At 43.9% G+C, this 60,091-nt stretch overlaps 1 protein-coding gene across 6 annotated transcripts; it reads left to right on the forward strand.

The window, feature by feature from the left end:
- Positions 1 to 2,192: 2,192 nt before the first annotated feature.
- On the forward strand, positions 2,193 to 45,260 carry RNF152 (ring finger protein 152). 6 transcript variants are annotated; one of them, XM_050970487.1, is made up of 2 exons: positions 2,193 to 2,256; positions 40,680 to 45,260. In XM_050970487.1, exon 2 carries the CDS (start codon positions 40,868 to 40,870, stop codon positions 41,477 to 41,479), a length of 612 nt encoding a protein of 203 aa, XP_050826444.1. In that variant the 5' UTR covers positions 2,193 to 2,256; positions 40,680 to 40,867; the 3' UTR covers positions 41,480 to 45,260. The 6 variants fall into 6 exon arrangements, with proteins under 6 accessions (XP_050826444.1, XP_018782285.1, XP_050826447.1 ...); XM_018926740.3 differs by lacking the exon at positions 2,193 to 2,256 and adding an exon at positions 2,462 to 2,568; XM_050970490.1 differs by lacking the exon at positions 2,193 to 2,256 and adding an exon at positions 2,633 to 2,721.
- The last annotated feature ends 14,831 nt before the right edge of the window (positions 45,261 to 60,091 follow it).

A 60,091-nucleotide genomic window follows, 5' to 3' on the forward strand; every position in this document is an offset into this window, starting at 1 on the left:
GCTGAGCTGGCTAAACTCAGCGGTACTGATAAAATCACAGCAGCAACAACAGCAATACCATTGAATCATTGTGTAAATGGTCTTCAACACTGCACTTCGAGATCCATCTTGGCAAGCGTGTGATCTTTTTCTACATCTGTGTAGCACCCCTGCCTTACTGGTGGATGTCATTTGCAGAAGGGCAAATGACATCCACCAGCACAGAGTTAGAGGGACATTTGGTTCCATTTTGTAATGCATTTTCCTTCCTTGATCCGTGGAGATCTGGTACCATAGCACTGCCTGCAGGAACCAGATGCCACTTGTTCTTTGAGGAAGAAAGGGGAAAATGACCCCTGGAAGGATAGGGGTTTGGTGCACAGAGGCATGTAAAGAACTGTGCCTTCCAAACCTGATGTGTCTCTTCAAAGACAGGATGTTACACAAATGCCTGATGTGAATTTGGCACAAGCACCTTCTTAAATTATAAAAACAACTGTACAGCTCCCCTGTCCAGCATCTCAAATGCTTTTTCTAAACAAAATCTGTAGAACATTGAGTGGCCATGGTGGGAAGGTGTGGGTCACATCAAGTGCCATGGGCCACGGCCCATCCCCAAGAGCAGAGGGAAGGACGGCAGGAGGCCCCTGTTCCTTTAAGGGACGCCTCAGAAGAAGCAATTTGGATGTTTGCTCTTCAGATTACTCAGCTGGGCAATGGGAGGGGGGAAGGGGAGATAGGCAAAATATTTCACACAGTCCTTCCAGCTGATCAACAGAGAAGCGAAAGTCAGCTGCATGTGCTAAAATGATGCCTGTGGTGTAAAATACATCATGAGAGGTCAGAGATGGTAGTGACTAATACTTCAGAGACAGGCATGAAGGGGGAACCAGACTCAATCTGATGGCTGAAATTTGACCTATTTGACTTCTCCTGTGTTATCTCAATTATTTCATTAGGAAGTTTTGAATCAAGAAGCACTGTGGGATGCAAAAGTCTGCTTCAAACGTTCATTGTGAGAATGGTAATTGAGTTTTAAATATTTATGGCAGAACCTGGAGTTGTACTAGTGAATGCATTATAGACTCTCCCTAGTGGTAAGCCTGGCTTGCCGGAGACCTTGCGCTGCAAACAGCCCAAGTACAGTGAAGAAAGGGGAAAGGAATTTTATTTTCTGAAAATGATTTATTTAGCTGATTCTAGAGGGCTTACTCCTTCCTAGGCAACAGTTTCAGCGTGGAGCTACAGAATATGGGGAGGAGAAGGGTATTCTATACAAACCTGACACCTGGATAACCTACAGGTCTGTGTTCACAGCACTTGCACCTGTTTGCCCCCAAAAAACACCGGATATGCAAAAAGATGAGGCAACGAGGAGTGAAAGACTCCTGCCTACTGTTGCCATTTGTAGCTCTTGCCGCTTGGCATTACTGATCCCATGTGACACGCTAGGAGGTACATATGCATTTTTTCTTTTACTGCTGATGGAAACAGGATTGTTTTCTCTGCAGGGAGAGAATAAACGAGTCTGTGGTCCTGTCCTCTGTCGCCGGCATAGGCCTTGGTGCAGTGGATAAAAACGAGGCCTTATTCCCTCGCCTGGCCCTCGGTCTGCTGTGGTAAGACAACACACCACATGTATATGCCACTTTAATGTGCACTACTAATACAGCTCTAAGCTTCCAGCTGAGATTAATGGCCCTCAAGTCACTTGAGACAGATAACGTGCCTTGCGCGGGGTGTCCGACAGCCCCGTGTTCCCCGCGGGGGCAGCTCCGCACGGTGCGCGGGGCAGGTGCCACTCCGTCCCGCCGGGAATGCGCTCAGGTGCTGCTGTCCCTCACCTTGGGCCAGGTGGCACAACTCGCTGCAGCTGAAAGCCGCAGAGCCCTTCCTCAGCCCTGAGGAGCCCCCCGGCCGCTGCATCGTCCCTCCCCACGCTGGCGGGGCTGGGTGGCACCGTGCAGGGCACGGGCCGTCCGCGGCAGCCGCTGTTGCGAGGCCGCCCCGCTCCGGCCCCCCTGGGCAGCCTGGCCAGCGGCAGCCGCCGGGAGGTAGCGGCCGGCCCCGACCGGGGTGGGGTGGGGCGCACCGGGGTCCGGGGCGGCTACGGCGCTCCCCGGCGCCTCGGCCACGCCTCGCTCGGCCCCGCACCCCGGCTGGGCGGGGGGGACGGGGGGCGGCGCCGGCTGCCGGGACGAAGGCGCCGGCTGCTGCGGCGGGCGCGGGGCTGCCATCCCGCGGGCAGGCACGGCGGCGGCGGCGGATGGCGGCAAGGTCAGTGGGCGCCCGCTGTCCGCCGGCGGTTCTCCCCTCCCGGCCTCTCCCCGGGGCGGCCGGCGATGCTCGCGCGCGGTGGATTCAGCGGCGGGGGCAGTTCTCCCTCCTCCTCTTCCCGGCGGGGAGCGGGGCCGCCGCGGGCGCGGATGCCCCCCGCCACGCCTCCCTCCTTCCCTCCCGCCCGCCCGCCCGGGCGAGGGGCAGACGTGGGTTTCGTAAGTCCCTACCCCGGCCGGCCCCGCCGCACTCGGGTGGCCGCGGCAGAGGGGAGTCACCCCGGGCGGTGCCGCGGCGCGATGCGCGGTGCAGGTGAGCGGCCGAGCAGCGCCCGAGCAGCGCCCGCCGCCGCGTCCCGGGAGGGCGGCGGGCGCCGAGGTTACTTCGAAACCCGGCAGGGTCGCGCCTGCATCGCACCAGCGCTGTTGCGAGCGGAGGAGGGTTATCCGTGTGCTCTGCGAGCAAGTAAATCCAGATAACTTAGAGACGGGGTTTGGTGGGGTCCTTTGTTCCAGCGGGAGGTTCGGTGGTGCTTTTGCGTTGGTTTGGGTTCGTTTTGGGCTTTTTTTTTTTTGGTTTTTTTTTGGGGTTGATTTCCTTTCTTTTTGCCGGCAGTTAGCGGAGAAGATACGCGGTAACTCGGGTACTGTCATTAAGTGCCAGACCTCTCGCCGGGCTTTTAGAAAAAGGCTTTAATTTTTTTTTTAAACCAGCCTGGAGGAGAGGCATGAAGCCCTCTGCCCAGGTAGGGTCCCCGCTGTACGAAGCGGCAGCGCTCCGAGTTCCTTACGGCGTTAGATGCCGACCCAGCTGAGGTCGAGCTGCCAAAAATGTGATTTACGGACCCTACCGACATCCGTCACCCAAGCGCTTTGTTCCGATACGCCGTCCCGTGGAGGGACTTCTCAGAGAGCAGCTCTGCCTCTCCTGAAATGTGGGTACACAGGATACGTGCACCAGGGTGCCAGCCGGCGAGGCATTAAGAGTGTGTGTTTGTGTAATAGGTGTCTCTAAAAAAAAAGAAAAAAAAAGCGCAAACGGGATTTTGATAAGGTTCCATTAATTGACCTGTAAACATAGTAATTCCTCTGCACTTGTTTGCTCCCTGGAACTCTTCCTCCTCCTCATCGATATGGCCCATGGTTTGTTTTTGTTTGCTTTTTATTTTTGTTTTCAACTAGTATATTTTAGAGAGTTTTAGATACAGATTTACTTAGATTTTTTTTGTCTGATTTAGCCTGTTGGCAATTGCTTGTAGCCTTTCAACTTAGGATGAGTATGAAGGTCCTGTTCTCAGCATTTCTGTACCACAGGCCTTTTTGAAATGCCCAGCGAGTCTGCACTAGTATTGAGCCTATGGGATGACAACAGTAGCAATCTGGGAAAAAACCCCTTCTGCTGAAAACTCTGTTCTTGGCTATGTAACAGTGTGCGGCTGGATTTCAGCTTCTTACTAGTTGCATGAAAGGTGGAATGTAAAAGTAGCCCTGGCTGTGGAGTGCAAAGTTGGTGGGTCAGCCTTGTGCTGTTGCTGGCCGTGGCACTGGTGGCACTGGCATGCCCATGGCTGTCGGGACAGGGCTCTGTGGAAAATTCTTGCTATGCACAAGCTGGCAGAACAGTTAGACAACCCAAGCCTCTGGCTCAAAGTGGTGAGGTCTCTCAGAGTGCTTGGACATTTGGCCAGGTATGTGAAGACAAAGTAAAATGATACCCTTTTTTTGCCACTTTTCTGGGGGAAAGGTGGTTGGACCACATGTGATAGAAATATATTGTGAAGTCTTCTTGGAAGTTTTGGATAGTGCTGTGGGATATCCAGATTAGAAATGCCAGGAAGACAATAAATATTTTGGTCTTAATATTGTGTGTTTGTTATACATAGAAATGCAAGAACTCAGATTGAGTCTCTCATCCAGAGACCTGCTGTGGCTTAGCAGAGTGAGTGCTCAGGGAATGGGCAAGTAAATCCTTCCAGGTGCTGGTCACCCTTCTCCAAGGGATTCACTTGGTCCTTCATCTTTGCCAAAATCCGTGGATATGTTTTTGTCATACCTGCTCTCGGCTTCTGTTCAGGGTTCTCACCTTGACCCTTCGATGAACTGGATCAGAAGCTCCATCAGACATAGTCCAGTCCTTCAGAACAGGTCTAATTTCAGTCATGTGAGTTGCCCCAGTGAAATTAGAGGGATACCTGGAAGCAAGCTTACATATGGAGATTTCAGTCACAGGGCTGCCTCTCCTAAGCCTTCCAGGGTGTGAACTGCACATTGTTTTGCCCTGCATGGGGCTGAGAACAAATGCCACATAGTGTTTAGGTTCCATCCAGAACAGCTGATCACACTTGGGACCAGTACTGGCAGAGTAGGAGTGGTGGTGCTTCTCTGCTGGAGTTTTATGGAGCATTAGTTTGTGCTTGGGACTTGAAGTCTTGCTGGAAGCTAATGAAGCTTATACTCCTAAATGTTCAAGCCATCCTTTTGAGCAGAATTTAGTTTTCTAAGTCAGTGAAATATTTTTCAGACTGTGACCCTCAATCAGTTGATGGGGGCCTGGAGGATACAGGTCTTTGTTGTGAATGAATTTAGGTGATTCCCTGATCAGTTGACATGACTCCACTGAAGACCTGGTGATTTGTGGTTCTGACCACATTGCTGTTGACTTTGGGACTTGGCCTAGGGCTCTAGCCTTTCTAAGATCAAGCATTTTTTAAGAAGATCAAGTGTCCTTACACTGCCTTTTGTTTACCTGTGTTTATTTGTCAGCCAGTTCTGCAGCCCCCTTCCATACACTGAGTAGAAGATATTCAGGCAAGTAATGTCTCTGACTTGAGTGTGGTTATTCAGCTGAGTAAATGGTGTGCAATCCAAGTTCAAAGCAGCAGATTTTGGGTGTGAGTGCTCTTTTTGTGGAACATGTGGGAAACTAATTTCCAGAGCCTGGGATCTTGGCATGCCTTAAATTTTCTCCTGTTCTTATGCTTTGCCTCTATCCGGTGGGTGGGTGGGCTGGAAGTCAGATGGAAGGCTCGGCTTTCCTCCCCTTACAGAAAGCAGCTCTTCAGAGAAATTCCACAGCTGTTTCTGAGTCTGTCTGGAGTTGCTTTCTTGCTTTGTCGCTGCTGTTTCCTCCTGCTGTGCTGTGCTCTGTGAAGAGGAGTCCTTGGAACTGATGCAGCTCCTTAGCATGGTCTGTCACACTGAGTGGGTTTAGAGGAAACCCTCCCAGCCCTCATCAGTGCAGCCTCTTCCTGGGTCCTGGACTGGCCAGGGCTCAACATTTGCTGGTCTGACTGCAGCAGAGCTGCCCCCTGCCCTAAAGGCAGCGATGGTGGCCAAGCACCAACAGTATGGGTTAAGGGGATATTGGGGATGGCAAGGAGAAGGATGCTGAGGTTTCTGGGATGAATTAATTTCCAGGGTTGTGAAGGAGAGCTGCTTTCACCCTGAGATCTGAGCGATAGTCCTTCAGCCCTGACAAAGCATTTCATGGCTTTCAGATGCAAATCCCCTTGCCCTATTTTGTCTGCTGCAGAAATTACCCCTTCAGAGCAACCCCCACATGTAAATAAGTTTGAAATTTGCCCTTTCCTGCTCCAGATGTGTAACATCTGGGTAGTTACAGAGCTGAACTGCATTGTGTGCTATGCAGCTCACAGGCTGGATTGAGAAAGGCTTTGTTTTTTGGGATGTAGCAGAACATGGGAACACCACTAATGAAACATCATGATTTTCATCTGGTTTTATTTTATTTTAACTTCGTTTCCCCAGGAAATGAGCACTGTTTGTCTCCTGTTTGGCTAGTTTCAACCAGATTGCACCAATGGTTGGCAGTCTGGAAGATCACTTAATTCCCACTTGTGTTTGTTAAGAGTAGTGGGTGGCTGGGAAATCTTTGAAGCAGTGCTCTCTCTGATGAAAACTAGACTGCTTACAGCTACTCTCTGTTCTGCCTGGTAGTGACTGTCCAGCCAGGCATTGCATGTGTGGTGGTCAAACTTGCAGCAGCTCTGCAGCCCTGGCCAATTTGCAGGGTGTGTGTGGCATCCAGGGCAGGGGCAAGGCAGCAAAGAAGGGAGCTGCAGGGGCAGGAGGGCAGAGGACACAGATGTCCCACAGATGAGTCCTGTTTGTTACTCTTCTTGCAGCATACCCTTTGGTTTGTCAAACCAAAGCTACCCTTTGGTTTGTCAAACTAGAGCCACGTGAGATTTAGGAAGGCTTGTGGGCTGACAGTCACAGCTTGGACCAGCCTGCTTTCTCTGACATCCAGGACACCTTGGGAGGTGAGTGTTGGAGCAGATGGGAATATGCATGCTGGGCAGGACTTAGCAGAGGTGTGTGTGCATGGGCAAACTCTTTGCACGTGTGCAATGGCACTGTGATAGTCTGGGTGTTCACTGATGCCAGCCATGCTGTTGAATTCAGTGATAATTTGACACTGATAACATTCAGTGCTGTATGTTTCCCCCAAAAGCAGCTTCTGTGAGTGAATGCAGTCTCGGATTCCCACACAGCCCTCTCCCTCCCCAGAGTGTCTTTAGGTAGGTGTGCTCTTGGGCTGAGCTGCTGCTGTGAGATGTCAGGGACTTGCTTGTGTGTTGCTGAGCATGCCAGTATAGATGCAGCTGGTTTGGCACATCTGTCTTGAGGGGTCTGCTTCTGAAATCTGGACATCATTGTACTGAGAAAAGCAGACTTAGCCTCACTCAGGCTGTGTCTGTGCTAGACAGTATAGCTGTGCTGGATGTGGTGAGCACATTTCTTCCGGACTTGGACTGAAGGAAAAGACAAACATTGACAGTAGAAATAGGAGTGTCAGAGGTGTTGAGCATTTATGGGATCCACGTGCAATTCCTCACCCACTGTGCATTTTGATACCCTTTTTGTTGCTGCTGATGGTCAGATGATGCATACCTGTTGATGTGGGGCATAGAGCATGGCCCTGCGGACGTCACCAGTGTCAGGCTCTAATGTCAAAATATTATGTGACACCTTAGAGGGCCAAGGTAAATCTTAAACACCCATATAGATCTAGGTAAAGCCAGATGCATCTGTTAAGGTGAGGTGAAGGGAGGAACTGTACAGCTGGCTCCCCATCATGGTTTAAAGAGCATGTGGAGCATCAAGTCATGCTAATGAGGCAAAATGCTATTCCCTTTCCCCACACAAAAACTGCCTGGGCATCTCTGGCATCCAAGTGTAATTCTCTACACTGTTAGGAATATGTCATGTCGTGAAGCAGAACATCTCTTGCTTCACTTCTTTTCCCCTCCATAAACACCATCTCTGAGTACTGGTAGCTTGGTGTGGTAGGTGACTGGTAGAATGGACTCTTGGGCTTGGACAAGATTTTGCAGGGCCCTCCTCTGAAGGTGCCAGCCACCCAAGCTTCAGAAATCCAGAAGCAGGCAGATGTGGGGTAAAACGTGTCTGTGGTGTTATCTTTGCCTATTCTTGTTAGATGTACTGTGCTACCCCTATACCTTTAGGGATGGTGCAGTGCTTTCTCTGTTAGCTTTTAAACTGAACTGTGCAGGAGGGAGGCATGCATGCCAAGAGGGAAGGATTGCAATGCTTCCATTATCAATCACAGTGGACTTTTCCATGGTGGAGCTTTTCCAAAAGATGTGCACTGAGAAGAGCTGGTGTGACCTGAGTACCTGGGACACTGCAGGCTCTGAATGACTTCACCTCAGGGACTTGATAGCTCCAGTTTTTGCAAGCTCTGCTCTCTAAGGATGGGGAAAGATAGAAGTGAAACTTGCTTTGTTAGGTGCACAAGATCATGTAAAGCTTGTGGTAGTAACTGCTAACGTCCCACAGACAAGGTGAAAGTATAACTTAAAAGAAAACATGTGTGTGTGTTTGCAACTGGGGACATACAAAGGCAAATAAGACTTTTTAACAAGCATGAAGCATGCATAGGGAGCGTGGTGTCAGAGGCACTGCCTCTTGCCAGCTAATACAGTCTTGCAAATAAAACAAGTTGGGCTGTTGCTATTGCAGCTGCTTTCCCTCACAAAGCAGGGTGACCCAGATGCTGAGCAACATGTTGGCAATTGGCCTGAAGTTGGATGTATGCAAGGTAATTTACTTAAAAGACCCAGTATAACAATTATCATTCAGCATGAACACATACAGCTGTAATGTTTGTTTGCCAGTTGTATTTTATATGATAATCTCCTTGAAGTTGTTCTTTGGCTGTATCTACCCACAAACACAGGAACACAGCCTGGAGATGATGGGCTTCTTCCCTGACCTGCAGTTAGGAGCAGTGATTACACTTAAACAAGTTTTATTGTGGAGGTAGGAGGGATTCAGTGGCTTGGGCAGAAGGCTGTTAGTGGTGTCATTTGGGATCCAGGCCTTGGGAGCTTTCCTTCTGACCTTCGGCAAAGCATATCAGCTGCTCAGTGCCTCTGTTCATAAAATCTGATTTGTGACAATCAGCTTCAGAGTAGGTGATTGATATTGGTCTTGGTTTTGTCCTCTGAAACAACTCCAAAATCCCCAAATGTTTGTGCATGGAATTGAAGCATAAAAGCTCCCTTTCTTCTCCCTGCTCTTTACCTCAGATAAAGGTGGAAGAAAGGGAGTTGTTCACAGCCATCTGCTGGTGGCATCCATCATGTTGGGAGCAGAGGCTGCTGGTTGTTCCACATGTTATTAATGATGAAAATATATAAACGTATGATCACATAATTGTGTTGCATTTCAATTGCTTACAAAATAATGATATCAGGGGAACAGTGGGGTTACAAAATCAGGCAGACAAAAGCAATGAAGTTCCAGGACTAATGTTGCAGAACTCCCCTTTGCATCTGCATTATGATACAATCTTTAATTCTGTAATTGCATCATTTTTTCCCTTTCACAGAATCCCTTTTTCACTGGATAGGTAATTGCTGCATAATTCATTTTATCTTCCCCACATTTACTTTCTCCATGTGTCTCTACATTTATTTATTTTACACCCTACCCAGACCTTGAACTGAACAGTTGCTAATTCCTTCCTGGAGGGCTTTCTCAGGTGGAGAAGTTATTCTTGCAGCATATCAGGTACAGGTATTGTCTGTGTTTTCATAGTTGAGGAATGAAGTCAAAGAACAAATCAATCTCAGGAGATTGAAACACCTTCAGTTTTGGCTACATGGAAAAGTCACTTGGGTATGGTTTTATTTTTCACTCATCCCAGAATACCAGGCATGATGTAGCAGTTTGTCTGCTGGTAGTGCAAGGACAGCTGACCTCAGCTGCTGGTGTCTGTAGATTAGCTCTAAATGCCTTGACATCAGCGTGGAACCGCCCCATTAGGGGTCACCTGAAGAGAAAACTGGTTTCAGAGACTTGCTGAGCTTCTTAAAAGGTCAGGTGTGAAGCCAAGGAGGAGGTAATTCCTGCCTGAAGGTGGTATGTCCAACTTCCTCATGCAAGGTGGTTGTCTCTTTCTTCCTGCATTGCTTTGTTCACTAATGTTTCTGACATTCATTAAGAGGCAGGGTTTGAGGGATAGCTGTTGCTTTTATCACACAACCTTAACTGCCTTTTTTTGAAAGCAGTTGATTTCTAGAGTTCAAATGGTTTGTGACCATTGAATTGGAAACAGAGTCAGTGCAGATATATACAGAGGTGGGGTGAAGGTTGTATGGGCAGTCTTCATGATGATACCTTCTAATTTTGAAGTGATCAAATTTGCAGTCTTTGTATTAAAAAAATACCATAGCTAGGTTTAATTTTATAACTGTACAAAGGGAAAAGCGGGAGATAAATAAAAATTAGGCCTTGTCATGTGGATCTGCAGTGGCCTGAGTCATCCAGAGAGCACAGACCCTTGGGATGTAACATTAATTTCTAGCCCATGAGATGAGTTTCTGGTGAGGAAGCTCTGTGTGTTATGGATGGTGGTCAGTGGCTGGAGTGGGATGACATGCTCAGCAGGTTGTCTGGTGCTGTACTGGGGGGTTTTGCAGCCCAGAGTCTGGATATCCTCAGATCCCACTTAAGGATGGGGTAGGCAGGGTTTTGGTGCTTTCTGAATCCCTCTCTAACTTGACTGTGTCTGTTCTGCTCTGCACTGAGTGTCAGCCTAGTCGTCCCCTTAAACTTGCCCTCCCCAGTCTCCTTCCTTTCCCCCTCTGTTTCTGTGTTCCCCTAACAAATGCCATCTGCTTCTGTCCATGTTCTCAGGTAACATCACTTTAGCATGTTGTTTCTGGTGCCACTTTTAATTTTCCAGAGGTCCCAGATAGCCTGGTACAGTTATGAACAATCTTGATTCCAGTGTAGAGCTGTAATTTTTGTTTGTTCAAACTGTAGGTGAAAGCCAGCCCGATGCCTTTGAAGCATTTTAGAGGATTCATCTTCCTTACTTTTAGACCAGAGCCATTACTATGGGATACTTTGAGATCAAGCAGTGGGGAAATGGCTGCTTTAGGCCAGCTCTATTTATACCTTATATCTAAAGAATATGTTGTGTTCCACCCTGTTCCTCAGTATTCTGTTGTATGCAGTCTTGCTTGATATTACCTACCTTCTGTGGGGTGCAATATGATACTGAAATTGCAACAATTCATAGTGAGGAACACTACTTGCTCATTCTTTTTATTTTCTGGAAATGAATAGCAGCATGATAGTGCAAGAAAGAGTGTGCAGGTTCTAGAGGCTGAGCTTCCAGCTGAAATGCAAGTTGGGGAATTTGGCCGCTTTTCAGAAAAGTGGTGTCTGTTGTTCCAGCAAGTCATTAGATGTCTGCACTTCTGTCTTTTGACCAATTTACAACAAGTCTCTTCCTACATCTCTATTCAGGGGAGGGGGGTGGTTTAATACCAACCTGACGCAGCAGCAAGAGAGGACGATGTAGACAATTTCTGATTGTGTTCAAATGAGCATAACAATAGGCTTTCTTTATGTACTTTAGGATTTTTTATTTCATTTTACTAGATGAGGAAAAGTGGATGTACCAGCAAAGAAAATATGCTTGCCAACAAATCTGGTCTTGGAACAGACCAGGCTGACCTGCAGTGAAACATTTGGCATGATAATAATTTAAAAGTTAGACTTGTGTTCTTGGGAGTTTGTGGTATAAATCATGGTCATGATCACTACAAACCATGTCAAACTAGATTAATAAAATAATGTCAGAGTGTCTTAAAAAGTTTCAGATGACTCCAAGGATTGTACACCTTTACATAATAATTAATAAGCCTGATGCTAAAAGCTGGCACCAGCTGGTTTTTCTCCTTGCTGCTGTGTGTAAGTCCAAGAGCCAGTATTTGATTACTGAACTTAATGTGTTTGAGGAGAGACAATTAACAGCAACACGGGACTGGTCTTGAGCTCTTACCTGAACGTTCTTGGGGCTCCAGGGACTTTGTCAAGCTTCTGTAAGGTTACTGGGAGAAATGGCTTGTGTAAATGGAGACATCTACACATCTTTAAGAGGTGGGGGACAGGTTTTGTGAGGGGAGAAAGTAAACAGTAAAAAACACTGGCATAGGCCTCTCCAGCCTGGAAGGTGGTGGTGAGCCTATGTGCCTAGGATTTGGTCTGTGCTTGGATGGGCTTCACTTAATCCCTGATAGAACCTTGTCCTCTCTCTCTGTTTTGTGTGTGCGGTTTTCTTTTGAGGTAAGCGGGTTTAGGCAGACCTTCAGGCACTGTAAGTTGAAATAGCTCCCCTGGGAAAAAAACAGCTCCTCTGTGGGGTGGCCCCCATGTTAGGTGTGCCCTGCTGGCCTCTCTCCACCCCTGGTTTGCCTCCCTCCTCTCCTGTTCCTCGCAGCATCTGTGGTCAGATGCTTAGAGGCAGGGACAGGGATTGGAAAAAGCTGGCTCAGCAGAGGAGGTGGAGAGCCAGCTGATGCCACTATTAATGTTCTTTCAAAATTGATGGATGAGACGATTACAAAATTGCAGAGGGAAGTGAAAGTTAACAGAATCCATGTTTTAATTGTATTCTGGATTGTTTTCAGCAGCCAGCTTCTGAGGTGCAGGACAGATCAAGCATTTTTGTGAGGATGTTGATGTGGACTGCACACTGTACTGTTTTTAAAGAAAGAAAAAGATTGGGCCAGTCTGTTTTCCACACTCTGCTGCTCTCAGTCTTCTTCACTTGTCCTGTGTGATAGTATGCTGTGTCTAGACAGTAAATCAGATCTGAAATACTGTCCCAATGCAGCTAGATGAAAAAGAGGCTCTTGCAAACACCTGTAGTGTCAAGATCCTCAAGCCTGTAAGGGGTACACCTATGTTCTAGACTTGTAATTTCCTCTGTGTGCCCTTCATCCTCATGGAAAGGAGTGGGGATGGTGGAGCTGTCTAGCTGGTGGGTGACCGGCAGTGCTGGCCTTTAACCTGAGGGAGATTCTTTTTCAGCTGATGAAGCCCTCCTGCTCAGTCTGCAAGTAGCAGTTGTGTGCAGCATGACATTTTCTTCTGCACAGGTGTTTTACTTGAGTATGCTTCATCCAGGATTGGACCAAAACACTCTCTTCTAAGTTTAATTTTTCTTCAGGTTTTAAATAAACCAATTTTCTTTGTAGTATTTTCCCTAGCTTTTCTTTCCTCTGTTACTGAGACCTTTTCCCCACAGGCTCTTTAATTCAAACATAACATGCTGTAATTCTGCATGTTTTGAAAAAGTACTTGTGTAGATGGTTAAGAAAAGAAAGCATCAGTCCTTTTGCTTGTCTCCTCCTGCTTCTTCCCAAGTCAAAAGCTGAGAATATGACACCTTTCAGGAGCGGGCCCTTTAAATTAAAGTCCTAGTCTCAAAGTCCTGGCATCTGCATCAAACAAGCGTTCTTTTCCATCAGCTGCAGGTGGAGTTGCCTAAGAGAAGGTATCTTTGGGGTCTTGGAGGGCTGCTCTGCTTCTTAAAATGAATAATTCAGGGTGGAGATGGTCTTCTGCCTCAATGCTTTAGCATGTGTGTTTCTTCCATCTCTCTCATACCTTTGTACGTATTTCTGGGATCCAGTTGGGCAGTGAGGAGCCTCCCCCATTTCTCCCTACTTACCTTCATGGGGCAGCAGCTGCCATTCTACTGGTAAGGTTTAGAAATTTGTTCCTCTGGCTTCCTTTCCTGCTCTGGAGCTGGTTTGTATTTTAATGTCTGTAAGCTAACATTAGGCAGGGTAGCACACTAAGGAGCTGGGCTGCTGCAAGAGGAAAAGTTCCTCCCAATGTTGCAGGGAGGAAAACAGGCTTGTGAGATCCAGAGGCACTTTAGCTAAGCAGCCAGTAAGTGGGGAAGATGAGCAGTGAATCACAGCAGCATTCTGACATCCTAAAGGACACAAAATCTTTGCAGTGTTTACTCTGAAAATACTCTCTCTGCCTTTCCAGAAGTGCGCTGTTTACACACAAGCAAACGCTGAGGTTTTGCAGTGTACGTGCTTGTGCTGTTTGTGCTGTGGGCACAGCTGGTAATGCTGATAGGAGGGTTTCTCTTGTTCAGGCGCTTGCTGCTTAGAAAGTAGAAATTTGCTGAGAGTGGCACTGGAAGCCCAGCTCTGTTCCAGTGGCATAGGGAACTGCTGGCGGGGGCTGAGCGGTGCCACAGCAGAAGCAGAGGTGCTGAAGTACTTGCACTGTTATTTGGAATATTTAAATCCTTTAAGCTTTTTTTTTCCCCTTAGCAATACTTTCCAAATTATTTATTTAAAAGAAAACCTGAAATATGCTGTTTTGCAGATGCTTGGGAACCTGTTTTCTTCCCTCTGCCATAGTAGATCTGTTAATGTCAGTGACTACACCTACAAGTTGCTTGTCCAGGTGAAGCTTGTCTTTGCTTTTGTGGTATCAAGCCCTGTTTGGTATGTTTCGATCTGATTCTCACAGAATTCCCTTTTGTTTGCTGCACTGTTGTGTATGCCAGTTTCCCTGTAAATGTTATGAGAACTGGCAGTATGGGCCTGATGCCAAGGGTAAGGGACTAATATAAATACATTTATTTTTATTTTGGAAGCTCTTGCAGTTCACACTTTGCTGGCAGGGTGGTAATGATGTTTCACAGAAGAATGCCTTTCTTTTCATTTTGATTTCAAAGTGCTCTAACAGGGTCCATGCACAGTCTTAGGCATGGCAAATGATGCACCAGGATCAAGGACCATTCAGCAGCAGGAGATGAGGGTGGAAATGGGCCTGGGGGCATAGGGTGAGCCCGAGGTTTGTCCAGGATAACAGCACTGCTGTGGCATTCCCAGAGCAGGGAATGTCCCTGGGGGTCAAAAACAAGGTCATGTTTCCATTTTTTAGTTGCCAGGCCTGTGCTATAGCCATTCTGCTGTATTGCTTATTCAGTGTTTTGTTTTAGGGAGCCTTAAGATGTGTTGCTACAACTGAACAAAGCGTCCTGTGTGAGATCTGAGGTCCCTGCCTGTGCAATACCTGGCTGTTTGGGGTGTGCAAAGCCAGGGACAGAAGTGGCTGAGGGTTTGCTTTGGCTCCTGGTTTGTGGCTGTGCTGAGCAGGCTGTGGGATGTACAGAGCATTGTCATGCCGAGGTTCTTCCAGTGGGACACGGCAGCTTTGGCACCCAGGGCTGTGCAGTCTGAGGGCACAGTGTTTAAGCTGGAGAGGCTTTTGATGGGAGGTCAAGATGGTTATTTGCATTACTGATGAGATGATTAGTAGATGGTGTTCATGGCTCTCATTAGAGACCTGTGGAAGATTGGGTTCAAACAGAAGGATCTCTGTGTGTGTGTAATTTATTTGGGCTGCTGCTCAGACCTTCATTCATACTCTCAATTGTTCCACAGTGGCAGTGGGGAGGAGAAGCTGGAAAAAGCTAATTGTGTCCTGTGCTCTCAAATGGGAGCAAAAGCAGCCATGACATGCAGTCCACAGACGTTCCTCTATGCTGTGGATCAGCAGTGTAGTGCAGGGGGATCTGATTTTCATATTCTGATGATTGGCTTTCTTGGTATAGAAGTACCCATTTTTTAAAAATAGCTGAAATCAAAAGGCCAGGCTCTTTGGTACAAAACTATTTGTTCTTAGTACTTGTCACATGCTTAGTTGACTGAATTAATCAAATGGAAAATGCTTTTTCCCAAACCAGAAAAAAAATCTATGCAAAGAAATGTACTCCACCTATTTTTTTTTTTAATTTAAAAGCAAAATACAAAAAGATCCCACTTCTCTGCTTCCTTCTCTCACCCTCCTTCTTCTATGTTTCTCTTGGTGGCAAAATGAGACAAGTAAAAGGTTGAAGATGTTTTGTATGGGCATTCACACATGTATGTGTGGAGGAAAAAAACCAAAATCTATGGATGTTTTTGAGTTACCAAAAATAGGCTGGTAAAAACCAGTGATTTATGTAAATTTACTTGTATGAAAAAGTTGCATTTACCAACTTGCAGTAACTTTGCAAATTATTCCACTTTGTATTCTGGTGCTATATAAACATAGGCTTACTTTTCAGGAGCCTCTCTTCTCCATTTTCTTTGTGACCTGTGTCTGAGCAAAAGCAGTGACTGCCTTAAGAGGGTCTGAAGTCATGGGTGTGATGTACTGCATACTTCTGAGATGTATCAGCTTCCCCCTTTTGTAAATCGTAAGGTGCAGATCCTTTTATATTTCAGCATGGCTTGCTTGTTCAGTGAAAGGGATGCATGCAGATGAAACTGATTTTGGGTGTTTTAGTGCTGCCAGACATGACAGAAATTCTGAGCTTCTTTGTGTGAAATGTGTCTCTTCCAAGAGAGTAAAGTCCTTGACTGTACTTTAAAAACCTGGGTTAAGTAATTATTCTATGACCACATTAGCATTTTCTTTTCTTGCCACTTTTCCAATTGTGGCAATTGTGGCAAGCTTTGCAAGCAAGAAAAAAGAGAAGTAATATAAGGGAGCAGATAGTTTGGGGGTTTGTTTGTTTCGCTTCTTTAGTGCATCTTATCTGCATCTGATTTCTGGCAGTGTTTTGTGACCTTCAGTGGATCTCATTCAGTATTTTCCATTCAAAGCTCCAAGCAGACAGAAACCAAGCAAGCCAGAGCCCTGAAAGCTCTGAACTGCCCAAAAGGAAAAGCTTCTTGCATCAGCTCTTCCTCTTTTCTACTGTGTTGGTGAGAACATTGAAGGCAATTGTTTCAACCAGCTGAGCTTTACTGCAAAAGAAAAAAAGGACAAAACCCACAAAACTGTCAACATTTGGAGATAAATACAAAGAGGACTGACCACTCCTATTCCTCCTCAAGGCAATCCCAAGTTTATTGCTGGTCTTATTTAAATACATTTTTAAAGCTTTAAAAAATCAACTTCATTTGAAAACAGAGCTGTGGTTTGGTGCACCTAGGAAGTGGGGATTAGTCCTGTGTGTCAGGATACATGTGTTTAGACTATCTGGAGTTTGAATATTCTTGGAATAATCTCAAAGTGAAAACTGGGAGCCATTTAGGCATTAGCTGGAGAAGAAAAGGTTTTAAGTCACAAAAATCATAAGCAGAGGAAAGGCAAGTTGCATTTCTTTAGTGCTGCATAAAAAGAAATTGCTAAACATGTTCATTTGGTAAGCAAATAGGTTCATGAACTATATTGTATTGCCTTTTTTTTGTAAATACCCCCATTTCATTGCTGGCACGTTACCTTCTGTAGCCAAAAATCAAGAAGAAAGAGGTTTGTAAGAGTACCAATTTCAGCAGACTGCCTGGAATCTCAAACTGCTTATTAGGTTTCTTTGAATTATTGGGTGATGTATTTGGTAGCTGGTGCTTTGTATCAGAAGTACATAATGTAAATAAATTTAATAAGAATAGTGCTCATACACTTTCTCTCAGTCTTTTGACTGGATTTTGCTAGCTTTGTAAAGCACAAAAATCCAGATATTGACATAATTTCTTCTTGTGAACTCCTTTTCTATAAAAAGCTGGTGCAAAGTAGTTCTTTTCTATCAAAGGGAAAGACCAGAAGATCTGCTCCTTCTCCCAAAACCACACAGGTCTCTGTGCTACTTTGAGGATGGATGTTGGTGATTTGGCTCTTCCTTCATCACAGATCAAGGGTCCCTCTTTCCTGGTGCCTTGGCTGCCACCACAAAGCCTCCTTACAGATCTTGCACTGGTAGAGGGAGGTGCCCCTGCCCTTACCTGTTGAGAAAGGGTGCTCAGCATCTGGGAGGCATGGACACCATGTTGGAAGCCTTGCACTCCCTGGGAAAGCTGAGGCAAATCGGAAAGAGCTAGAGAAGCAGGGTCCTGTGGTCCACACACTGTCTGCTTCCTAGGTCTTAGTGGCTTTTTGGAAGCAGTGAAATTAGATGGCCATGTGCCCAGCGCAAGAAATTATTCACTCCACTGTATTTATTTTTATAGTGAAATTGCATTTTCATATCTCCGTGAGAGAGACTGTAGCCGGATACAAACCCAGTGAAGCATTTCTTTTTGTGGACATAGCGACTTTGGCACAGCTGTGATGAAGCTCGCTGCTCTCTTCATGAAAACACACTGAGCTGGGAATGCTTCTGGTTTGCATCCTCTCCGAGGAAATTCGGTGATGCAGTTGTGGTGGATGGAGATTGTGTTTTGTCACGCTCCAGACCGACATTACCGTGCAGGAAAAGATGTGCTGGACAGGCATAGCTTTAGTAAAGTTACGTGACTGTGATTTCACGGTCAAACATGGGATAGGAACTACCTGAAAATAATTTAATTTCACTTTTTAGTGACTCAGGAATGTGAATGCTTTAGATTTGAGGCACATTTCTTAAAGAGGTTTTACGTTTCAGTGCATTGAAATGAATATGCATGTGAAAGCTTGAGAGTATGAAGTCTGTGCTTGTGAATTGGGCTGTTAGTGGTTTGGCCCACCTGCATTTTGTGTTTACATGCAAAGTAATTTGCATTAGCAGGAGAGCATTCCATGTGCATACAGCATGTGTTACAACGAATCAGCGCACTAACAAAGGAGTTCTGAGAAATAGAGGAGGCCATGTAGTTAAGACGGGCTACTTTTTGGAGGTCACTAAATTTTGTCTTGTGTTAAAAACAGAAGAGGGGGAAAAAATGGAGGTGAGATGGTGGAGGTTACATTATTGTTTTAGTTAGGATCCAGTCTTCTTTAAGTAATGCAGTCTGCTCTTGATCTTTGAGAATTACTCAGGGCTCTGTTTCAACTGGTCTACAAAGTGACTCAATGTAAGAACCGAGGTCATGTGGATTTTTTTAAAAAGACTTACTGGACTAATTAGGCAGTGCTATGTGGCTTAGTAGTAGTTAAGCATGCCCAGTGTTACTGGTAAGAGTTCAACCTTCAGTTTTCTGCTGGAAGCAACTTCCCTTCAAAATGCAGAGATGAACAGCAAATGTGGTTAGAGATTGTAACCTACAAACCCCAAAGCGTTGTAGAAATTAAGGGAAAAGGAAAGAATCTGTAGAAACTGAAGGGGAGTTAATTATATGACAAGGGATCCACTGAAAAAGCAGATGGCTTAACATTCAGTGTTGCAGGGAGAAGACAGATTGTATGAGTGTTTAGTAACTACTTTGACTGAGTCTGTTCATGTGCATATAATATATATTAAAAAAGTGGCCACTATGATTATGTATAATGGCTTATTATGTAGTTGTTAGAACAAGGCAACAGAGAAATAAGACTTCCAGATGTAGTTCTTATGCTCCTTACAAACATTGATACAAACAAACGTTCTCTCTCTCCACTTCTGGATATGCCAAATGGTGCTTGCCTGTTAATCTGTGTTCCCCCTTGCTTCCTGCTTGTTCTCTGTCTCTACCCACCTCCTGCTTGCCCCTGCCCTGGCCTCCAGCTCCTATAGGGAGTCTGGTGTCTTTTCTCCTGCTGCCGCCTTCATCCTCTTCACATACTTCCTAAACTTCAGTAATACAGATGTAAATTAGGCAGAGTTTTAGTTCCTCCTAATTTCTGTAGCATATATAAATTCAAAAGATTAAAATAGAATGTTTAGTAAAGGTCTTTGTCCAGTGTTTGCTTCCAGATATTGTGAATGATTGGTGAAGACCTTAGATTATTTCTGCAAGGAAACTCTCTTAGTATAAACTTTGCCAAATTCTACATGACTGAAAAAAATTATGAGTTCTCTTGACCCGTAATTCCAGAGGGGTAATTTTATTGAGGTTCAGAGTCAGGTTTTGTATTGTAGGAAGTCTGTGTATACTAAGGAAGAGCCTTCATCTGTCACATACTGTTTACTGTCCAGAGGCAAATTTCAAGTCTGGATGGGTGAGACCATGTGCCATTGGGAGGGTTCTCTCAAAATCGGATTGCCAGACCAGAGGGCAGTATGATCAGATGAGCCAGAACGTGCACTGGGGTGTTTTTAGTGATTCTTATCAATGGCAGGAAGACAGAGGACTGCCTGGCTGTTCATGAGGCCTGCTGGGCAAATTTACTGAACCAGTAAGAACATATTGAAGCAATGCTGTGTTTTGTGCCTGTGATATCCTTAGATGAGTGTTAGGTTGCGTCAAGATCATCTTTGCTTTTGTGTGACACGTTGGCTTTGTGCTGCCAAAGGTTACAGGGTGGCATTGGGAGCCTGTTTGTCCCAGCATAATGTTCAGTGTGGTGTGCTGCCTCCTTGGCCTGGCTTTCTGGTTGGATTTTGATCCAGAAGTAGTAACCCTTGCCACCAGGGGGTGAGTACAGCATAGATTTTATAGACAACATGTATAAAATCTAGGCCTGCCCAGTTTAGTGCTGGCCAGTGCTGAGTCCAGAGGAGTTCTTTCCTTTTCAGCTGTGCTTGGTGTTGGCACTGCGTAAGCTAAACTTAAGCTGCCTGAATACCAGTTTAGCTAACTTATTGTTCTTTGCTACTATTTGGTCTTCCCAGCACAGACAAACATCACTTCATTTCTCCTCTTCAAAGGTTGTTATTACTCACTGCTTTTTTAATTTCTTCCACCCCCCCCCAGTGACACCTCCAGTCATGTTTCATTGCCATGCAAAATGAGGAAAGCGCTTTGTCAGCAGCCTACTTCAGGCAAAGAAATTTATATCTTTGAGAAGCATATCTACAGAACAGCAATTACTCAGATCATCAATATTTATATAGCAGATAATAGACATCATGGACAAGATGAATATTGTCACAAGAGCAATAGCTGTTGGGAAGGGGGGGTAATGCAAAATATAATTGCTATATTTCTTTAAATGGGATAATTATTTAACTTTCAAGTGATTGGTGAAAATAGTTTAGAGTCTGAATTAACTATTGCATGGGAGTTCATCTGCTTCCAGAAAGCAAAGGAAATGCCCCCTCCTGTCTACCCTCAGTTCACACAGCAAAAGCTGTCTGGTGTATTGTCCCTTGCATGTGGCTTTAGCTGAAGGCAGAAATTGTGCCAGTCTCTGCATGAGGACTCATATAAAATAACAGTAAAGTAATCAAGCAGCTTGTTTTGAAAATTAATTTTTATGTCTGCTGTGGATGGACACTTTTGGTAGAGATGGAGACACAGTCACACATGCTTTGACTTTAAAAAGCTGAGCCCCAGTGCTCAGGAAAAGGTGGCCATGCTAGGGCAGTTTTTTAGTCAGAGCTTTACAGCATCCTGCCTGCCAGCTGATGTGCTGCTGGCTGCCTTGGCGCTGCCTGATTGGACAGGCAGCCCAGTGAGTCCCTGTCTGGCCTCCTGGCCGGAGGGACAGCCCAGGTCATGGCTTCCTGTTTGCACAGGAGATGCAGCTCCTGAATTCTTCGAAGAGAATGCCTCCTCCCACCCACCCTTTTTAACCATTTACTGGCAAGAAAATCTGTTACCTTGTCCTGATTTTGAGATGTATTAAGCCAAAAACTGAAGCCCACTGCATGTGGGCTGTTTGCTAAAGATAATTTATTTGCTGACCTGACTTTTTTCTTCTGCTTGTGAAATGCCTCTCAATAGCTCAGTTTTTTCTTTATATTGACTAACTCTTCATGTGTGACTTCAGATGAGTGTCTGAAACCCTGCACCCTCCTGACTTCTTTCAGCTCAGGGGGAGCCATTGGTGGAAGGTACAGTACTTGATGTTCAGTGTTTAGCTCAGTTGGGTTGGCTGTCATTTGTAGCATTAATCACACAATTTTCAAAACATTAAAGCAACTTGGGAACATTTGCAGCAGAGTTGGTCCACCACAAAAGATTTAAAGTACCGAAGTGTCAAGCCTCTGGGCTCTGTGTTCCATGGGATGCATATAGCAAGGCTTCTTGTGCAATGCCCTGAGAAAAGCTGGAACAGCATTTGCAAAAGCTGGCATCCTAAATCAGGAGACACATGAACTGGCTACAAGGAAGGATCAAAATGAGGACTTTTAAGTCGGTATCCCTCTTTCTGTTGCACAAAAATCAGTTGAACTTCTCCTTTGTATTCCTTCCTGGAGTTAAGTACCTTCTGTGGAATTGTAAGCAGTGGAGGAGCTAGGGCTTGCTCTCTCTGAATTAGGTCTGATACTCAGCCCAAAGGAAGTTAGGGCTGAGTTCCCACCTTTATCTAGCAGCTTCTGATCATGGATGTTTTTCTCTTCATCGGTAAATCCATTAGACTGCCTGGATTCTAGCCATTTTTCTAAGTAATTTTTAATACAAAATAATTAAGCATTCATTGGAGCAGGGACAGGAACTTCCTTCCCCTCACACTCACTTTTCCTTTCTGACCTGGATATTGAATTGTGCACTTCGAAGTGGAATAGGGTTAAGGAGGAGGCATTGGTGAAGCTCTCCTGAACTACTGAAATTCCTGGTACTTGAAACTTTAATCTGGGAGAAGGGAAAGGAATATTGTCATTTAGTCAGATTCACCCTTAGTGAAGAAAAGTTTCCTTCTGCTGTGAGCATACCCAGGTTCTTGTGTGGGTTCCCTGAGTCTGCTACTGGCATGTGTGACTTGGGGAAGTCCTGACCCTGTTGCATGCAGCTCAATTTGAACTGAAGGCTTGTTTGAAGCTAAATTTAGGCCAGCTTAGATCTTGCTATTGCAGGTAAAGCTGAGATCTCCAATAATGTCAGTTTTAATAGTTTAGATGTTTGTTCCAGTGCATAACTGTATTAATGGAGGTGGTTTCTAAATTGCAGATCACAGACCCAGTATTGCAACGATGCGTGTTTCAACTTCTTCTAAAATAGTACCCCCTAAGCTTTTAATGATGGTGGTGTAATCTTTGCTGGGAGTTTAAACTTGCAGTCAACAGGCTCACTTTTGTAGTTTGCTTCCCCAGATCCCTTTGAGACAGCCACTCTTGAAAGACTGTCTGCAAAAGGGTTAATTTAAACATTATCATCTGTCTGAGGTTCTGCCTTGAGGAAAGTAAGACTAGATACCCCTCAGAGAGACTACTGCAATTCTCAAGCCAGCCCCTTACATAGGTGAGCCAGCCCTGTGACAGATGGATTCTTTGCTCCTACAGGTGCATTGCAGCTTGGAATAGCTTTCTTTTGAGAGTAAGGAGAAGAACAAGGGGCCATTGAAAAGAGCAGGTTATCAGCACTACTGATATGCTAGATTATTGGATTGTGTTGAAATAATTAGTTTTTTCATCAGGCTAGATTTTTTTGTACCTAATTTTCTGAATAGTTGTTTTTTTTTTTTTTTCATTGTGGTAACTTGCACAGAGATCCTGGAGATGATGAAAAGGATTGCTTTCCCCTCATGTTTAATGAGATAGTTTGCTGTGTTTTGGCTGTCTTATCCCATTGCTAAGCCCTGACATACTTATATTCTAACTTGAGGATGAGGTATTGGTGGCATGAGGAAATAGTGTGTTTGCAGCATCCAGAAGCCATGAGCCTCTCTTAATTCCATTCTACTTCAGTGTCAAGTACTGTGGCACCACCATGAAGACTCTACATCAAGGCCTTTCTGTCAGGACAGGACAAACTGACTAAAGCCTTGAGAGATTTTGGTGAGTTAAGTGTGTAAAGATCCAGTCCTGTGTAGTGATTTTCTTCTAAGGCAGAAATGGTAAGAACTGTGTGGTGAAGAATGGGGTCAGGGATACATTGGTACAAAGCTTCAAGAGTGTTCTTAGAAAAATCACTTCTCCTTAGCTTCTTCAGTTGGTTTTAAGCTGGTTTGAGGATTTGCCCTGCATTGCCCTCTGAAATAGTTTTGCATCCTAATTTTGTCAAGGTTCATTGGTGTATTTTATGGAGGGATACTGCCCCCCCCCAATCTCCTTTCATGGAGAAATAGAACTGAAGGGTTAGATTTAGGAATGCTAGCACCATACCCCATTGGAACTGTAATTAGCATACTTTATTTCCCATTCTTCCCTTGGGGTTTGGCTTTATGGCTGACTTCCATCTCCTCTTTTAAAGTGTAGTTGCCGTTGTGGTTGTGGGAGTTGCAGTGTAGCTGGGAAACCTAGTCCCTGTTGGAGGTTGGGAACGAGGGTTAACCTGTCTGCAAGTACCTTGAGCTGGAGTAAGCAGCATTTCACAGTTCTGAAAATGAACTACCAAATTTCATTTAGTAGAAAGGCACTGCTTCCTTTGATACAAGTGGAATAGCTGTTCATTTCACATAATTCATAAGGTGTTATTTTGAAAATTCTTAAATTTTCATGAAAATTCACTTTTTTTATTAATTATCTTGGCTTAATTTGCAAGCACAAAATACCACTTTTATGGGCTTGTCCCACTCTAAAGAAGTGTGATACTAGGATACTGAAATTAGTTGTGAGTTCAAAGCGTAGCATGTAGGGGATGTGATATGATTTACCTGAGGAGACTTCTTGTTTGGCATAAATATTTCTGGCATGTGGAATGGAGCTGGACTACTCTTCAGACTTCAGATTTTACTTTCTGAAGTAGATAAGATTCTCTTCTTAAAATAGAAATGAGCAGAAATGCTGCAATAGTGCTAATTGAACAGACTGATAGTCTGTGGAGTAGGACGTGTCAGTATGAAGTTTAAGGATGTGTAGAAGAGAGAATCTGGTCAGTAACAGCAAATTAGTTAGAATTCAGTGAAGTTTTATTACTCACAAATTTGCTTTCAATAACCAATGAGCTATTTTTATGAGGACTGCTTACAACTGCTGCTTTTATGATTGGCTAATTAGCAACCCCCTTTGGACAGAAACACGACCCTCCTGAAAGTCTTCAAGCATACAGAAACTTGGATTTTTTAATCCTCTCAATTTCATAGTGTCTTCTGCCTTTCAGCTTACAATCTTTTGCAAGCTGCCACTCTCCCTGTTTGTGTGACTTCTACAGAAAACACAAGTAATAGTAGTTGAAAGGGAATTTTAAAATAGATCATGAAATCTAGGGTATGTCAGGATGATTTTGAGGTGGTCTTAAAAAATCCAGTGGTTGTGTTCTTTGAAAGCTTTTGCTGAATGTTTGAGATTTAGCCTTTCTCCTCTTTATATAAAGGTTGGGAAGGTCTGTTCCTCTCAGACAGCATGTGTCACATGTGTTGGTATTTGGGAATTTGACCAGGATGGTTTCTCCACTGCAGGGATTCCTGGGCAGGTCCAGCTCAAATCTGCTCTTGAGAGCAGTTATTTTGAAAGCTCAGTGGAACTGCTTTGTATGGAGTGGCCAGTGGCAGAAAGAAGTGCTGGCAGAATTGGACCCAGGCTGGTTTTCACAGCTTTAAAGAAATTGTATGCTTACCTACGAAGTGTCTGTGGTACATTTCCTTAGACTCATATATAAATTTATAATTATAGTCATGCATGAAATAAATTCATGCTATCATACTGGTGCTCCTGAACAGCTTTGCAAAAAGGCAAGGTAAACAAGTGAAAAGCATTTTGGTAAGAAAATGTGTATTTTAAGAGTTTATTTTGCCTGTATTCAAAAGCAGTTTAGGGAAGAAACTCCCTCACACTGATTTACCTCTTGGAGTCCTGATGTACTGTGCAGATCTCTTCTGATGCAGCTGCATCCCTGACACAAGAAGGTGTGAGCTGGGCTACTTATGGTAGTGAGGAGTTATTTGAAGAAAAATTAGAATTGTGTGGCATACTGGCTTTCCTTCCTTATGTCCTTAGGTTTGGAGTTAGTGTGAGCCAAAGATAAGTGGCAGTTTTTTGTGAGGGGCAGTGGAAACATATCCCCGCAACTACAGGAACTTCATGGATGTAGCTCTTGGAGGAGCTGCAGCAAAAAGCCCTTCTTCTATGTTAATGGGTGGTTATGAAATGAGAACAAAAAAAATTGAGGATCATGACTGGCAATTTTAAGAAGACAAATCTACAAATTTGTCCTTTAATAAAATTATAATACTGTTGCTTTTTCAAATGAAGAGGGACATAGATGTCCATAACCTGTACTTGTGCATTTTTAAATCAGGATATAATGCTGCATTGGAGTTTTTCAGCTCATTCCTTTAAAGGTCTAATTTTCTAGCATTCATGCTGCTTTCTTTTGTGTCATTTTAACAATATACAATAGCATTTTTCCATCAGCAAAGGCCTGTGCATTTCAGTGACCTTTACTGCTTTCTTTGGAGGGGTCATATGATCAACATACAGGAATGAAATTATTTAATTTTTTTTCCCTTAAAGGAGGTCATATGCCTTTATTCTTATGATTGTAAAACTCACACCTGTGTCTTGCACCTGCATTCTTTATTTTGAGGAGCCTGAAAGTCTGCTTGCAAAATCTGAGCTCATTTGCAAAAATCAAGCTTAAAAAATAATATAGGCGGATAAAACTATTGTCTTTAAAGCAAGAAGCTTTTGTTCTCCTTTGGTCTCTCACCCCCGTTAAATATATGATATTTTCTTCCAAGTTTCACAGAATCAGGTAACTTAGAAAGGAATTGACCCTTTTCATATCTATTGACTAGTGAGTGCCAGAGAATTTTGTGTGCCTTTCTGAACCCACTTACAATGCATTTGCCTGCTTTTTGCTGCCTGGCAACATTAAGGCTCCTAAGAGTACACTAATTGCAGTTTCCTCACTAGAGGTGGAGGTTTATTGTACCTAGTAGCAAGGAGAGTGCTGAAGCCTCATCACCCCGTAGTTCTGCTTCCTGATCAGGTGGGTGGGATATTGAGGAGGGCATCCATGCATCTGTTCAGGGACATCTGTGGAAACAGGAGATTCAGGTAAGTTTTTTGAGCAACAACAGCGTGACTGTGAACTTGGAAATACTTCTGGGATTAACCACTTCATTGCTGCTCTGTGTATGGGTTACAGTTATGCTTCATAATTTGTCTTCCCACAGGTGAATATTTTATGGTCCACATCCCCAGTGAGGTAGCAGCTAGGAAGGCAGAGTAAGCATGAACAGTTGCCTCATTCTTCTTTCCATGCTGTCAGCCCATCTTTGTGTATTAAAGATAACTTACTCTGAAAACGTGTTTTGAGCAAACTTGTGTGCAGAGCATATAGTGCATAAACCTTGAGCTGCATTGTGCCTCTTTCATTGGGTGGTACTTGTGCACCATCTAGAAAAAAGGTGTTTATAGCTTGTGAGGAAATGAGTTTGAAATTCTAAATACAAAGGAGTTCCCTAAACACGGTGCATGTCAGGGCACTGATTGTGGGGCCTGTTCTGCAAGAAGGACACATTACTTTGGTTTCATTTGTTGTTCATATCCACAGATTTGACCTTAAACTTTTTCAGTTTTGTGTCTATTTATATTTGGGGTCAATTTGGACGGAGGGGGCAGGGAAATGCCACTGATCCACTGACATATACAGGAGAGGAAAGGAAATTACTTTATGACAGATCTTTTCTGCTATTTCCACATGAGCAGATGGATCCTATAGTACAGGTTTGCCTTTGAGGAGAGTTTAAGCAGTAAATACTTTGCTTATTGTAAGAGGGCTGGTTATTTTCCATGTTTGTGTAGCTTTTAGGTAATTCATAAAGACTTCTGATAAAAATGCAGGCTTTTTTTCCCACACAGTTGTATGAACCTTCAGTACTTTTAAACTCTAAATTTTTCCAGGGTAGAACAATGTGAAACTTGCATCTTTGTCAAATGAAGCAATTCATTACCTCTGTAAATGTTGACTGCTGTGCTTGATGCCTAGAGTTGGACAAAACAACTCTTGCAGTTTCTTTAAAATTTCATTTTCTAAGGGAACGGCACAATCCTTCTGGGTTTAAGGATGCCTCTTTCTATCTTCCTCCAGTTGCACAGTGTTTTCAAGGGCCTAATTTTGAACATTGAAGGATTGGGAATGTTGTCAGCAGGAATGAAATAAGTGATTACTGTTAAGAGTTGGATGGGAGATGCAAAAACCAGGGGGGCTGCAGCTCTTTGAGATGGATTTATTTCTTCTGGCTGCTGAGACATCTAGATAGAGGCTTTACTGACTGTCAGTGTTTGACTGGAAGAAGTTCTGGTGTGACTGGCTTTACTGTGGGAGGAGTGTGAGTGATGGGGCAAGGCTGAAGGCTCAGAGCAGGGTGGGTGTTTTCACCCTGGTGCCTTGGGGAACCATCTGTAGTGACACTTCCTAGCCATGCAGGAGAGTGTTGTAGCTGTTCTATGTGTGTAGGGCACAGCTAAAAATAAACACAAAGGAACTGGTCTCCTGATTGCTGGGGTTTGGTTTTTGTTGGTGGTGCTGTCTTAAAGCAATAAAAGCCAGCATTGCTTCAGCTCTGTCCTGTGTTGGGAGGAGTGTAGGAGAGGCGGGAGGAGTGGTGGGAGGCGCAAGATGCTGGCACTTCTGGATGCACAAGGTCGGAAAGCCACTGTAGGGGACCTGTGGGAGCTCTCCCCTCGGTCAGGGAGCAAGTAATGAGCTCAGTGCTTTGGGTCTGATGGTGCCCCTTATGCACTTCTAGAAAGGACTGCACAAGGTGCATCTCAGTGTGCTGCTGCATCCCATCCAGCACCAGGGTAAAATCTGCGACCAGCAGCACTTTTCCTTGCTCTTTAGGTAGAAGATTATCCTAAACCCTCCTGAAGGGTGCTAAAGGCATAGTGGGACAGCCAAGCAGAACTGCCTTCCTTGGTCCCGCGAGCCCTGGTGCCTAATGGTTTATATTCTGGAGTGCCACCTGCTGGCATCTCTCTCTTTGCTTGTTTTTTTCTAGAGGCAGCTGCTCCAGAAGATGAGAACACAGAGCAAAAAAGCATGAATATTAATAATAGGAATAACAGTACTAATTATTTGTATTGATCTTTACATTATTTTTTTAATCATCATGGTACTTATGGATCTTGTTTATTGGCAAAGAACATGCTCTGGCAGGTGTTCTGCAAACTTGGCATTAAAGAAACTGGCAGAGGTTTCATGGCTTAAAAAATAGAGAGCACAGTGTGAAGGAGTGGTTTAAAAAATAGAAAATGATTTTTCCAATCCATGCTGTTATTTGGCAAAGTACGAAGCATTTTTTAAAATTTATGGCTTGCTTTAGTAAAATGTTTGGATCATTTCTGTGGTTGGCAAAAAAAAACCCCAAAGCAGTACCCATTCCATTGAAAGACACCTGACAGTGAAGGCACTTAGGCAAAAGTTAAGAAAACACTGACTCAGCTCTAAAAAGTAAAAATTATGTCAGCAAAGTAATCCTGAAAACCTTTTGGCTGTAAAGCAAGAGATATTGTAGTTTGTGTCACAAAGCAGACCTTGGTCTAGAGCCGAATTTTTTTTCATCCCACTCAAGAACTTGTTTTGGCAGTATAAAAGAGGCAGTTTTTGATTCAGTTTTTTAACACTGATTTTGCATCTGTGGGTCAAAGCCTAAATGGGTGTTGTCAGTGTGGTGCCTTTGGCATCAGTTTGGTTGTGTGCATTGGCGTTGCCAGTGTTCAGCGTGCCACTGTAAGACCCAGATACAATACTATAACAGAAATTAAATAAAGAACTCAACTGAATGGAAAATGGTCAGATCTTGCAGATATGCATAAAGCTGTGTGTATTCACCCTGTGTCTGAGATAATCACATCCAGTGCAATAATCTCTAGACTTTTTCCTTTTCCCTTCTTGAGTGAGTTGTCCCTAAGGCACCTTCTTGGTTCCTAACTGCTATGCAGTGTGATGTTGCATGGAATAGAGTCACAGAATTGTTTAGGTTGGAAGAAGCCTTTAAGATCATTGAGTCCAACCATTAACTCAGCATTGTTGTGTTCACCACTAAACCACGTCCCCATGTGCCAGATTTCCACATCTTTTAATTGCCTCCAGGCACAGTGACTCCACCACTTCCCTGGGCAGCTTGTTTCAATGCTTGACAATCCTTTTAGTGAATAATTTTTTCTAACATCTAATCTAAGCCTCTACTGGTGCAACCTGGGGCCATTTCCTCTTGTTCTGTCACTTGTTACCTGGGAGAAGAGCCCAACCTTTGCCTCACCACAGCCTCCTTTCAGGCAGTCTTAGATAAGATCTCCCTTGAGCCTCTTTCTCTCCATGCTTTACACCCCCAGCTCCCTCAGATGCTTCTCATCAGACTTGTGCTCCAGACCCATCAGCAGCTCCACTGCCCTTCCCTGGACACATTTCAATGTTTCTCTTGTAGCAAGAGGACTAGAAATGAACACTGAATTCAAGGTGAAGTACATGTTGGAAATATGTGGTAAGGCTTCTCTGATTTAAGGCCTCAAAAGTAATAAATGATCTTGGGATGTATGCTGGAGAACATTGGGATGAGTGTGACTTCCTTTTTTTTTTTGGTTTTTTTTAAGAAACCTGTCTTATATTGTAAGATCCTTCCTGTCCTTTGCAAGAAACACTTGTAAAAACCAGCAATCTATTGATCACAGTAGTCCTCTTCAGCTTTTGGTCACATCGTGAAATGTATGTGGAAAATGCCCCATGTTGTGATTTTATTTTTAAGCCAACAACCAAAAAAGCTGAATCACAGTTGTTGAAACCACACTTCCATAAAACTACAGCTGATAGTTTCAGTGTATCTCATTTGCCTTTGTTAAACTAGAAAAGCAAAAAAAGTCATGGTGTATCACTAGACTGAAGCATTCCACATTCAGAGGTAGAGCAGCGTGAGGGTCACTTCTGGCTCTACTGCATCAGAAGAAAAATTATTCCAGAGTAAGTACAAAAAGCTTTGTTTGCCCTTTACATTACCTTTAAAAAATTTCTTCTGAGAGAAAACAGTTGAAATGAACTGATGTCTTAATGGAAATTTCCATTTTTGCTGAAGGAGAAAGTATTTGCATAATTTGATCTGAAACTGCCAATGAATTTGTTCACCTCAAAACTTTATTTCTTTAGTTAGCTCTAACTCTCATGCAGAAATCACGAGACTGTCCTGCAAATCAGGGACTGAAGTTCAGAGGTCCTACCTGATTGGGATCTGAAGTTCATGTTTCCAGGCTTTGCTTCAGATAAACGGGACTAGCAGCATTCTTTTTTACAGAATATTGCCTTGATTGTCCACACTCCTGTGAGCCTGGGACTCACTGTGGCCACAGACTATCAGGATTGTGATGATGTGTTGAGCATTAGCAGTATTATGTTAGTTTCCTTGCCTAAGTTTCTTGTGCTCTTACATTCCAAGGACTGCAGAACCAAGCAAAAAATTAAGAGGTGTGAAGCAGTTTGCTTCGCTTTGATTGTTTTGCTCTGTTGTGGCATAACATAGTCCTTTCTGAGCATTTGCACTCCTTCATACAGCAAAAATACTGTAAACTGTTAGTTTAAGTGCTGCAAATGGGGAGGGTATTTTCACACCAGGATGTTTAAAAAGCAGATTTTGACTGGCAGAAATATGATGGGCGATGTCTGGCCTAAACTTTCAAACTCACTGTAAAGAATGAAATTCAACATAACAAAGCTTGGCAGGTCTGATAAACTTCATGCAGCTACAGGAATGCCTCTTGGAATTCAGTACCATCTCTGTGAAGGAAAGCAACAGTAGGTTTCACATAATGTGGGCAGGAATAGCTCATCTTCCCATGCCTGAGCATTTGAGCAGCCAGTTGTGAGTCCTCACTGCAGCATGTTTGCCACAGCAGAAGGGGTAGCAGCTCTGAGCTCAGTGTCCCAGAGTTGTAATTTATCTGAGCCCACCAGAGAGGGTTGTGGTAGCACTAACCTGAGTCATGATCATTGCCCTTGAGAGAGAGCACTGCTTTTTTTAGCTGCAAGACTACTTCTGTCTGAAAACAGTGCTGGTTCCTCTGGTGGAGAGACTGGGTGCAAATCCCCTCACTCAGTTCTAGGCTTCATTCTAGAAGTCCATCCTTGGGAGTCTTGTTTCTGTCATGGGCATGCCGATGCCCACATCCATGGGCATGGAGAAAGCTGGGAGCATTTCCTGGTGTGAGTTTGTTGTCTCACCATTAATCTGCAGTTTCACCTGGTGGTGCTGGGGCTTTTTGTGACTGTGTGGAGCTTGTTGAGATAGTTGATGTGTAACCTGTTTGTTTAGTTGCAGCTATTTGGGGAAGGTTATCATTATGTTTATTCAGATCACACCTTTTCAGAGTGGTGTAGGGGAAACAAAAGTGTCAGCATTTGGAAACTACCTTGATCTGCCTGTGGCTTCTGGCACTGGGTTCTGTATTCGTGGTGTTGATGGATCATCTGTTAAGTATATAAATGTGCAACTGACCTCAAGAGTGTGTGTCATCCCATTGAGTTCCCTGGCTAACATCAGATCACGTGCTTCATAACTTGTCTGAACTGGAACCTGTGGAGTATATAGTCACAGGTAGAAACATGTGGTTTGGAAAAGTATTGGAAGTAATTATTTATCTGGTATAGCCTGCTACATCTCTTTGGAGGATTTTACTGGTCTAAAGACAAAGAGATAAATCATGAAATAGGAAATAATCAATATTATGCAGTTCAGGCTTGATCTAACTCTGCTTGTGATCCATATTTGCAGTGAGAGTTGGACTGTTCCCAAAATCCAGGAAGCGAGAGTGGTATTAATATTACAAGTTGACAGAATGTTACAGGGTGAATGATTAGTTTCCAATAAGAAAGGAGCTTTTGGATCAGTTCCAGTTCCTTTTGGTGTAATCTGCAAACCTGAATGACCAGTGCTGTGACCTGAAATAGCTGTAGCTCTTATCAGAGGCCAAAACTTCATGAAGATGATGATTTGTCTGCATTATGAAATGACAGAGCTGTTGACCTTGAGGAGGCATATTAGTTGGCTACCTTCCCCTCTCTTGTGAAGATGAACTCCTGGAAGTGGTGGTTTGGCTTTGGCACAGCTGTTCTGCATTGTCTGTTGATAAACAGGGGGCTTTACTCCCTTGTGCTGCCCACTTGGAGGACTGCAGAAGAAAGGTAAAAAGAGGAACAAAGCTTCCCTGTGCCCTTCTAATCTCTTTCAGACCTTATTCTATCAATTATGATGTATGAAAGAAGAGAATTTCCTTACTTACTATTGTGGGCCTTTTAACAAAATATTTTCCAATTCCTTAATTCCATCTATTTCAATGTAAAAGGATGTATTACTTTGACTCCGCTAGATCTGTTGCGCTTTTCCCCCCACTTTTTCTGAAGCAAAAAAAAAGGAAACAACCCCTTCCTGCACTTGAAGAAAACAAACCCCAGGCCATCCCAGGCCTTGAGAGCAGCCAGATGGAGGTGGGTCACATACTCAACTCCTCAGGGAAGCTGTGGTGGATGAATGCAGACAGCAGAAACCATGTTAAGCACATGGTGGGGGGTATGAGGCAGGGGCACAGAGCGGACACAGCAGTTAAAATTGCCATTTAAAGGGCTTTTGTTTCCTGAGGTAAGTGTGAAACTGAGTTTGCAGTTCTTTCATTGTACAGGAGGTGTATGAACATGTGAGCATTGATTCCTTTCCTTGCTGTTTGGGCCCATAGGCAGGTAAGATTTTATCCTAGATTTTATCCTGGTTTTATCAAAATTCACTCAGTGACCTTGGAGAGCTGTAGCACTCTCTCCTCTAATTATAGACTAGTGTCTTAATAGACTCAGTCACCCACTGACCTGTATCAGTGAGAAAAGTCTGCATTTGAGCTTTATTTAAAATTAATTTTTTTTTTGATGGTGTATTTCATCAGTCTAATACAAGATCCTCAGGGGAGGGAGGGAAGAATCTTTTAATTAAGTTTCTATTTAGGTATCAGGCAAATTCTGTCAATGGCAGATGAAGCATAAAACTCAAATGGGAGAGTAAAATTTGTAATTTAAGTGATCAGGTGCTTCATGCCTCTCTCAGCAGTTTGAATTCCACAGTAGTATGTCATATTGCCATAAGTGAAAATCCCTTAGAAAGAGGATGTTACATTGCATTTGAAAGCTCTTACTGAGTGTGAGTTTAGCACCACTAGCTCCTCCTGTGTTTTGTGGGATTTTGGCCTCAGTGACTTAATTTGTGACCTCACTTTAAGTTTGGGAAGCAGTTTCTAAATCTGTATTGCGAACTACCTAACCACTTGCCCCTTCTGTCCTGGTCATAAATAGCTACTGGTGCTGCTTTTATTCAGGGCTGAGAGGTAGAACTCCTTTCACACCACACCTTCCACTGCCATTCTTCACCATGTTGATTTGAATGGCAAGTGGCTCTCTCACTTGGTAGTGGAAAAACCTGGCTTTTCATTCCTCTCATCCTGGGGTTTAGAAGTGAGTCAGGCATAATTAAGAGCAGCCAACAAAACTGAGGAAGTGCTAATGGCCCTGCAAGCATAGAGCTCAGAGTGGGCTGTAGAAATGAGCATCGTCCCCTGGGATGCTTTGAATGCTGGAGATTCTGTTTATTTGCAAAATGCAAGGAACCTTTTTATATGCTGCGCTGGAAAATTTTCAGATGTGATGTGTCTTAGGACCACAGTCAAGTCTTTAGTGCACTGCTCACGGAGAGAAGGGCAACAGCAGGAATGATGAGAAGTACCATCACACTTCTTTTAGCAGGGCAGAGCTGCACCTGGGCGTGCTCTGCCAGCATGGAGGGGGACTAGGAGAATCATAAGAGAACCATAGCTTGACAATTGACCTTGTCGAAAAGCCTGTGGACATATTGGAGTTGGGCTGGTGAGGAGCAGATTGTGCTCCCATCACCTGGCCTCTAGGTTCACCTGCACAGAGGGCTGCTGAGAGGCAGGAAAGCTGTCCATTCTCTGTCTCTGCCTGTCTGAAATGGGCATATTTCTGTGGAGTATTTTAATTTCAGATAATGTTTTTCACTTGTAAAGTGCCTCATGTGAAACTGTCTGATGAGCATATCATACAGGACAGCTGTACTGTTCTGCCTCAGCACGATGAAATGTTTGCTGACCTGGCACATTGCAGGTGATTAGTAGTGTTTGCTGTTGGAACAAAGTGCAGCTTTTCCTGGTCATATTTGACCAAAATTAGGTCTTTGGAGGCAGGGAATGTGGACATGTCAAAGTTTGCAGATAAAAAGAGGGAGCAGCACAGCTGGTGATGTGAGATGGAACACGGAGCAGCATGTAAGTCTCTCTCTGTTTTCTCTAAACACCAAAGGCTGGTGTTTTCTCCTGATCTGTTTTTGCTCCAAACCCATAAATGTATACATCTCATTACATTCCTGTAGGTGACCTTTCTGCCCCTGTCTCCTCTTCCTAGGGCTGGCTGGTGACAATTTCTAAGGTAAACGCTGTGGAATGATACATTGCAATTAGGCTCCTTTTTTGTGATCCACCACTGATTTCTCAGCTGCCTGAGAGGCAGGACAAACTGGTGTTGTGTCTGATGTGTACCATTGGGATCATCCACAGCAGGTTCTCTTGCCATCAGCATGCATCCCCTGGTGCTTGTTCATATGATATTACAGACTCATATCACAGTTTCCCTCGGCTTTATTTTTTGTGGCTTTGTGCACCCAGGACTGTATATACCAAGATGCTCATCTTGGCAAGGACTGGACTAAAGCTAAAGGAGCAGTGACAGCTTGCACTGGCTGAGGCTTTGACTAAATTAAAATACTTTCCTTCTGCAATATTTCTGTGTAATTGTGAATAATGAAATGGAAAAAATGGTGGGAGTAGGCTGCTTGGTTTACAGGAAGGTTCTGGAGAACAGGTAATTCTGGAGAGAAGGATGGATTTACTTTGCTGATTTATTGTTAGCTTAATGTCCCTCAAAATGAATATAGTTTCTCAGTTGTTATCTGCGTGGTAGATAAACTATGTCTGTGTAGATAGGTTGCTTCTGGGGCACAGGCTCTTGTGTTTTTGATAATCTCTGAAAAAGCTGATATGTTTAATGAAAGCCCCCACAAATCACAGGCATACTATAGGGATGCTGCCAGCTGAAAGAGGTGGGGAAAAGCCTGTAGATTTCTGAGCTTTATTGCAGAAAAGAATCTGTCACCTCTGCCCTGTGGCTCTTGAGGAGAAAAGGAGAGTTGTGATGAAATTGTACTGGAACATTTGAGGCAATTTGGGTGGTGCTTGCATGACCTTGGACCAACGGCTTCGTCTCTCAGTGCTTCTTTTCTTAGATGATGAAAGAATATAATGATGATAATACTTGTCTCTTAACAAGGGTGTTGTGATGAATAAATTAATTGTTCGTTGTGCTGTTCTCAGTTACTATGGTAATTAGTGCTACAGAACAGCCTAAAAATAAATAAGATCATCTAGTGAAGGATATTCAGGGGAAATCAAGTAGTACATCCTGGGCATTTGCACTTAGCCCAAGTGTGTTTTGTCCAAATGTGAATTTGTGAAAAACGTTCACCGATGCTGAATTTTTGTAGCAGAAATGCTTCTAATTATCTTTTTGGAGGCGGCTGTAGCACACATTTCCTTCCGTATCTGTGGGCACATGATTCTTGCAATTAGTTCTCCTATTGAGAACAGCACTCCCTCCTCATCCCATCTCCTTTACAGCCTAAGGGCACCTGAAACGAATGATTCTTTCTTCTTCATAAATCATACATACTCAGTAATACAGCCAAAGAATTGTTAATGTGTTTGGGGAGTTTACATAATGAACCTTTCTTAGTAAAGGTGAAGTATGGTCGATGCACTGCCTTGCTGAAATTCTGTTACAACCTTGCTGTACGGCAAGTAGACTGCCTTAATCCATGTGTAAGTCTGTACAAAGTTTTTGAGGCTTTCTCTCACTGATCAGTTAACTACACCAGCATGCCCCAGAGCCAGCCCTTTAAAATGTTATATGATGTTTAGTCATCTGTGAATTGTATTGGATTCCACAGGCATCCCTGAAGTATGTTTTTGGGGTTTCTAAGTTAATATAATTTTGGAGCCTCGTAAGTTAGGAAATACGTCTTAAGGTAGTTCTCAGTCCTTCAGTGAAGGCATTACCCCTTCAGGGCTGTGGTTTCCATTTCTTAATATCACAGGGGCTATCCTTACATATGAAAAATATTGTGTTGCTAGGCAAGGATTTGCCATTAATTACTGTGTTCTCTAACTTTATGTACAGCTCTGGGCTTGGATGTTCAGTGTCTTCCTTTGCACTAGGTTCCAGAAATAGCTGTCTTTTGTGACCTGGCCAGTTTGTAGCTAGCATTTGTGCAGAGCAAACTTGTGCTTTCTTCTTCTCACTGTCGCAGCTACAGCAACCTTCATCTGTTCACCTCCCACAGCACCTCTGCATATTGTGTTGAGAAGGTGTCAATAGTAAGAGCAACAAATGCCCCTTCTGCTCCTTCAGGAGTAGGAAGCTGATGCCTTGGTATTCCTGGCCTCCTGTTCACCCAGAGATAACTTGGTTCATTGCTGTGGTCTCCAGTGAGGTACTGGCAGAACAGATAGCATGACTAACAGATAGCTGAAACACTTGCTTTATTCTTCAGAGCTTTATTGGTATTGAGTCATGCAATTTAAAAACTCATGGCTTGTGCAGAGGGCAGCCCAAATCTGCAAGGAGGACTTTTGTGCCATGTTCTCAGCCACCTGGCTGCTGCAGAGGTCATCAGCTTTGCAGGTTTCTCCGTGGGTCTCTGTAACAGCTTGTGAACTCCTCTCCTTGAAAGGAGCCACTGGCCACCTTGTGGATATTGGGCAGATGCAACAAAAAGGAAAGAGGAGAACGCAGGGCAGGGAGGGAGGCTTCTTCTCATGGCCTGTCTCATCTTGCTGCCTTTGCTCCTGCTGCACCTTTCTGACACATGAGTTTTGGATCTTGCGGATTTTCATTTCCACTTAGTTATTATTTGTGTTACAGGTTAGACCTCATCCCTGAAGAACTTCCAGGGCTGTCAGGTTTGTGCCAGGCAGTCACTGCTTGTAGCTGCTATTGCTTCTGTGTCTGTGGTTTCACTGTCTCAGTCCCCAGTCCCGGTTCCACATGTGCCCCTATTCACATGTATACATGTGCTATTACTCTCGCAGAGACCTGTGGATATCCCTGACAGTGTTTTCTGCCTTTTCTCCCCGCTCTGTTTTCTTCTGTCAACAGTCCCCTTGTTCATCTTGGGTGTCACTGTGTGAGGAGAGCAAGTACACAACAATGGTTTTGGCTGATACTTGATGTCAGCTGTGCCCTCTCCTGCAGTCCTGGCCTCTCTGTCTTTGTGCTTGAAGCACAGAGTCCAGTCTGAGTGAGCTTTGAATGAGCTGTTCACCTGTGGGAGCTCAGTACCTTCAGCTGGTGTTGAGGGTGCGTTGAGCACAAGCTAAAGAGCTTTGTCTCCTGTCCGAGAGGAAACCTGCCACTTTTGGCATAGTTATGAAAGTAAAATGGTAGAAGAGTACTGAGAGCTCTCATGGATTTTTCCTTCTTAGGTTTGTAGTGCAATTTTTTTTCAAATAGATTCTTCTTCTAGATGATGGCTTGACTTTCTTTTATCCTGAAACTGAGCTGTGGCAGAGTGCAAGAGGGTTGTATGGTTGGAAATAAAGTTGCATTGCACCTGTGAAGCTGCACGTCCAACCTTTGAACAAGGCAATGTCAGCAAAGGTCAAGGGGTTAGATGGCTGTGGCTACTCTTTAACTTGTCTTTAGTTATGTTCTGAAGGAATCATACTAACCTCTCTACTTACTGGTCATTACTGCTGATCCGCACCTCTGATTAAGATTTGAGATGTTTTGGGAAAGTATGAGCAGTTTATGTCACATAGGTGGCAAGCCCATTCCTGACCTTGCAGATACACTGATTTACATCTGCAGAAGCGGTACTTCCACTCTGTCCTTGGGCAGAGTAGTCACGTGAGAGGAGGTTTAGGTTAGATATTAGCATGCACTGTGAGGGTGGTGAGGCACTGAACAGGTTGCGCAGAGTAGCTGTGACTGCCCATCCCTAGAAGTGTTCAAGAACAGGCTGGATGGAGCTCTGACAACCTGGTCTAGTGGAAGATGTCCTTGCCCACAGCAGGGGTGTTGGAACCAGATGATCCTTGAGTCTCTTCTATGATTTTTGATAATTCCTAATTTCTGAATTTCTAGGCATTGGGATTTTTTCTTGTAATAATACTGCAGTATTGTTATACTTGAGGCTTTTTTGATAGATTGGCAGATAAAGCAGGTAAGAGTTGTGTCTTGTACTGTCTGAGCTCAACTTTGACTTGGATGGTCTGTAACTGCAAATTTGGTACGGATGCTTCTGTGCAAAATGCCAGTCTGTTGGGTTGCTTGTGGCTGAAAACTGGATCTGGCGGCTTCAGTGATTCTTTTCTGAGTTTCTATAACTAATTTCTATTCTGGCTCTTCTCTCTTAATATTTTTTTTCAGCCAGAAATTGCCCAGCATCATGGATATCTTTCTTTCATTTTTCTCTTGCAGCTGTATGCTAGTCTATTATCATGTCAGCTCCTTTCTTGATAGTCTTCCCTTGTGTGTACCTGTACCATAGGGATATGGAGATAGTAGTGGATACGGAAATAAGGAAGATAAAACCTCTCCTAATTTTCTTCCACTTTCTCTCTGTGTGGCCTGCACACAGCAGTGTTCAGCTCCCCAGCACACAGAGTATCTTTTGATGCCTTTGTGTAGCATGGCACTGGTGTGGAGCAGGTGTCCCATGGGCTTCATGATGGTGGGGGTCTCTCTCAGCAGTGGCCTCTGTGCCACATTAAGATAAAGCATCCCAAAAGTGGTGGTGGACAGTGTGTGCCTGTCCACCAGAGAGATGCCCCTGCAGCTATTTTCCATGTTTCAGAAGCTCCTGCCTTCTAACTGCCCCCCCGCCCCCTCCCAAGTCAGAATTATCACTGTGTGTTTGTTGAAGCATCTTGCAAGCCAAAATCCACTGCTGTTACAAAATCTGCAAGCAGGGCCAGTTCTGCCAATGTCGGTGAGACCAGTCATCAGCATCTGAAGAGATGACGTGAATTTTGTTTTCCCTATTCAAATACTGGTAACTGCCAGAAGCAGGGTACAGGACAGTGAGGTCCAGCACGCTGTCCTAGGTTGCAAATCCCATTCTATGCCTGCCTTCTCTTCTTAAACTACAATATTTGTTTTTCTGATATCACCCATTGATTAGTATGTTGCAACCTCGTTGCTATAATCTGGAAGGGAGAGCAAGAAGTTATTGTATAGAAAGGAAGAAGTCCTCTGAAAGCTGTGGTCCTTGGGTGTTAACTCTAGTTTGGAAATAACATTGCAATAAGAGCAGATCAAAGGTCACCCTGCAGATATTTTGGGCTTTCTTTATTCTCTGGAAGCAAATTCAAGCTGATACTTCTTCAAACACAGGAACGAAGTAAGTGTAAAATGTTGTAAAACTGTCATCCCTCATATTAATTGCTTTGGAGTGACCAAAATCAAACAAAGCTGAACTATGCACTGCAGGTAAACACAGATGCCTTCTTCTTGGCAAAGATATAAGTAATAAGTGGGAAAATGGGAATTGTAAAGGAAATTCCTTTTTAAGGATTTAGAACAAGATCAATATTTCTTGTCTTTGTGGTGTCCAGTGGTCCTGGGTCTAAGCAGAGCCTTTTGTGTCAGGTGAGGTTTTTATTAGTGAGAAGGTTTATGTTTCAGAGGGCCATGTTCAACAAGCTGCTTGTGTAACTGAGCAAACAGTTAATTTGACTGAAAATGATACCATTCCTTTTCTCATTATGTGCAAATGTAGGTGTTGCAGTATAGTTGCTTGGTTGCTAATTCATGCACAGGCACAAGTTCAGGAGCGTGTGGAAATGCTTCCATTTAAACATACTTTTTCTTTCCCCCACCTTTCATGTAGCCTTAGCTGCCAATATAGCTGCCAAATAGCTAAAAATCCTCAGGGATTTAAAGGATTAAATGAGAACAATTGTTTTGGTGCAGGAAGGGCTGAAAAGTGCTGAAAGTATGACAGGAGGTTGTTGCTATGGGACCTGGCTGGTGAACTATACAGCCACTTCTGTTATGGGCATAAATATAACTGTGAGTGAGTGGTGGACTGATGGGTTGATTGGGGTTTGATTGCTGGGAAACTTAGGGGGAAAAAAACATTAAGAGACCTGGTGATGTACTGATGACTGACTCGAAGTTTTGCCACTGGGCTGTTTCGTGAAGGTGGTGGGAAGATGCTTTCTAGTGAAGGATAACAAATTTGTTTCTCCCACCAGATAACAGAGTCAGTGCTAGTTTTCATTCTCCTTTTGCTGGACTCTTCTGTTCCCACAGGCTCTTGTGAATAACCTGTTCTTTCACCTTCTTCTGTTTGTCTCAGGTGCTGAAAGTTTCAAGCCGGAGGTTTTCCTGTGCTCTCCATAGCTGCCGCCCAGTGCTGCCCTGAGGAAAGCAGCGTTGGGAAGGCGGGTTCTGCCCTGAGGAGAAGTGGTGGAAAGTCTGCTACCCCTTGCCTAGGGGTGTCAGGGCTCACCACAAGGCCTGCTGTGCTTCCCTGCACCGGCCGCCATGGAGACCTTATCCCAGGACTCTCTGCTGGAGTGCCAAATTTGCTTCAATTACTACAGCCCCCGCCGGCGGCCCAAGCTGCTGGACTGCAAGCACACCTGCTGCTCTGTGTGCCTGCAGCAGATGAGGACCAGCCAGAAGGACCTGCGCTGCCCCTGGTGCCGTGGGATCACCAAGCTGCCTCCGGGGTACTCTGTGTCACAGCTGCCCGATGACCCCGAGGTGATCGCCGTCATCGCCATCCCCCACACCTCGGAGCACACCCCCGTCTTCATCAAACTCCCCAGCAACGGCTGCTACATGCTGCCCTTGCCTCTCTCCAAGGAGCGGGCGCTGCTGCCGGGAGACATTGGCTGCCGTCTCCTGCCCGGCAGCCAGCAGAAGTCCCTGACAGTGGTGACGATCCCCGCGGAGCAGCAGCCGCTGCAGGGCAGCCTTCCTGCCGAGGCGGGAGCAGAGGAGCCGGACCGGAGAGGCGCTGTGAAAAGCTCCACCTGGTCAGGGGTGTGCACTGTGATCCTGGTGGCCTGCGTCCTGGTCTTCCTCCTGGGCATCGTCCTCCACAACATGTCATGCATTTCCAAGCGCTTCACGGTGATCTCCTGCGGCTGAGGCGGCGGGGGCTGTGCTCCCCCGGGGGTCAGGTTGGGTCGGGTTGGTGGTGGTGGTATTGAGCAAGACAATTCCGTGCAGCTTTGCCCAGTGACTGCAGGACGCTGTGCACCTGGGCAGTGGTGCCCGCCTGGCTGCGGCCCCCGGAGGAGTGGCATCAGGCCTGTCGGCAGCCTGAGGAGAAAATCACATCCCGTGTCCGGCGGCAGTGGCACTGAGGAGGACTGCATGTGTCACCTCAACCACTTATCAAAGGGACTGCAACTCCACAGTGATCTTTTTTTATTGTGTTACAAGATTAAAGACCTCATGTAGCTGGTTATACTGTGAAGTATACAGTACGGGCTCTTCTTTAAACACAGTGTATTAAAATCAAAACTGCTCCACGTAGAATTAAATGAGAACTGGCGCACAACTGTACGAGCTGTTCAATACCAGTCCACACATGCATTATTTTTTAATGAGGGGAGGGAGGGAGACTCGTAAAACGGAGAAATCATGTAGCTGGTAAAGTATTTTATATGTTTTAAATGGCGCATTAATTAAACCAAGTTAGGGAGTTGTACAGTAGTTTTTAAAAGGTAGCATTTTACAAGCAATTATTTCCTTCCTTGGTGTCTGTGTTTTGCCTGTTTTTCCCCATTTCTTTCAACTACAGCAAAGTGGTACTTCCAACATCTTTTATTTGAAAGAGCTTTCAAGAAAGGATTCAAAGTGGACTAGAAAGAATACCTAAAAAGTGCAGTCAAAACAGTTCAGCCTAAACAGCTTTATGGGAAGGATAGCTTTGCATGGTAAACATTGGACATGCTGTTTTCCCTCCAGTCTGGCTGCGGACTTCCTGATGGCCTGGCCTTCATAGCCATTAGTGAAGAAATGGGTCATGAGAAGTCATAGGACTTCCTGCAAGGATGTGATAACATACGGCTCTTAATTTTCTTTTTCTGCAGGTTAGGTTTGCTTAATTGTTTTTGAAGAATTTACACCTATTTTGCCTCCCTGTTTCCTAGGAGTTGCAACTGTGCACTAATGGGTAGTGTGACAGAGGTGTTGCTCTAAGAAAGCTTCACCATCAGAACTGAGACCAAGGACTGTGGTATGCAGTCATCTAGTAAGAGGCAGTGATGTATCTCGGAGAAGGATCCAGGCCAGCCTAACCTCTTACTGGTTGGGCCACCCCTCTTAAACTGCTGTGACTGTCCTGGTGTCAGAATGTCTGGGTGATCTTAACAGAGTCTCTTCCCATGTTTCAGTCTTGCTAGTGTTGATGATTTCATAAGGACAGATTTGAAAAACAAACACAGTAAGTGTCCCTCCTCCCTTTCATGACAGTCTCCTGTGACTGTCATAAAACCCCAGTCATTTGCAGTTTACTTCTTGGGAAGAGACAAATTCCTGAATGTTCACTGCAGTAGCTTCTAAGCAGTCCCACTAGCTTTAGTAGTACTGCTCATAAGTAAAATAGAGTCCAGTGTGATTTTGGGTATTTGACAAGTCTGATTGCTGAAACTTACATGAGATTTAGGGATTGGATTATGGGGCACGTGGCAGACCTTTAGTAAGACAGAAAAATCTGTTGATTTGCACTGCTTCTTTTTGTGAGTACAAGGCTTAACCTCCCTGAACTCTGTCCTCTTGTTGTCTGCCTACTGTTCTTTCTAATTCTTGGAGATTGCTGAGTGCCATATTATAACATAGTTTCGACTATGCAGTGCCCAAGCTGGCTCCATAGTCATCCTTGGTTTTCTGGTTTTGTCACAAAATCCAGTTGCTGGTTCACAATAAACATTCTCAGCTCACACTTCTGTCAGGAAAATACCTCTGACTTCATGCTGGATTTCTTTCCCTCCCTGTTTCTAAACCACCATTTTCTTCCTTGATTTCCATTAATGGAAGAACGGAAATAGGGTGCTTAGTTGTGATGATGTGTGTTTGCTCACATATGGAGAGGAACCATTGTGCTGATTTTTATCTACTGTCATATGTATGCATAGCACAGGAAAAAATAAGTCTTCAGATAAAACACTCAATGCCTTTTTTGTGCAAGGCCCATGTGCAGTATGCCTTGAATCTGGCTTGCAATTGTAATTCCATGGACACCTCTCCGCAGCATGTTTCATGTGGTTGCAGTAGGGAACACCAGGTATTCCCAAATGTGTCTTGTGAACGTGCTTGTCTCTTGTTGCCAGTAGCTAGCCAGATTTCTACTGACATCCATGCTATGCTGCTTATTGTGTAAAGGAAAGCCAGTTCACAAAAAATCCTGCCTTTTACAAGACTCTTGAGGAACTGACCAGACACAGAACTTGACCCTCTACTGCCTTATCCCGTAGCTATTGCTGGGTGTACCAGAAGCTTATGGCATAGGTTAAAGATGCTCCGAGAGCAGTGCTGGTGCATTTTGTGCCAGCTTCTGTATTTGTTTATCTGAGTTATCAGTGAATGCACAAAACCGTGAGGCAGTCAAGGAGCAGGTCCTGGTGACACAGTGGTGGTAACATTACCTCCTTCCAGCCATACCTGCCCGACTGAAGCTCTTGAGGCTGAGCATTCTCTGACATTGCAAAGAAGGGCCCTCTTCATCTCCCTATGGAGAGTGCACAATAAAAGAGGAATCAGAAATTAGGTTAAAATACCACACTGCATAACACATTATACAACAGGCAGACCTGGAGTTTATCCGGAATTAATGACGTTAAGTGTTATATTAGCAGAATACCATCCTGTACTACCTAACACAGTACATTGTTTCGTTAATATGAATTTCCTGTACTTTTGTGCCTGCTGAAATGCATGTTTGACCTAATTTCTGATCCAGACATTTGCCTGCTCACAGCCTTGTGTAAGAGCAATAAGTAAAACCTCAAGATTTTTGCCTGCGTGTACGCGCATGGTGGTGTGTATGTTCGTTCCTTTTTATAAATAGGAGTTCTGGAAAAGTTTTTGTTCTGGCTTTAGACTGTGACTAGAATTTTAAATTTGCAGCTGTCATATATGTTAGATCACCTAGCTTTTTTGCTGACTTGTGTAGAAATGAACTAAATAGTTTGTTGTAATGTACAGTGTTAAAATGTTTCTCAAGTATGTCAATATTCATACTACTTTAAAAATGCAGTGCAGTCTGTCCCATTCCTTGGTTCAATACCTGACATTAAAAAGTGATACACTGCTAATTTTTTTATTATTATTTTAAAAAAACAGCCTTGTCTTTGTAATCTTTCCTTTGGGGAGGAACACATTTGGACTTGTGCCAAAATCACCAGGTTCCAGGTTAGCTTTTGTTCTCTGGTGTCCAGTAAGAAGTCACTGCCCAGTTCCACCAAAAAGAAAGACAGAAGCTTACTGTGACCCAGTACAGCTTGAGAAACCAAAACTTATGCTAAAATGTGTGGGTAATTATTCAAGCACCTGCATTTTTAGAGCACATTACTCTGTATGAATGTGTATTTATTTGCTTGTTTAATAGGAAAGGTGTGTGTGTTGGGGTCCAGTTTCAGTTTTTTTCCTGGATGGTCCCAACTTCCATTGTTGGCTTGTGCTTTGCTGGCAAACAGACTTTAGGGTTCACTCTGTGAAATTTTGTTTAGTGAATTTTAAAAATTCAAAATATGCAATTTTGGTATGCAGGATTTTTTTAGGAAATTGTGTGTTCAGTGATTGTTCATGCTTAACCACGATGTAAAGGAGCCTGTATGTTTTGTAAACATGGAGCAGTCATGAGTCCAAAGTTTCATCTTTACTAATGAAGCTCATTCTGAATAAAACGTTAGCAAGAAAAGAATGATAGCAAGTGAATTATGGTTCCTCTGTTATTTTGACATAAAATGAAGAGTGTGGAAGGGAATTTGGCAGAATTGCTCCACATTTTATGAGAAGGGTGGCTGAAATTTATCACTCGGTGTTTAAAGGCAATATGTAAAGTATGGGTTGTAGTAACTAGTGAAAGGGCATTCATGTTTTAATTAGTATGGAATACAGAATTGTAGCTGATGACTACTAAGCCACAGAAGCTTTTTTCTGTTTTAATAAAATAAAAAACTAAGTAAATGCTTTGCTTATAGGAATGAGGGATTGCTGGCCTTTACTTAAGCCTGCATTGTGCAGACTGGTACACTGGCTCCCTCTTGCCTTGAGCTCCTCTTCCCAGTTGCATGATTGCTGAAGCAATGGGCATCCAGCTTTTTTTGATAGTGCACATGATTTTCTGGAGTGATGGTGGTTGATATTACACACTGTTTTTGTTACATTCACAGCAGGGCTGAACCAAACCCAAACAATTAATATGGGGTCTGAACTCTTCTGTAGATATCCCAGAATCAAAAGTTCCAGGCACCAGTCTGTCATGTAAATTGAGCCAAGCTTGTGTTCTCTGGATCTTTTCACAACAATGCCAGGGAGCAGAGGATGTTGCTCCCTCCCACTCATGAGAATGGATCTGTACCTGCTATCCACAGCCAAACTAGTCCCCGGGAATGGGGCCTACTGGCACGAGCCACTTGCATGAGTACTGCAGGAGATGTTCACATACTGAGTGAACACCTCTCTAGTAAGTGTTGGGGTTGAAGTGCCTCCTTATCCCAGTGGCACACAAAGTATGGCTTGAGATTTGTTTTTCCCAGAGCTTTTCTATGGGTGGATGGAGGGGGAAGGAAGGGAAGAAGGTGCATGGCAGCAGATTAATCTCAGCAGTGTCTGGGAGGCTGCTGAAGGATCTGCTGGCCCTGAAGGCAAAGTTTTTGAGCAAGAGCTTCAGTAGGACAAGATTGCTTGTAAATGCAGTGGATTTAGAACATGCTAGTGACCTTTCTGGTGCTGTTCAGTGTTCTTAGGCTTGACAGCTGGGCTTGTTGTGTTCTCTCTCTTTGTCACTTTACCTCTTGAATGCTTGTGTTGACATGCAAAGCTTCTTGCTTCACCCTCAAGTGGAACAATTTTCAAGTCATTTCTTAAGTTGCCCTGAGCATCTCTAATGAAAAAACTAACCTTCCAAGATCAGTGAAATTTAATGCTTAATGAATGTTTGGAAAATGCATTTTTCAAGCATTTTCTTGTGCTTCAGTATATTTTTATTATAGTTCTAAATCCTCTATTTTTTTTCTGCTAATCATGTTCCTGGATGTCAGAGTCAATTCAAGGGATTAGTTAAGATCCACAGGCAGAAGAAAACATTTCCTATCCACCCCACATTCCCCCTTCAGATGTACAGGAATCTTTTCACCCTCCTCATCCATTTCACACTGGAGCACATAGGCATGGGGATGAAATGGGAATTCAGGGTCATGAATGGAGCACCTATGCATATGAGCACAGGGACACATTCCCATGCTGGGTGGGGTGTGGGGGACACATGCACACAGCACATGCTCATGTAGAGCCCTCAGAAGAGGCTGGTGAAAGAATCTCAGGCTTTTCTGTCTCAGGAGGGTCATGTACTTCATGGTGCTGGGATAGCTTGGTAACATGAAGCTTTGTTATGATTACCTGGATTTCCTGTGGGGTGAGTTGCTGCTCCCTCTGAGCTGTCCCCTGCAAACCAGCTCCTACTGCTGTTGGATGGAACTCTGCTCCACAGCTGATGCCTCTTCTGGAGTTCAGGTGAGGAACCACACATTCCTCTGTTCCTCTAGGCTGGAGTAGCCACCCAAAAGGGAACACCCAGATGCCTGGGCTTTTAGTTTATAAGGAGTTTGTAAGATAAACTGGAGTTCTTTTGAAGCAGAACTGCATAGAGCACTCTTGCAAGCTGGAAGGCAACATACAGACTTGGCCTAACTGGTTTGAAAGAGTGAAGAGTGGGTGGAGAAAGAAAGGACACCTGAAAATGAGCACACGAGTAGACACTAGCCTGGAAATTCAGATCTGTATGTGCAAAAACATCTACTGGGCATGTTTTGCAGAGGCCTGCTTATGTCATTTCTGTCAAATTGTGTCTCAAGAATGTCACTGAAACTCCAGATCTTGCTTTTTCTTCAACACCTTTGAGCTGGGAAGCAGCCTATTTCAAAAGTGCAGTTTTGTACCTCACTGAAAGATTCAATGGATGTACAAAATTTTTTTAGGATACTGAATTGTCAGTGAAGCTCAGGACTTTGACTAAAGCTGAACAGGAATTCAGTGGGGAGAAGCTGGGATTAAAAAGCCAAATCTTGAATTCTCAGTGTGCGCAGTTGCGTCACATTGTTTAAAATAAAAACTTGGCATGTGTGTGTCCCAGGACAAATAATGAAGTTGATAATGTTGGTAATGCCCAACAGTTGAAGACAGGACTTAATGAATCTATTAGATCTGAAAAGCTGAAAGCAAAAGTGGCAATTTGGTACAGTTATTGCCTTCAAAAGAAATAGTAGTATTAGATTAGGGGTCTGTAGCTTTCTGGCTTTGTTTTCAACATTAAGTAAAAAAAACCCAAATCTGAACTCAGAAACCTGAGTGGTTTCAGGCTTAAGATTATTTACTTTCCTATTTTGAGAGTTATGAAAAGATGAGTGTTTGTTGTCACTGCACTCATCAGTTTGGGAAGCATTGCCCTATAGGTGTCTGCATGCCCTGACTTGATCTGAACCACTGGGATTTGCATCTGCTCAAGAGAAATCTGGATCTGCCTCAAGATGGAGGGGTTTGGGGGGGGAGGGGGGGAAAGATTCTTCTGCAAGATGTTTTGAATTCAGGTGTCATTATAAGTGTATGATCTCACTGAAGAATTTAAAAACAGTGGTGAATCTTACAAGACTGTCAAAGCAGTCTGTCATGTGGTAGACACATGGGGCTGGCTAAGGGCATAGCAGGGAGATCAGTTCCCAAGTACGGCCAATTTGCTGATTGAATTGCAAATTAATAATTTCTCACTTAAATTTTTTGAATAATGCTTGCAGATGTTTCTTGAAGATTCGCTTACAGAATGTAATTAAATACTGGGGACACAATTCAGAAAATATGCTAACTGAGAAAACACTGAAGTACTAAATCTGAGGAAGCCAAAGGGATTCAGTCACAGATGATTAAATACTTTCTTGAACAGAGGTGGACTTCACATTCACGTATTTGTTTCTTGATGCTTGGCTAGTCTGCACAATTCTTAAGGAATGTTTGAAGTAAAAAGCTTTGCTTTGGGGAAGGCTTTATTTTGAAATTCGAAAGTATATTGACTAGGAGAGGCTCTTTAATACACCAAGGCAGCTGTTTTCAAGCATCTGAGTCTAAAAACGTATTTCTGTAGCTTCTATTTTTAATTGCTTATTGCAACATAGCTGAGCATTCTTAATTAATAGTGGAAAACCCCACAACCTTGCAGTTTAAACCCACACCAAAACCCACCTTTAGGAATCCAGAACAACGATGGTTTAAAAAGCTTGGGAGAAATAAACTGAATTATAATCACTTCTTTTCTGCTATGCTGAAATGCTGAGGGGATTTGCTAAACCTACAGGTTGATAAAACAGAATCCCTGCTTAATGGCTGTATTTGCTAAACCTGCTAACTGCAATGGATATATAGTGTGTTCTTTCTTTTTGACCTCCCCTGGTTTAGAGAAGACAAGATTTGGACAGCTGTAGCTGGATTGAACAGCGTGATAAGAGTTGTAAAATGTTACCAGCAAAGAGTGTGGTTTTGTGATAAACAAAGGATTGCAACAGTGAATGTCTTTCGGCAGCTATCCAGGCAGAACAAGCATTCAGCAACTCCAGCAAACCCTTGGGATTGAGAGAAATGTCAGGAGTAGTGCATAAATGAGGATATTTTTTAATACCATAGATACTGTCTGTTATTGCTGATGCTTGACATCTTTGGGTGGGGGTTCTTTCTTTGGTCCATTGTAACATGCAGCCTAAAAATCCCTTTGTGCTGCTTCCTTAGGAGCATGCTGTCTCCTGTTTCCTCTTCTTCAGCCCTATGTTTGGGCCATCCTGTTTCCCTACAGATTTGCAAGGAGAATCTTACCTTTGTATGAATGAGTGACTGCAAATTTCTACTGCATTTTCAGTGATGAAACTGGTAACAAAATCTTCACAGAAGCAGGAACATCTCCAGGGCTCCCAAGTTCTATTTGCAATACCCCATTATCTGCTATTATTATTACAGGTCCTTTTTAAATTGGTGTTTTGGATTATTGTTTCTTTAATATAGCCCAAATATTTTTTGAAAAAAGCAACAGCAGAACAAGATAAAGCAACTTGGAGACCAGAGATTATTTGCACAATCTGATTTTTAAGGTAGGATCATTTATTAACATGAACAGATAATTCATTTTTTTTGTTTGGTTGTTGGGTTTTAGGGGGTTTTTTTTTGGTTGGTTTTTTTTTTTTTTTTGGTTTAGTGTATCAGTGACATTAATTTTGCAATTCCACTTCCTTTGATGAGGGAGGGAGATAAGGAAGAAGAAATTCCATATTCATGGCTCAGATTAGATCTGCTGAGTTTCACAATGTGTCTATGTGCTTCAGTTTTGTAAAACCTCACGAACCTCCTAACAGCTGAACACTGCAGTAGCACCAAAATCTTAATGAAATGTCACGTGCTGCCTATTAAGATTAAAATGCCTGCTGAAATGTGCAGAGTCTGGGCTTTCTGGCTGTCAAGCACACAGAGCACTGCATGTGGAATTAGCTGTGACTGTCACTTCTCTGAGACCAAACTTGAATCTTATACCTCATTTGGAGCTGTTAGCTGCCTTGGGCTCTGAGGATCTGTCATATGTCCTAGATGCAGTGGCAGTCCCAACTTTATGGATCTAAAGCAACCAGCCTTTGATAGGGAGACATTTAAAATTTTTGAGGGTGAGTTATCCACCTCCTTAAGAGATTCTTAAATGCTCGATTTGGTCAGTGACTCAGGTTTTGCTAAAGGAAATGGAAATTTGGTTAAATCATCCAGGCTCTGTCCTACCCTGCTGTTCTTGCTTAGCAGCCCAGAGAAAGGAGGTATCTTGGGATGGGTGTTGAACCAGCTGATGGAATGTGACTGACCACAAATCTCTGTTGAGACAATGGCCCTCTAAGTACATTTTTCAGATAACACCCCTTGCTGGAATGGTCCAACATGACCTCTCTGGTAAGAGCATAGGATTCCTCTGTCCTAGGTAGGACTTTTAAGCTTTAAAAGAAACTGTAAAATTCTGCTAGAGTCCTTCAGCTTTCTAAGCTGACAGAAATGCAAAACTCTTCTGGCCATGAGGTGCTCTGCAAACTGGAGGAGCTGCTCTTCTAGTCAGCTTCAGGTGAGGATAGTCCCAAAGTAACCTGCCTCGTGGCAGGGCACTGTGTCTGATGCTGCACTGAGGGTTAATGTGCTGCTCAGATTCTCTTTTGCATAGCCTCTAAAAAGTATTTCTCATTCTTCCCCTTCTCCCTCACCCTTTTTTTGCCTGTAATTGTTTTGGAAAAAACAAAAAACAGGCACTAAGAAAAACAAAAAGAAGAGTAAAGCTGTTCTTCATGCAGGCCACGTTTATACCATCTGTTCTGTATCTATTTAAACTCTATTGGGAGAAAACAGAGGTGCCCCTGAATTTCAGCTATGCTTCAAATGAATCCCACTGGGCTTCCTGTTTTGGAGACTAAACCTTGCTAAGCAGAGGACCTCTGAGAAGAGAAAAAATTTTTAAGTCCCAGGAGTGAGCAGATGTGATCGGTGGTTGCTGCAAAGAGCAGAGGGAGCAGTAGCACTCCTTGCAGTGAGGTATTTTTCCTGTGCTTCAAAACCAGCAGGCTGGTGCAGCACAGGGCAACAGCAGGAGGGCAGGACTGGCTGCACACACATGGATTCTCTCGGGGTGCTGCTTGACAGCTTCCCAGTGTGTATTTTGAGCTATTTGCAGTTGGTATCCGTTTAAATTACTTCAGCTACAGTATCCCTGATTGCTCCAAAGACATTGCAAATGAGCTGTAACCTAAAGCAGACATGAAAAGCCTGTCTTTGCACTGTCCCCATTAGGAAAGGTTTCAGTATTACTATGGGAGGAAAGGAAGAGTGAGGATGGTTGGGGTGTGGTTTTCTTTCTTTGGTGAAGGCAAATAAACCATGACAGGTGTTAAAACAAAAAGGCAAAGGAAGAATACTGAACAGTCCTTATGTCAGCTGAAGTGTCCTCAGCACAGCTTTGAAGTGAGAGCTAGTTCTCTACCTCTGTGCCAGCTTTGAAGATGAGTGACTCTATGCACATACTCACTGTGTTAATTAAAACAAGAGCTGAATGAAGGCTTGTCTCTTATTTTGAGAATAGTTGTACCAAAAACTGGAAGATTGAGTCTAGCCTCAGGCATACAGGTATTACATGGTTCTCCTAGAGCTCTACCACTGTCTCTGTTCCTTGTTTTACACTCTCTTGTACATGGTCCCTTGCCTTCCCTAGGCTCCCTCCCCAGTACTCATTAATTATATTCTAGCTAAATAAGCAGACTGGCAGTGTTCAGTGGCTGTGAACTAGAGTCCTTGATGTGGTTCAGAGGCAAGAACACATATCACTTGATTTTATATAATTTCCCCCTTTTTTTCTTGTCAAGGGCCAAGCAGCCTCTATAGATACAGGACCTGCTGGGCCACCATGTCAAACCTTGCCAAATATTTAATTTGTAAGTGTGAAATCAAAGTGATGGATAAATCAGAATGTCTGGAGAAGCATTCTTTGCTTGCTGTGTCTGCCCTAGAAGGATGTCTCAAATACTGCTCAGTTTTTAACCACCCCCTTCTCCCTGCCCCTGTTTTAATACATGGTACTTTTGTAGGTCAACCTCTGTAGTCTTGTCTTCTGTATAGGTGGAAACGCTGCTTTAATGAGAATGGTTCAGACACATTTGCTATGGTTAAAATTCCTAAAAATTATTTTCAACAGACTAGTGTGTGCTTTTTTTAAAACACAAGAAGTAAAATTGGCTGGGACATTCACTCATCGGTTCCACTGAGAGCTTTAATAGAGTTGTGCAGTAATTAAGAAAGACTGAGATCCTCAGCCAAGTTTCAGATGGGTGGAGGTGACATTCAAGTGGTCCATCAGAAAGCCACTATTGCAAGCTTGTGAGGGACAGGGAGAAAAATAGTTTGCACTCCCCTTCTTTCCCTGTCCAGCTCTACCTTTTCAAGTTTGGTACAGCTTTGGTCTTGGCTTAGGTACAAGTCTGTGTCCTTTGGGACAGGAGCTGCCATGAATACTCTGTGGTGCCAGAGTGCACATGTGCTCATGCACACTCATGTCTATGCTCACATGTATAGATCTAGAGATGCTCTCTTACCTCCTTAACTTGTATACATCCTTACAAATATGGAATTAATGCATTACTGTTATTAATGAAGGTGAATCCAGTGACTTCAGAGAACCTCTGAGGAGTTGCAACACCCAAAGTGAAGACCAGTAGAAATAGATAACTTTTTATGTTCACCAATTGCTGAAGTTTCAAGTCAGTGTATTATTCTGAACAGAAGTGCAGCTTATTTTCCTTGTAAATCTTCTATTTTATAAAGCCTGATTTCCTATGGAAATGAGACATGCCCCCACATACTCTGCATATGTGTCTCCCTTTCCACTGACCTCGCAACCCAAATTTAATGCAGTGATACCTATCAAAAAGATAATTAAATTTCTGTTTGGATGATGTGTAAGTAGAAGAGTAGAGGGAAGAGAGAGACAGATCCTGTTAATCTCAAATATTTGAAAAAGCTGCAGTGTGTACTTGAATCTCATTATAAAGACCATGTGGGGGATGACCCCCAATAAAAGACCCAAGCAGAAGAAAAACTCAAATTGAAACTTGCAGTGAACAGTGAGACAGCACAGGAAATTTGATTTTATATTTTCTTCTTTTAATCCAATTAATTTTCTTTTGAAATGCAGCCTCTTCTAAGATTTTATACATATATTTTAGTCTTGAGTGATGAATTTAAGTGGCACTGGTTGCCAATATACGGCCCAAGGCAAGTGGAGTTTTGAAGTCACCAGAAGCTCAATCTCTTCTTTAGTAGAGTGATAGCACAGCTTTCATGACATCACTTTAAACAACTAAGTAATTTCACTGAGATGGGGACAGATACCAATTGGCAAAACTCCAGAGGTGCATCATCAAAAGGAAATGCCTGTAATGATGTGTCTGACTGGGTTTTAGTGTCAAAAGCAAGGCAAAACCATACAGTGCTCTTGTGGGGGGACAGAAGGTAAGAAAACAAAGTTAGTGCAGAAGGTAATCTCACACCTGAGGAGCTGCAGCTGTGCTAATCACCAAAGATTAGGAACAGGCCTGCCCTTAATAGGCCACAGCTGTATCCAATGAGGATGAGTGCTATAAAAGAGTGGGCTAGCTCATTAAGAAGGGAGGTGGCATTTGTTGGCTGTGCTGTGAAGATGAAGGAGTCAATGCTGTGAGGAGCTGCCCATGAGAAATCCCCAAGAAGGTATGGAACTTTTTCAATAAAATGACAATATGCTCTGTTGTTTATAATAGCATAGTAGATATGGTTGGTTTAGCTAGGATGAACTAGGAGTGTAAGTTAGTTTAGGTGAGGTAATGTGCTATTACTTGAAGCAATAAACAGGAAATTCATGAATTATTGAACCCACAAGCTCCCCTTTTTCAAGGCTGTAATAAGAGTAGCCAACATCAAAACTAGGTACAGGTAACTTAGTTATGCCACTGTCATGGTTTGAGCTTGGCACAATGCCAGTGCCTCCACGAGATCACTTCCTTTTCTGGCACCTACTGTGAGATGTGATCAGAGACAGAGCAAAGCAGGCTCCAACTTAAGGTTAAAAGGAAAAAAAAACATTTATTAACCTACAACTACAAAGGAAGACACACAAAACACATAGAACACAAGATGAAAACTTTCTAAATTCTTCCTCCTCCCCCCACCAAATTTCTAATTCTACTGCCACCCTTCAGATAATCGATTCTCAGTCTCTCGAGAAGAGAGGAGTCCCTCTTGCGTCACATGCTTTCTATGTCCAGTGCTCTCACCACTGCACACGGATCAGAGCTGCTTCTAGGGTTTTTCATTTTAAGGATACGTTGACCAGTTCTAAAGGGAACACAGTCCTTCTCTTTTTGGGACACGTGTCCCCCCCCAAATTTCACCCCCTGGGGCCGAGGGGTCTCTTGAACAGAGATCATCTTCTTCTTCTTCTCTTCTTCGAAGCAGAGGGCACCACCACCACCCTCCTCGCCCGTCGTCTCTGTTCACTCTTCCACATCACTGCACTCTCTTGGCTCTGAGCCATCGCCTCCCCCTAGAACGCAGTCTCTGTGTCACTGGAACACCAGTGGTTCTGCCGTGGCTACACAAGAAAAGTCCAGCCCAAAGCCACTCCATCATCTCTTCTCACCTAGAATTCTAGAATTCTTCTCAACATCTCCTCAATCTCAACATCTTCTCAATCTCATCAACTTCAGGAAGACTCAGCTTTTGCAAGGTTCCCATCCTCAGAGGGGTTAAAAGTCCCGAGCTCTCTGCCGGTTTACTTCGTCAACTCCCAAGCCTGGCTGCCCTGCTGGGCACCCCCCCTCTCCTTCACGCCGGGCCACTGTCACAGGCACCACAGGCACCGGCTCTGTCTCTCTCTCCCTCTCTCCGGGAGGGGGGGGGGCGGGAATGGAGGATGGCTGCCCGAAGCCCTTGCAATGTAATGTTCTCCTCCACCCTTGGGCCCAGGCCTGGCCTACCTCTCTCCGGCCGCATGGCTCCCCTCCCCCCCTGCTCGGCCAGGCAGGGGGGTCTGCTCACTCTCAAGCGGGACTCCAAGAGGAAGTTCCCCTGGGAGATCACAGCTTTTAACCCCTGTGTTCTCAGAGGCGTATCCTACCCTCAGTGGACAAACCAGGTGCCAATATTAAATCTGAACACCGATTGGCTTGCCCACACCATCACAAAAAACTTCATTTTCTCTTAAACCAGGACAGCCACTTAGAATATTGAGAGAGTAAGAGAGAGACAGTCTATGGAGAAGAGGAAATTTTGTTGAAGGCCAGGAGAGCTTTTAGCTGAACAGAACAGGTAGAGAGTGCAAGAGGCAATTTCAGTAGTGAAAAATTAAGGTGTGTAAGGGAGAAAAGGCCTGGGGAAGACTTATAATTTGGCATGAAATATGGATATTCAGTAGATAGCTGCCTAACAGGTGAAGAAATTTCAGGATCCAGTGCAGCTGTTAATTCCAAAGCCAGGTGGAAATATTCTCAAATAGCAATGTATTTTTTTCCCCTGTGCCATCAACAGGCAGGCATAGTGGACATTTCCTGTGTTTTTAAGCCAAGTAATACCAAATAGGGTTTCTAAATAAAGCTCGATATAAGGGCATTTGGTATTTTCACTTGTGTAAGTCTCATACAAGGCAGATTTGTTCGAAGACTTGATACATAGCGTCAGTGAGTAAAAGCCTTTTGTATGTCACTGAGCTATCTAGAATAGCTTAAAGAGTGCTAAGCAGTGAAAACACATTTGGGGAGCAAAAACTGTGTGTCAGCAGTTGCTGCTTCAGACAGATGAAGAATGAAAAAGAGAAAGAAACCAACTAGGCTTACCTAGGGTTGAATAACTATTAGGAGATGGAGACTCCCCTGAGCCCTGCACTTATGTCTGTCCCAGACTGCAGTGCTGGAATCAAGAGCTGCATCTCCAGTGTGGGAGTCACGTATGTCACTGAGCAAAGTGTGAGCATCTGGCAGCCATAACCAGCTCCCTGTTGGTGTAACAGGCAGGTTTGCTCTGCTGAGCTCGTCTTTTGGTGGGATGTGTCTCTATTTCTCTGAGTGCAAAAGGAAAGCAAAATAGGCCCAGTTGTAGTGATTCTGGTGCTGGGCTTCCTCTCCACTGCCAATGCAGGAGGGTGTGAGGAGGCTTCCTACAAGAAACGGAGTGAGGCAACAGCTGCACACAAAGGTATGAAAAATGTTGCTTCATCAAAACCACCCCTTTCCTACCAGCTGAAGGCATTATAAAAGATTGCTGGTAGCTGAAGTCTTACACAGAAAGACAGGTTAAATTATCACAGTGTTCTTCATGGCCTCCCGGGCAATGAATCAGTGAAGCAGTGAAGTGGGTTGTTGCTTTCACTATGGAGGAATTCATCACAGGAGCCAAATTAATGACTGCTTTTCAGAAGTTTCTCCTGGTATCTGAAGGACTGATTTGCTGTCTGCTGTTTGTTGTCTGTGGCAGTTTTAAGTTTCACTGAGGTGAGTATATTGCTTCGTGTGTTTAATGCCTGAATACAGCCCTCCTAACCTTGATGATGTCCATTGCTTTGCTTTCTTCCTTCGCTGGGCTTGATGATGATATCACAGCAATTTACCTAGCTAAGAGCTGTTTCCTCATTTTGCCTTGTGGCTACATTAGAGGGATTGCCTCTGCTTCTTCAAATGGGCATGCTTGCAAGTTGACCTTGGGGTAGGAGCAGTAAGGCTCCTAGTAGTGTTTTACTGGTGTTTTAGGTGCTGTCTGTGTTTGAAGATGTAGCACAGGGCTCTTGGTGGCACTAGGGAAGGGGAGAGAAGCAAATAGGTTGGAGGAGTGGATGCAAATGGGCTTACGAAGCCCTGACTGGCTGATTTGTGCACACCCTGAGCTGGGCTTAGATTATTGCCTGCACTATCCTGGCCTGGGGCTCTTGCTTGCATTTTTCTTTTTCCCTCTCTGTGCTTCTCTCACCTGCCAGAAGCTGAGAGCTGTGGAGCTGTAGTTGGAAGGCTGCCAGGACAGGGGCTGCCTGCAAAATGCAGTGGGTCAAATTAATCCTTCTGGAAGTCTTACTGAGAAGAAGGGTGTTGGTTGTGTTCCCTGGCATGGCTGAAAAATGTATTAGTAGAATAAATACAGTGGCATGGCTCACAAAGTGTATTCAGCCATTTTCACTCTGACACTATCTGTTACCCAAATATCAAGCCTCCAAACTCATACAAATTAATTTGAGTCTTTCATTTGCTGCTGAGGCATCTGGATCATGGTCTTGTCTCTGTCTTTTGTGTCCAGGACAAACCAGAATCCCTAAACTTCAATAAATGAGGTGTCTCCTTCACTCAGTGACCCCTAGCTCTCCGTCCTACCTGTATTTGAGAAGAGCTACAAAACAAAACCAGCCTAAACAACCCAACCAAAAATGTGGAGGCTCTAATTTAGGACATATTCAGGGGAATCAAAACACACAATTGAGTAAACAAACCAGTGTTTCCATCCACTTCTGCCCTGGTTAGAAAGCCAGGAGAATTGTCTGTGCCAGGCAAGAGCTCCCAAGCTGCTGTTCAGCTCAACAGCCTAATTAATGTGTCTCCAGCCTAATTAGCTGGTCAGAGGTGCAGATGAGCACTTTAATTGCACCAATGTATCACCACTTTTGACCAATCCCAGTCATGCCTACGCAGGGAGAACAATGCAACTTGCGCAGGTTTTTGTGGCTGCTCTACAAAGAAGGTGGATAAATCATGGAGGCCTCATTCTGCCACCCCTGTGCGCACAGGGGGAGAAGCCTTTTCAGGAGAGGGGTTTGAAGCACCAGGGCTAACAGTGAGTGAAATACTCCCAGCACGAGTGAGTGTTCCTGAGCAGCAGATTAATACACTGAGCCAAGTGCTTATCTAAAATTAAGCGTTTTCTCCTACTTACATCCTGACATTCTTGCCTTCAACTATGTTTATTTTGTTTGCTTTTCCTTTTTTCTCTGTGTGTATTCAAATGCTGATGAGAGAAATCTACACAGAGACCAAGGAAAGGGTAAGGTCTGAGTAGCACACTAAAACAAAAGCTTGGGTGGAGTTCAGTTGTTAAATCTATATACTTTAACTATTATTGTCTTCAGCTGGGTTTGAAGTACTAATGTACCTAGGCAAGAAAACAAATTTACAATGGCTTAGTTAGAAATTCCGTCTCCAGGAAGAGCTAGAATAAGCAAAACACAACCTGAAACAAGGCCAGATTCCCTTGGAACTCATTGTAAGGGATCTTCTTGAAATCAAAACAGTTTTGTTCTATTAAATTAATGCAGATCCCATTTGGCCACAGGCAGGCACCCAGTCCCAAAGCTGCATTGCAGAGAGGCACAGGGGAGAGCTGGCACCCCATCAGGACCAGGCTCACTCTGTGATCACTGGTTTTATGGGGGCAGCAGCTGCTGTTGTGGCACCCCTGTGTTAGTCTCCTGCCACACCATCCAAGGAGGGCTCTTGTTTATCTTTCTTCCCAGACCTGGGAAATCCTGTGTCTGTGGGCAGTGTGCTTGGACAAGAGGGGCTGGGCTGAACTACTGGGTGCTGCAGCTGAAGCAAAGGAGAGTGCAGACATCTGCTGGTGCAGCTGCCTCTCTGTCAGGGTCCCTCTTCACCCTCTCGCCCCACAGCAGCTGGATTGGTTTGCCAGGAGTCCAGTAGGAGCAATGCAGACTGTAGGTGTTTTCCTGTGGTTGACAATCTGTTGCACTATTATTTATTTATTTATTTATTTGTCTATATTAGAAGCCTCAGAAGTTTTGAGGGGAGTGTTAAGATTCCTCTGCTGGCCTGTGTGGTGGTGGGAGGTCACTTTGTTAGTGTGTGTGGGCCCCTGAATGCTGCAGGGGAGCCAAGAGTAGCACTGCTTCCTGGCCTTGCTGATAAGCATGTGGCATTTTTTGTAGGCATAAAATTGAGTGGAGCAGGTCATTGCTGACACTGAGCATTCTCTGAGATGCCTGATGGCCATGCCCTACTCACATGCTTCTGGCAATGGCAATCAACCATGCTAAGGGCAGCAGAAATATTTCCCTCTAATGTTAGGTGGGTGCTGGTGTTCTGTCTCTTTCGGGGCAGGGAGGTTCAGCTGCTGGGGACACCTACTGCCACACAGGATCAGACCCTGGAGAGCTGCCAGGGGAGCATGATCCATACCTCCACCTTGCTTTCCAGGAGTGCCCCATACTTTGACTTTTGCAGGAATGAGGCATGCCTGTAGCATCAGGACGTTTGGATGAAACTGAGAATCAGGCCAGATGTCTCATGATCCCTCCCACCCCCCATAAGGTTCTGTAGTGCTGCATCTTTGAGATGTAGCACAGTCTATTTGTACAAACCTGACAGAAAAACCCACTGCTACCAACCCTCCATATTGCACCTCCTGAGGACCTTGTGCAGCAACTATCTTAAAATACCTTTTTAAAAACATGTTCAGGTGCTGTTTTTAAATTAAGTCCCTGACCTAGATCACTTGAGAACACATAGCTGAATTTAAAATGAATTGTGTAAAACTTGTTTAAAATATTATCCTGCATTTCAGAATATGGCTTGTATGGAAATTGCATATACATTCAAAATTGAATTGTATATTAATATACCAGCATTAAAACTGTATATTAATGTAATTAAAACCACCTTTTCATTGCTTTGGAAATTATTTAACAGTTGGCAAGTTCAAAGGCAAAAGAAAGTGAAAATTTCAAACAAACGTGGTGTTGTCCTTTACTTTGGTAATGCAATTATCAGTGTTAGTAAACTGTTCCTCTTGTATGCTTTTATTGCCATAGTCAAACAGGAAGTATGATGGAGGTATCATGTCAGAACTGGGTAAATTTGCTAATAACATATATTCCTTGAAAATTTGTGGGGGAAAAAAAAAACAATTAGAAGTTCTTTCATGTTTTTCCAAAATCTGTGTGTAAATGCTTTAGCTTTC

This window comes from Serinus canaria, chromosome 2 (genome assembly GCF_022539315.1).
Source record: "Serinus canaria isolate serCan28SL12 chromosome 2, serCan2020, whole genome shotgun sequence".
Lineage (NCBI taxonomy): Eukaryota > Metazoa > Chordata > Aves > Passeriformes > Fringillidae > Serinus > Serinus canaria.

Bases quoted from the DNA above. Each gene is read 5' to 3' on its own strand.
- RNF152 (XM_050970487.1), top strand. From the start codon at position 40,868: ATGGAGACCTTATCCCAGGACTCTCTGCTGGAGTGCCAAATTTGCTTC.